The sequence below is a fragment of the Eumetopias jubatus genome, unplaced genomic scaffold (genome assembly GCF_037043125.1).
Source record: "Eumetopias jubatus isolate StellerSeaLion01/CBP00866 unplaced genomic scaffold, mEumJub1_p1.0 scaffold_4, whole genome shotgun sequence".
Taxonomy (NCBI): domain Eukaryota; kingdom Metazoa; phylum Chordata; class Mammalia; order Carnivora; family Otariidae; genus Eumetopias; species Eumetopias jubatus.
Window position 1 is genome coordinate 143,638,555 of NW_028274810.1, and position 71,918 is coordinate 143,710,472.

The following is a 71,918-nucleotide window of genomic DNA, read 5'->3' on the forward strand; positions in this document are numbered from 1 at the left end:
GACATCAAGAGTAAATTAACTAATTTACTTATTTTAAATTTTATTTTCATTTCAGTATAATTAACATGTGGTATTAAATTAGTTTCAGGTGTACAATATGGTGACTGAACAATTCTATATAGTACTCAGTGCTCATTAAGATAAGTGTACTCTTGGGGTACTCGGCTGGCTCAGTCAGTAGGGCACAGGACTCTTAATCTCAGGATCATAAATTTGATTCCCACACTAGGCATAGAGATTACTTCAAAAAAATTAATTAAAAAAATAAGTGTACTCTTAATCCCCATTCACCTATTTCACCCATCCCCCCACCCACGTCCCACTCTGGGAACCATCTGTTTGTTCTATATAGTTAAGAGTCTGTTTTTTGGTTTGTCGCTTTTCTCCCCTCTGTTCGTTTTGTTTCTTAAATTCCACATATGAGCGAAATCACATCTTTTGCTTAGCATTACACTCTCTAGATTCATCCATGTTGCTGCAAATGGGAAGATTTCATTCTTTTTTATGGCTGAGTAATATCCCTTCTTGAATCCACTTCTTTCTCCATTCATCTATTGATGGATACTTGGGTTGGTTCCGTATCTTGTAATCTTGTAAATAGTGCTGCAATAAACATCAGGGTGCACATATCCTTTCAAAGTAGTGTTTTTGTATTCTTTGGGTAAATATCCAGTAGTGTGATTACCAGATCATATGATAGCTCTATTTTTCATTTTTTTGTAAGTAGTAAATTTAAAAAAATAGAGTAAGTAGTGACACAATCAGTTTGATTTAGAATTAAGAGAGGAAACGCTACTTTTTAAGTAGTTTTTATACTTCTAGCATGACCAGAAGTCAACAGAGTAGTTGAGCTTACCACAAGATAACTTTCCTTTTTCTTACTCCCTAACTTCAATTCTTTTCCCTCCCCCTTTTTTTTAATGTTTTCCATGCTTTGAACTTGCCAATGACATTTACAGATACTACAGTGCTAGCTGTTACAAGAGATAAACCAAAATCTCAGTAGCTTAAAAATTAGAAGTTACCCACCAATAAAGTCTAAAATGATCAGCAAATAGGCTCTCAAGGATCCAGGCTCCTTTCATGTACCCACTCTCCTCTAAAGCCTTGCAATCCTCTCCACTCAGTTCGCAGAGAGAGGTCTATTCAGGGACTGAACAGAGGTTCAAACTGGAAGATTTTATGGGACAGGTCAACAAGTGGAGCACATCACTTTGGTAATATACCATTAGTTAGCCCTCACTCACATGGCCACACCGAACAGCAAGGGAGACCCAGGCAATGGAGTCCAGCTGTGGCTCTGATAGAGCAGAATGGGTTTGGTCAAGAGCTAACAAGTCTGTCTCAGCAACGAACTCCAGATTATTCCAACAATAGATAATCGTGATCTAGAGCACTCTGTTCAGCTCTCTCCTCACTTTCAATTTGAATAATGCACCTATGCAAATTCCCCTGAACTCTTAATGTATAGCATAGATCTGAAGAGGTCACGACAATCCCTTATACATGAGTGGAGCCTATTCACTGTCTCATCCCTTAAGTCTCATTAGTGCTAACAAACTAATACAAATTTGTGTTTCCAGAGGGAACATCTTTATACCTCACTTTTTTTTAAAGATTTTTATTTATTTATTTTAGAGAGAGAGCGAGAAAGCGTAACCAGGAAGGGCAGAGAGAGAGGGAGAGGGAGAGAGAATCTCAAGCAGGCTACGTGCTGAGCGGAGCCCAACTTGAGGCTCAATCTCAGGACCCTGAGATCACGACCTGAGCCAAAACCAAGAATCAGACACTTGACCAACTGTACCACCCTGGCGCCCCTATACCTCACTTTTTAAAGACATCTTAAATATATCGTTCATTTTATCTTCATAACCCTTTGAACAGTAGAGACATCAGATATGTCCACTTATTAATGAATAATAATAGTTCACTTTGTACAAGGAATGGTGCTAAGCAATATATATATGATTATAATTACTTCTCTTATAATTATGTAAGATGTATCTTACATAATTATAAGTACTTATATAAGATACTTACATCTTATATATTACATATATATAAAACTTCATTTAATCCTCAACACCACTTAACAAGTTAAGTGTTTTTATTACCAGTATTTTATTGATGTGGCAATTAAGGCATAGAAGGTTGAGTAAATTGACTGAGGCAACAAAGTTGAGCAGTGACGAAAATAAAACAGGTCAGGCTACATGAAATTCTCCCAGTAATTTTCCCGAGTTCAAGTTCATAGGTCCTCTTTATTTTTTGTTTTGCCATTATCCTTGCCATATATATTCCTATTCCTCAAAATACTTATCATTTGGGCTTTCATGACTTTCTCTATTCTTGCTTCCCTGCAACTGCATTACACCTTTATTCCATGAGCTCAAATTCCTTGATTTGAGTTTGTAAACCTAATAATTCCTGTTGTTTCATACACACATGCCTTGCTATTTAAAACATGAGGTAAACACCTAATTTAGCTGTTTCCTAAAGTAAATCCACAATTTATTGATGCAGAGAAATCCCTGAACTTCCTCTAAAACAAAAGGGTATTATTCTATCTAGACACAAGGTTGAGATTAAAGAAACATCAATTTACATTTTAAGTAAGATTTAACTTAATATATTTTTTTAGTTTTATTTATTTAAGTAATCGCTACACCCCATGTGGAGCTCAAACTCATGACCCTGAGATGAAGAGTTGCATGTTTTTCCGACTGAGCCAGCAGGGACCCCTAACTTAGTATCTTCTGTCAAATTTCTGGTGCCATGCCTAGCACAAAACCAAAGACAACTTAAAAATGGGGAGGGGGTTGAAATATTAATATTTTAAATGAATCACTCTCTAAAAGACTTTACTTGGGAGTCAAAAGAACGATGACTTTAATATCTCAGAAATAAAACCCCGATCAATTTGTTCATCAAGTTTAGTACGAATCTGTTCTGATGCGGAAGGTTGGGAAAAAATAAAATACCCTGAAACTGAACTGGTCGCTGGAAAACTCTCTTCCTGGTTTATACTTTACTATCCAAATGCCACCTGGAACCTCAGGCAAAATGTAATTTGTCGACCGGTTTGTGGCAGAAACACTGTATCCAACATTCAGAACAGACAAGGTGCTGGAAGAGTGAGGACAGATTTTATGTGTCTGCTACGGATAAATTCAATCCTCTGCACATCTTGAGGCTGAACTCTTTTGTGAGGCTCCTTTGTCAGCTGTGCCTTAAGGCAGGCCCCCTAGTAGGTGCTCAATAAAGGTATGTTGGGGGCGGGGAAGAGACAAACCAAGAAACATACTCTTGACTACAAAGAACAACAAACTGATGGTTACCATAGCGGAGGTGGGTGGGAGATGGGGAAAATAGGGAATGGGCATTAAAGAGTATACTTATCAGGATGAGGGGAAAATGATTTTAAAAAAGGCTATGTTGGAAAACTCAATAAGGCCAAAATGGAGTTTGCAAAGGGGTAGTAAGGGAGAGTTCTGAGTTCTCATTGCTAACTATAAACTCTAGATTACTTTTGCATCTGGTTTTGCAGGTCATCCCAGCACTAGTCTTTTCTTAGCTCTAACATTTAAAGGGAGAAGAGGCAGAGGCATTTTACACTGTTCATGTATCTCTTTGAACTTCCTTAAGTTGACTGGGTGGAGGCTCTACCGTTTTGGGCTGGCCGGTTTGTATGGCACCTGCAATTTCCGCTCTTCTCTTTCCCCCTCTTCCTGGCTCCAGGTCCTTGCTCCACTGCCAGCTGGGTCAACGGGGGCCCTGGGAACTACCACGTCCCTCAAACCTTGCTTCAGGAGAAAGCAGGTAGTGATCTTTATATTTTAAAATCACTGCAACATGAAGTCTTCCAGTGGACGCTTTATTTGGATAGAAAAATCTAATCTACGAGAAACGAGTCGGTACGGGCCAACCTCTGTTCTTTGCCTCTCTTCATGCTAAGGCCTCCACGATCACCCGAACCCTCCATCTAAGAAGGTTGCCGTTTCCCCGCGGGAGCTATAGGCGGCCTCACCTCCCACCAGCTCCGCCGCACCCGACCCACCTCACCCCCACTTCGCGCCCCCATTGTCCCCTCGCAGCTGTCACTGCGCACAGATCCCGAGTCCCCTATTGGAAAACTTCCCCGTCACTCAGCCCATACTCCGGGGCCCGATTCCTCACTCTCTATTCCGAGCCTTAAAAGGTCTAAGGCCGCTTTCCGCGAGCCAGCAGGTAAAAGCCGCGGCGGAAGGGAGGAAGGGAGGGGCCGTGCGCTCAGGTTGACCCCGCCTGGCGACCGGGTGCCGCGGGCTGGGGGTTAGCGCGCCACACCGCCCCTCCCCGACCGTCTGACCGCGCCCTCCCCCGCCACCCCCAAATACTGATCACAATGCCAGAGCGGCGGAGCCACTCGCGTAATCCAGCCCCGGGACGACCCAGGAGGCAGTTACCACCGCGAAGCACGGAGGGCGGGGCGGGCCTGGGCGCGGGGAGGGGTTGGGGGGGATGTGAAAGGTCCCGGATGTTGCTGAACCGGAGCCCCTTCTAGAGGGAGTGACTGGCGCAGGCGCAGAAGGGCCGCACGGAAAGCTAAGGTGGGGGTGGGGAGGAATTTCCTTGCTGGTTTAGAGGAAGAGTGAGCCTGTGGAGGTTACGGGCGATTCGAGAAGGCGAGGTAGGAAGGCAGTGGTGGGAAGGAAAAAGGAAGGAGCTTCCTGCCCAGGCTCACTCTCCCAAGAGCAGAGAAGTTGGAAGCTGAGCGGGGCGGGGAGGAGCGTTGGTAGCGGGATAAGTGGTACGCTCCTCCGCTCGCCCTCTAGCGCGGGCGGGCAGGACGCGCGCGCTAGGGAGCGGCGGTTGCACTGGGCCCCCAGAGCTGTGGGCACCAATCAACGGTTGCCATAGCAGCGTTTGACGTCATCGTGCGTGTGGTGCCCCTGCTGTCGGGGCTGGTGATTGGAGGAAACCCCGTGTCTGCGGAGCCGCTGTAGCCTGTGAGCAGCGAGATCCACGGACAGAGTCTCAGCCTCGCCGCTGCCGCCCAGAGACTGCTGAGCCCCCGTCCGTCCGCCGCCACCCACTCCGGACACAGGTAAGGGACCCGGCCGCCGCCGCCTAGTCTCACTCCTTCCTTTCCCAGACCAAGTATCCGAAAGCGTGGGGGCCGTCTCCGCTCCACAGCCCCTCCGCCCCGCTCGCCCGGCGGTAGCGGCGCTGGGCTGAGGCGGAGTCTCCTCGGGCGGCGGCTTTTCCGCTGGGTTCGGGCGGGCGGCTCGCGGCCGCCTCGGGCTACTTGCTTCCGGATCGACGCCTTGGCCCCGATAAGCGCCCGTTCCCGGGGTGGAAAGGGCGCCCACACGCGGGGTCCCCGGGGAGCCGCCCGGTCGCCGGCTCCCGGGGGTGGCCGAGGCTCCCTTGGGCGCGATCCGTTCCCACCCGCGCCCCTTCCTCCTCGCCGCCCCGCTCCCGCCCGAGATTAATGACTCGGCGGCTGCGGGCATTGCAGTGGCGCAGGTGAGGCCGCCCCCTCCCCTCGCCGCCCTCCCCTCCCCCTGCCTCTCCCGCCCGCTCCTCGGCGCAGCCTCCGCGCCCCGCGCTGCGGCGACGGCACCCAGCCCTCCCCCACCCGGGCGGCGGCGCGGCAGCAGGGCTGGGCCTGGGGACCGGGCCGCGAGCCGAGGCCGGCCCGGAGGCGCCCGCCAGGTACTCTAGGGCGAGGCCTCGTTTCTGGCACGAGGGGGAACGGGCTCTGGGTTGGGGCTGGCCCGGGACCTGGGGCCGAATTTCCTGGGTTCCTCAGTGGGGTGGGGGATGGGGCTGCGGTGAGGTTTTTTTTGTTTTTGTTTCCCCTCAGGGTGAGGGGGGGGGGCTCCGAGCCCAGGTGGGGATAAAGAAGAGAATGGGGAAGGCGGTGGGCCGGCGTCTGGCTCGCCTGCCCGGTGGGCTTGAACGGGAGGGTCCCCGTGCTGGCTTTTTAGACGCTGTTCTCCTCTCGGGGCGGCTGAGGCTGAGCGTAACAGCCGGCGGTGGCCCAGCTCGCCTGGGTGTGGCTCTTGCCCCCTCCCCCACCTGCTGCAGCTGTCGGGTCCTTATAGACTAAATGAGCACCAGCGGTGTCCGGTGGCGGAGGAGACGCGGGTGGGAGAGTGGGGTGTGTCCGCCGCCCGGCCGGTCGTGGTTCCGCTTCTGCGGGCGGCGCTGGCGTCTCTGCCCCCCGGGCGGGCGGGCGGCTCCCCCCCTTCCCCCGGCTCGGGCGGGGGCGCGCTGCTCCTCCCTCTCGCTCTGGTGGGGGAATTAGCACTCAGCAGTAGGTTGGGCTCCTTGACACAGATCCGCCATGACAAAGAGGGAGAATCGGGGACTTGGGCGGAGCCAAGGAGGGGTGGTTGCGGATAGCGCGCACGGAAGGATTTGCACTTTAGAGTCAAGGTCTGTCCGTGTTCGTTTGACCTCGGTCGACGTCTTAACTTTGGTTAAGGGTTAAAATGGGTGCGGCGAGTCCTCTCCGCAATACAGAGGCGAGGCCTTGGAGTACTACTCTGTGAGAAATGCACTTCCCCTTGTACCCGAGGGGTTGGGGAGAGAAACCTTTGTACTGGTTTTTGATAATTTTTCGTTAGAAGCAGCATTAACCTGAGAGCGTTTTGAGTTCCTAAGGGAAAAATTAGTAATTTCAGGGGTGTGTTTGTGTGGGGGGGTATGAGATCATAAATTTTAAATAGTTTTGCATTGACGTGGTATACCTCACAAATAAGCTAGCTGATTACTTTTTTACCCTGTTCGATTTTGCTTTAAAAAAAAGGTATTATGGGATTTCCCTGGGAAGGTAAAGGATGTGATACTGGGGAATCAGTTCGTATAGTGACAGTGGCTCCTCTGTTCACCTTTTAATAGTGCACTTCAGGCTATTTATCTTTAAAATCACTTATTCTGTGGGATCAGTGTATGGCTTAGTATCTTTCTGTGCTGTTTTAGCACCTTTCAAGAGGATATCTTTAAGGAAAATAATGGGTAAATTAAAAGGTCTAGGGAGCTTTGAAAGAATTAGGTGAGAAGTTATGGTAAAGGCAGCTTAAGTGACAATTAAATTTTGACTACTAGAAACACTGTAATTTTATATTTAAACTGGAGCAATGACATAGAAAACACCACACTAGAAGCACTTAATATACACATTTTAGTGTTCATGTATGATGGTAAGTTGTAGGACTCATGGATGTATTTTTTAAGCATGTATGCATATAACAAGGTACAGGTAATGAGGCTTTAGGATCTGTTAGCGATTGTGGGTGCTTGTTTTATATTCAGAATGCCTTAAATCAAGCAATTTGGCCTATTCTCCCAGAAAATTGTCATGCTGTGATCAGCTGGCAATTGGGGTGGGGGTAATACCAATAAAATATAAACTTAAACACTTCTGACAAGAATAGTAGGTATTGTTAAAGTAAAAAGACATGAGTTACATTACACTGACCTGAATCATGATTCTGTGGAAGTACGGTAGAGGTTGTAATGTTGTTCGTCGACAGTGCTTTCACTAAAAAAACACAACTGCTTAATTTTGGATTACTTACGGTACTGAAAATTGGAATTGAGATTTTGGCCAAGTAAGGTAAGGGTTGGATTTTAAGGTAGCCTCTTTACCAAATGTGCTTTGGCTTTATGTGAAATTAGGATCTTCTGAACAAAGATGGTGTAATGCAATTTTAGTTTTGCTTCTCATTTGCATTATATTTATGGCTTTAAATTTGTCCCCTGAATGCTGAGTATGCCATCTCCCTTTTTTTTCCTATTCTGGTCATCCTTTTGTGAGGCTGCATTAAATTCGTCATATAAAGACTCTTCCGTAGGCATTAAAGTTTGAAGTGTTCATATAACTTATTTACAGAAGGTATAATTTGAGTCTTTATTTCGATGGAAAAATCTAAATGCTACTTTTTTTCCCTGCAGAACATCCAGTCATGGATAAAAATGAGCTGGTGCAGAAGGCCAAACTGGCCGAGCAGGCTGAGCGATATGATGACATGGCAGCCTGCATGAAGTCTGTAACTGAGCAAGGAGCTGAATTATCCAATGAGGAGAGGAATCTTCTCTCAGTTGCTTATAAAAATGTTGTAGGAGCCCGTAGGTCATCTTGGAGGGTCGTCTCAAGTATTGAGCAAAAGACGGAAGGTGCTGAGAAAAAACAGCAGATGGCTCGAGAATACAGAGAGAAAATTGAGACCGAGCTAAGAGATATCTGCAATGATGTACTGGTGAGAATCATTCAGACTAGCTTCATTATAATATAGGGCTCCTGTAATGAATGTCAAGTGTTACTTTCAACTTTTTCTGTCTTTGGTTTTTCTTTTTCTTTAAAAAATTGCATGTTCTAAATTTTGAAGTCTTCAGGGTGTCATTCTAAAAGGTATTAAAACAGTTGTAGGTAAATTGGTATAAAATAAATGCAGTACTGATTATCAGGTCAGGTAGACTAAAAAAGACCAGTGTATTTTGTGCTAATTGAAAAAATAAACTATTATCATTTCAGTTATGGTTAAGGTATTTGTAACAGTTAATAGAGCTCATTTTCTTAACTGTACATCTGCGGATACAGGAATTTTACATACCTTGTTTTATGTAAGAGATGTAGTAGGAGACTCATTGTAGACATAATATCCTTCCCTGGGTTAGCCACTAAAATATAATGAATCAGCTATACGGAAAACTGTGGCTTCAGAGTTGCTTTTTGCCTCTTCCTGCATTTAAGTATTAGAAGTCAACTTTGAACATGGACCATCACAATAAAAGATTATGAATAACTCATACTTGATTTTTCTAGGTTCAATCAAGAAGTATTTTAAGAATTTAGTACATACTGTCGTTGAAGCACTCCTTCTCTAAAAAGCTTAAAAGAATTGAACATTGCATTTTAGCTAATTTTAATCAATCTTAGAAATGATAGCTTTCTCATTCAGAAAAGTTTAAATCTTAGGATAAATTGGTTAGGAGATCCAGTCATTTAGCATATAACATATACATTAATACTTTTCCTTTTTAATGAACCAGGAGTGATTTTACTAAATGATTACCTACAGGACTTGGGTCTCACTCAGTAGGGCGGGGCACTTATATAGAGAGAGAGTATCCCAATTTCTCTGGACAGGTTACTGGTTCTGGGACTCAGAAATCCAGGTGCACACTTAACTTGAAACTTGTTCATGCAAGGGGTACTCTAATGAGCAACATAGGATTATTTCTGTTGTTTTAGGCTTAGGGCTTTTGTGAAAGTTGTGTTGGTATTAAGATTCCTTTACACAAGTTTTTAATTACTAATGGGATAGTTTAAGTCCTAAATTATTCTCAAATGATATTTTCTTTAGGCTGTATTTCAAAGAACAGTATTTTTTTATCTTAACGTGGGCTCACAAAGTTTTCTTATGTAGTGTCTGTCTTGGGTGGGGTTTTGGGGTTTTGTTTTGTTTTTGTTTTGTTTTTTTTCTTTTAAATCTTTAATAGGAGTCATTTATTTCTAAGGTGGGAAAGGAAATCTGTGTTTTTATTAAGGCTAAATAACATGTTTATCTTGTGATTTGCTAGGGTAATAATACTTAAAATTCGAAAATACGTCTTTCTATAATAAAACGTGTTGGGTTTTTTTCTCCCTTGCTCTCTATGCGGACTAATACCTCTGTAGATGTTACTGAATTTTGTTTGTGCTGGTGTTTTTCCTCCAACTATTACACCTGATAATTTTTATTTTGGTTTCAAAGAATTGTTGAGTTATAACTTAAGACAAAAGCCAATCTTAGGAATAAAAGGGGATGTAGTTACATTTATTCTTTACTAACAAGCTTCTTTGCTATTCCAGGTAGGTATTTGCATGTTTTTCCTACACAAAGTATAAAAGCTCCTGTCAATGCGAGGATTTTTCTAGGAAAAGACTATAGCAGTTTTAACTTTGCTTCCCTTTGGTTTCCTTATCAAAAAAAAAAAAAATACTGCATATGATCAGTGGATGGTAATAACTAGATTAATCTCTTCATAGCTTCTTTGTTGATATGATTATTAAGGGGATTTGATATTAGTGACTCTCAATGTTCTCCTTCAGAATAGTACTGGCCTCTCAGTCTAAATGAAATTTCCACCTTGAGAGTGTAGATAAATGAAAGTATAATTGCTTTCCCATACCAAAGCTAAACACATTTTTGCTTCCAGCCTTGGTCTTTTAGTGATCTAAAAGCAGATCTTTTAGCTCTGTTACTGATCTTTGCATAGTTCATGCTTCCTAACATATAGTATCTGCTTAAGTATTTGCTGAGTAAATGAACAAAAAGGCTTCTTCAGAAAAGAGGATAATAGAACTAGGTCAGCGGCACTGCTAATTTTCCAAGGCCTTTTCTGTTTCATCTTGGGAAAATTTGGTATTTACATATACTGTGGTTCTTTTTCAAGTAGACCCATCATCTTTTTTCAAACAGGTCATGTTGGCTGGAAACATCTTGCATAAAATTCCTTTTCCCTCTTTGAGTAAAATGGGTAAAATAGAGCAGAACTGACATTTCTCCTAGAGAAAAAACTTTTTGATGTATTTGATGATTAGGGAAAGTTTGCCTTAATTATATTCTAAGGTCTTACATGGTAAAAAAATACCACAATCTTTATTCTAGTTTTTTTCTGAACTTTGACTCCCCTCACCCCCCCCCGTTTGAGAAAAATAGGCAGGTAATCCCTTTTCAGAATTAATGTTACTGATCAGTTGCATCAGTAATGGAACAGACTTCATTGTTCTATTGAGCACCTGCATCATACTGGCCAAGGCCTCTTCCCATAAAAAGGAGCTAAGTTTTTCTGAAGAGCTCTTTAGTCTTTTATTAAATGGTTACTGCCATTCTGGTATAAGCGTTTATCAAGTGTTTAATTAATACCATTTATTAAACAGAGAAAGGGTAGTCTTGTTACTTTGTGTAAGAGTTATAGAGCATTATTGTGGAAAATGGTCACAGGCATGTTCTTCACAACATGGACTTCTCTTTTCGCAAGAGAACTTGGGGTTCTTCCTTGTGTTGTTAATTTGAAGTTTGCAGCATGTGAACTAATGCAATCTGCCTTTCCTGCCACGTCTTAGACCAGAAGTTCTCTTGGTAGTAGGGTAAGGACTCAACACTAGTGATTTCTACTACCTCCTCTGCATAAATCCACAAGAAGCAGCCAAAAACTGGATAGTTTTGTCTTGAACATGAAATGACAAAATACATACTAGAAAACCTAATTCCAGTTCAAAGAAGAATGTAGTGGTGTGAAAAGAACACCACATTTTGAGTCAGACCAGCTTTTTACCACCTAATACTTACAAGGCCTAAGGAAAATAGGCAGTTCCTCTGAGAAAACTGAGTTCAATTAAATGACAGTAATGTCTACCCCATAGGATTGTTATGGAGAATGAAAATCAGGAGTCTCTTAACTCTAGAGTCCAGGAATGGGATTTAAAAGATCCAGGAAGCCTTAAAAACTGTATTTTTGTGGGGCAGAGGGTCCATTTTGACTAGTAAATTTTCCAGAGTTTCATTAAAAAATCTGAAAGCCACTGGTATAAGACAAAAAACAGCTTATAGGAGGTGAAGCAGTAAAATCTTGAATGTAGCATCTGTAACAGTTGGCAACAGTAGTTGAATAATAGTAATAGTTACTCAGTTAACTTAAGTTCCATTTTATTATGCTCCACATTTTTATTTGCCTCAGGCAGTTTTAAGATGTGGTTGCTGGGCACTGGTTTTTATCTGTAGACTACAGAACTGCCATTAAGCAGGAACAAGCTAGGAAACCAGGTAGCTTTGGGGGCTTTGCTGGTCTGAATATATTATGTGCCTTTTGCTTTAAAAACCACTATATGGAATTGTAAGCTGACAACCACTAGGCAGCTTATTTATTGGAATAAGGGCTTCTTAAAAGAATTCTGCAGTATTATACTCATCTTTACTACTTAATATATTTACATGTTTTTTCAAATGGCTTTTGGTATGTTTGAAAATAGAAAGACCTTCTGTTGCAAAGGAGATACAGTCTCTTCCAGGGAGGAATACATTGGACAGACTCTTGATAATAAAATTCATTATTTTTGGAGAGTTGTCATAAGCAGTAAGTATTGCACCTGGTGAGGTATTTTATACAGTTGGAAAGTCTGAGGTGTGTGATGTGAAAATGAAAGGAAATAAAGGAATGAAAATAGAAAGGCAGGTGGTTGCTCTTTGGTGGAAAGGGGAAGAATAACCAATTTAAGAGCAACAGGCTACCTATCCTTTTTCAGTATAGCAGTACTTCACTAAGAATGCCTTTCTACCTGTTCTAGTAAAAGATGGAGATGCTTAGTTTTAGTGGTGAGCTGTGAAGATGATGATTAGTGTGTTAAAAGTGAACTAAGAGGAAAAGTTTAAAGGATTCGAAATTGGACTTAGAGTGAAAAACCCGAGTTAAAATCTCAAGAATAGGAAGTACAGGCACACTTACAATGATTCAACACTTAATCTACCCAAGAAAAAGGAAGAAATTGTATGTGGCCCCCACAGAGGCATTTTGAATTAGAAAGGTGGAAAATAAGCTCCCTTTGAGTTATAATAGCTCACCAAGAGTAATTTTGCTTTTCATTTGTTCTTTTAAGAACACTCAGCTTTACTAGTAAAGAAATCCTAGTGGTAACACCTCATTAGTGGTACAATAGAAGCATCCTAATTGGTTAACTGAAAAGTTGTTTATATGATCATACTTGTTTTAAACATTTGTTTTAAATTAAAATACAGATGTATATGTTCATTTGTCCATTTTTAATGTGAGGCAAAGGCCTTTTCAAATAATTTGCTAACTACCCCTATCAATGATGTATCCTTTATAAAATACAGTTTGAGGCTGCATAGTAGAGTGAGAATTTAAATGTTTGGTAAGCAATCAGTTCACAGTCCCTCTAGAAATGTGTAATTTTTTCTAATCTTTTAGTTGTCCAACCCACGCTATTTTTCTGTATGTAACTCTCTTTAAAAACTAGTTGTTTCCTCACCCCCCCCAAAAAAGTCCTCTTCCAAAGCACTCCATTTAGTTTTCATAGTAACATATCTTTTCACACTTGTGTATCCTAACATTTAAATAACATAACATTTTAAGTAATTATAGCCAGTATAGTGGCATGGTTTTGGAAACAAATATCAGACTATTAGTCGGATACCTTAACAAATATCAATAACTGCTGATAGAAGCTGAGGGGGAGTCCAGAGAGTAGCTGAAAAGTCTATCCTCAAGCATTTAGTCTAAGTCATGGGCATTGTCGGGTTTGCTTACCTAGAAGTGAAGAATATAGTGTAATCTAGGTTATCACTTAAGTGAAATTTGGTTAATCCAGCACTTAAGGGTTTGCAGAAGAGTTGTTGCATTCTAGATCATTCTCTTAGAACATTCGGTGGGGGCAACATTGCTTCCTTTAAAAGGCTTTTTCAATAATTTTACAAGAGATGAGACTAGGAGAGATGGGTACTGGCTAGATTATACTATACTATTATACATACCTGGTATAATGTTATAAACTAAGGAGTGGGGGACATCAGAGGCCATGGAAAAACTTAAGGCCCTGGAAAGTGACACCAGATTCTGCCTCTTAGAAGGTAGATTGGTAGAAATGCAAAACATAGTTGTTTTTATAAGGAAAATCAGCTTTTATAATTTTATAAATTTTTTGAAGATTTGATCTGATTCTTTGGACTCATTTTCTTCTAATATCAGAGTAGATTCTCAGTGCCCATATAATGGATATATAGTTAACCATTGTTTATACATTAATCTTGTTTTTATGCTTGGGGCTTTAACCTATGAAAGACTTAGGGGTTTTTTCCCCCCATAAATATAGTATCTTTTCATATCTGGTAAGTGGTTCTAGCATATAAAGGGAGCCCTGTATGTGAAATAGTTTTGCCTTTATAATACTGAGTTAAATTTTACTGGGCTATTGAGATTAATTTGACTATACATTTTTGATCCCAAAGTAAGTGATCTTTGGCACATTCATAGTGAAGAATGTATATGTATATGCATATGAGAAATTCTCTTAAAAAGTTAAAATTATAGGGGCGCCTGGGTGGTTCAGTCGTTAAGCGTCTGCCTTCGGCTCAGGTCATGATTCCAGGTCCTGGGATCAAGCCCCGCATCGGGCTCCCTGCTCCGCAGGAAGCCTGCTTCTCCCTCTCCCACTCCCCCTGCTTGTGTTCCCTCTCTCACTGTGTCTCTCTCTGTCAAATAAATAAATAAAATCTTAAAAAAAAAAAAAAAGTTAAAATTATAGATGTTCTGATGTCAGCCACATTAAAAAAAACTTGTCCATTGAAATTATAATAGGTGCTAGAATTTTTTTTTCCCCCTAGAATTTCTAAGATCCCTATTGTGATTTCATCCTGGTTCTTGTAGTTTTCATTAGCATGATGGTTTTACATTGAGAATAAACAGTGCTCTTTAGGGGATTTGGAATTGCTCTAAGTTTCAATATGCCAAAAGCCAGAGTTCATCTTTCTTTCGAAGTTACCTCTCCTTTCTGTGGACTTAATTTTGGCAGTTCTGTGCTGCATACAGCTCTTATTATTTCTGTAAAGCACTGATTCTCTTCTGTCCTTCTGTTCGATCTTTGCCAAAATCCTGTACATAGAGCCTGTGGCTCTAGTTTGGTCTTACCACTGTCCCTGATACAAGCCATTGCTAATTCCCATCTTTATGGCCTGAGTGTTTCTGCTTCATTATTCTGCTTTAGAATTTACTTTAGTCTTGTTTTTGTTTTTGCTTTTTCTAACTTCAGAGGATTGGCTCCATTCCTTCATTCTCCTTGAAAACAGAATGGACGGTTGATGTTTGTGGTATTTAATTTGATACTAAGCATATCAATATTTTTTAAGTAGCACAGATTTTAATTTGGCTTGGGAGGAATGGAGTGTTTAGCCACCATATATATCAGCAGTTTCCAGGGTATTGTATTAGGCATATTGCTGTGCTACAGGTCATTCTTCGTTCTTTTCTGAATGAAAAACTTCTATCTGCAAAAATGTACCAGTTGTCATTTGTCATTGATTTAGTTGTGCATTTTCTGGTAAGGTAATGTGACATAAGTAGTAATGTGGTATAGAATAGTCTTTTTCTTTTTTTTTTTTTTAAAGATTTTATTTATATGACAGAGCACAAGCAGGGGGAGCTGCAGACAGAGGGACCAATGAAGGGCTCACTCCCAGGACCCTGGGATCATGACCTGAGCTAAAGGCAGACATTTAACCAACTGAGCCACCCAGGCGCTCTGTAGAAGAGTCCTATATCTTGTCAGAGTTCACTTTTGTTTTCTGTTGGCTTATTTATTTACTGCTACAGTGTGGCTCTTAAGGCAACAAAGCATGGATGTGTAGCTGATTTGGTATCAGTATGATCCTGTGATATGGACGTGCACATTTGTTTACACTCGAATAGATTACTAAAAGGTTTCAACATCTAAACTTTTGTGACTTTCTTTTGATAGAATTTGTTATGAGCATTCTTCCCTTCTCCCCCAAATAAAGATACGCTTACAGCGGTGTTAGCCACAGGTAGGATGGCAAGAATGTGAGGACAGTCTGTCAAATGTTAATATGTAGAGTTAAATAGACCAAAATAAGACTTTGTTCACTGGGTTGACCTGTATGCCTGTTCATTTTTTTAAAATGTAGGAAAGACCCTATTGCATTTAATTTTCAAGGAGTGCCCAATTTTGTTGTATTGGGATTTCATTTACTTGAATTGTTTAATGAGTAGTTAAAAACGTTTTTTAGTGGAGGTTAATTCCTATCTTGAAAACAAGTTTTGGGATCTAAGAGGGTTTTTTGTTTGTTTCTTTGTTTTTAATTAGTATTACCAAGGAACCCAGTCTGAGTTGAGTGTGTCTCATTTTGATTAATTACAAATGCTTTTCTGAGAAAAACCTATTTGTTGATCCAAGACTCACGAATTGTCTGCTCGTTATTTTTTTGCTTCTTAAAACATACAGTAAACACCATTGCCCAGAGTTTAGGAGGCCGTAGACATACTTGGACCACATTTAACCCAGGTACATTTGGTGAAATCCTACCCCAAATGCATTACTTTTAAAATGCGATTCTGTGAAAATGACAGTTGAGGGCAGTATTATATATAGGCAGGCTGTAGTATACTTAGAACAAATTCTCAATTCAATAATTTGAGTACTTTACTACTGTGTTTGGAAGATGTTCAGAAATAGACATCTAAAGTGATGGTGTTCTTTGCTATGAGTAATGACTTTTCCCTTCAGTTTCTCCTTTGGTTGTTTTCATCTGATAGAGGGGCTTTTTGTCAGACTTAATTAGATCCCAGGGATAAGACTTGAAGAATAAACTTGTGTAATTTTTCTAAAAATAAAGGAAACTAAAATGTGTACTACCTTTAAAGGGTTGATAGACTACTCTAGCACAGGCTATGCAAACTTTTGGGGTTTGAAATTTTTACTCATTTTATGACTTTGGGCAAGTTATTCCATCTCTGTGACTCTATTTCCACATCTTCAAAATGGGAATGGTGATAGTATCTACTTTGAGGATGTTTTGAGAATTACTGAGTTAACACACACCCGTGGTGTTATTAAAGGTAAGCAACTATACTGCTTACCTTTTTTTGTACCTCTGATATCACTTCAGTGTGACTTGATTTATTAATTTTGATGTTAAATGTAAGAATTTTAATTGCGTAAATTCCGTATATTTAATATTTATTTTATAAGCTCCCTGTGTTATTGAAAAATAAATACATATAATACATATTTATAAAAACATATATAGATATAATAAATATGAAAAGTCCCTGCTCTTATAGGGAGGTGGGCCCATACCCAAATAATACAACAGAAAGACTTCATGTTTGGTTAACTATGAAAGAGCTGGTCTTCACCTTTTTTAAAAAAGCAACTGATAAAATCTAGTCCCACTGGGGAGTTTATAATAATATAATACAGTGTGCATGTGCAAATTAAAAAACACTATAAAAAATGAGGTGTTTTAAACAAAAAGTGTTTTGTGGTGGAAATACTGAGAAATGGGGCCTTGGTTGGTGGTCAGCCCTGGTCAAGGTTGATGCCAACTATAAAAAGGGTTCTGCGTCGGGGGAGGAGGAGGAAAGCCCCCCAAGCATGTTAGAACAGTTTTAACAGTTATCAATTGGTGCTCTATAAATTCTTTTTGGTACCTTCTACCATTTACCATTTTATCATTAGGAGCTACATTTTGAATATGAGGTAAAACATTGATTATCCTGGGATTATTTTGTCTAGTATTAAGAATCCAAAGGCAGACATTGTCTGAACCTGATTTAATTTAGCAGTTTTTCATCCCATTTATTTTGAGTCCTTTCACCGAGGTGATTTTTCATTTATTTTTATTTATTTCTTTATTTTTTAAGATTTTATTTGACAGAGAGAGGGAACACAAGCAGGGGGAGCAGGAGAGGGAGAAGCAGGCTTCCTGCCGAGCAGGAAGCCCAGTGCCCGGGGGGGGGGGGGGGTCCCCGGGACCCCGGGACCCCGGGACCCTGGGACCATGACCTGAGCTGAAGGCAGACGCTTAACGACTGAGCCACCCAGGCGCCCCACCGAGGTGATTTTTTAAAGACATACATACAAAATGTTTTAGAACACCGGGCTTTTTATCAGTTTTAAGTTTTCCGCAGGTATCTTCTGATTCATTTTGGGGAAAATTTAAGGAGCAACTACTCTAGCTTTCAGCAGGAATTAGGATGAAATTTTAGGCTGGCTTTAACATTTACTTAAACACCAGGGCTAATATATCTTGGTTTTCTCACATTCTGTTGTTGATTTTTTAGAAGTTAAATGGTGAAGATTTGCCATTTATTTATTAATAGAAAGTACATTCAGCTAAGTGATTGGTTAACACTCCTCTGTGATCCCATCCTTGAAGTTAAGCGGCTCTGTCTTTTCATACTATATGACCTCATTCATAGGACACCTAAAATTTTACTCTTGTAGGCCAACATTGCATAGAAAGATGAGTTTAGGGTGCCTGGGTGGCTCAGTTGGTTAAGCGACTGCCTTCGGCTCAGGTCATGATCCTGGAGTGCCAGGATCGAGTCCTGCGTCGGGCTCCCTGCTCAGTGGAGAGCCTGCTTCTCCCTCTCCCTCTGCCTGCCTCTCTGCCTACTTGTGCTCTCTCTCTCTATCTCTGTCAAATAAATAAATAAAATCTTTAAAACAAATTTAAAAAAAAAAGATGAGTTTAAGTCAAAATGTCTGCAAATTAATTCTTGGCATGGCCTGATTCATTAGCATTTCTGGTGGAGCATTTTTCTAATTGGTTGGTTGGAAGCAACTAAATGAAGTTGCAGTTGAAAGAGGCCATTCCAGCCACAAGGGGGAGCAAGAGGCTAATTTCCAAGTCAGTGGGCCCCAGTTGCCACAAAAAGCCTGCTTGCTTTTTAGAATTTTAGATTTAGGAATGATAAAAGGCTCAGTCGCTCTGCAGAATAAAGTGAAAGTTCTGAGAAAATTCTTTACACAAGGGAATTGTGCAAGACTAGAAATTTGAACTTATACAATGTGCTGTAAAATTGGATTTCCTATTGAGGTTATTAAAAATGACTTGGAGATGTTACAAGTTTTGTAACTAAATAATAAAATAAATTGGGAGTTGACCCATTGAATTTTAGGTTTGAAGCAGCATCCATCCTAGATTTTTTATTTTCACAGATAAACTGAAGCTCAGAGGTTTAATGATTTATGTTAGGTCATACCATAAACATAACACTTTGTCTCTTATTATATGACCTTAGTTGTAGATTGAGACATGTTTACTTTGCTATAAATGCATGAGTTTTTAGGAGGGATTGAGGATTATTGAAATAACTGGATGAAATTACCACTTTAATTTCATTAAAAACAGTGGCTTCAGTTTTAGACTGTATTTTAGGATTCTATAGTTAAATGAAAATGAGAATCTCATTTGTGAAAACCTTTGTGCCTCAATTTCCTGCCCCCCCCCTTTCTCTTTTAATGACTGGCATTTTTCATACATGATTTGTATGAAAGTAGAATATCTGTATCCTGACTTCTCTTCATTTGTTTTCATAGGAGAGGGCCATGGTAGTACAATCTAAAACAGGAATGGGTTATGGGAGCTTGATCTTTCCCATTCACGTATTTAGTGAGGTCAAGTCAAAGGAGACCTACTCTAGGCATATTTTCAAATTGCGGTCCGTAAATGTCTCATTAGGGGTTCTTTTGCTTTGATACTCTGGGTCTATTTACTATTTGCTAATAACATGCATATTTATCTTAATGGAAATTAAATTTAGTACTATTAGTGGAATACTCTCTAAGAAAAAGTGGGAGCCTCCTTTCTACCCCTCATATTTTTGTTTACAAACGTATCAGCACTTATTTTTGTGCTGTTTCTCTCCTAAATACAAATTTTACCAATCAAATAAGGAAATTTGAAAAATACAATTGAGCACAAAAATAGTCTGAGGGTGGAGAGCAAACTCACTGGTATTGTCATGTTCTAGAAAGAGTGACTGTTAAAAAGGATTTTTCTTTAAAACTTATTTTTATATAATATTTTACAAAAATGGAAAATAGCCTTTTTATTTTTACACATGGTAGTTAAATTCTTTCTAACCAGTTACCTTATTTTTTAACTTTTCATTTTGAAATAATTTCAAACTTAGGGGAAAAAAAGTTGGAAAAATAGTATGAAGTATTTCTCATATATCCTTTACCCTAACCACAGTATAATTATCAAAATTAGCATTTTGTAAAATAACTGATGAAATAAACTATATAACCTAGAGAATTTATTCACAGATAGTACCACTTATAACCCCTAATTTCAGAGTACTGGCCTGTTATTTTCCCTAATTCAGAGTACTGGCCTTTTATTCTGTTGACTGTCCCTCAATTTGGATTTCTCCAGTGAGTTCTTAAAATTCAGATTGTGCATTTTGGGAAGAATTCCATTTCCTGGAAGTGATAACAATGCCCTCTAGGAGACACGTGATACTGTCCTGTTACTTAACCAAGATATCTAGATAGGACATGAATTTAAACCACTGAAGACTTGTAGAAACACCGTATGATACAAAACTATTAATCAGTTGAGTATTTTTTAAGATAGACGCCCCATAGTATGATTGTTTTGTCAAAGGTTATGAACTGAATGTATTTTGCCAAAGTACTTTCTAAATGGATTATGTCATTTTCTGATGGATTACTCTTTGAAAAGGGAAGATACCCCAGTTCTATAACTTGTAATTTTGCTTTGAAATACATAGTTCACTAGCTAGCTGGCTTCGTGTATTCTAATTGGCAAGCCCAAATCACAGCACATAGGCCAGTGATTTAAGTGCATAGTCACTGTTCTTTAGGGCTGAAATAAATGTATACTTAATAATGGGTATTCGTTAATTTTTTAGATTTTAGTCTGAGGACCCTTAGTCTATAAATTGATGCTCATTTAAGAAAGGAAGAAAAAGTGACCTTGAGTTTAAAGAAAATCTAAGGAATAGTGGTGGGATAGGAAGTGCATTAGAGAAGTTTTCCTGGGATAAAATTGGAAGGGAGGTTTTGAAATTAATGTTGGAGTGAAACGCAGGAAGACTTAATCTCTGGATTTTTGTCTCCCTTAGCCTCCTTTCAGGGTCATTACATAGAACCCTGCAGCTTATCCAGGGGTCTTGCAAGCATATTAGGATATATACGTACCTAGCCTCCCCTTGGCCGCTGTTTCTGAATATAGTTGACCCTTGAACAACATGGGGGTTGGGGTGCAGACCACCCCCCTATGCAGTTGAGAATTCTATAACTATTGACTCCCCAAAAACTTAACAGCCTATTGTTGGCTGGAAGCCTTACCAGTAACATAAACAGTCTGTTAACACATATTTTGTATGTTACATGTGTTGTACACTGTATTCTTAAAATTAAACTAGAGAAAATATATAGTGTTAAGAAAATCGTAAGGAACAGAAAATACATTTATAGTACCATACTGTAAAAAAAAAAAAAAAAAAAAACCCACTTCTTGGTGGACCCATGCTGTTCAAGGGTCATCTGTATATGTGCTTATAACACCCAAACACTTGTCATTTTGGAGCAATGTCTTAGGTCTTTAGAGAAAACAGAATATTGTTTTTTGTCTTTTTTGCAGGATAATCATTATCTAACAGTACCAACCTTAAGAATTTCTATCATGTTTTAACTAGAAGTTGGATAAGATGATGACTTTTGATAGTTTTTAGGTTGCTGAACTAAGTTTATTTCCTCAAGATTATTCTAGCTTTCTTCTGTTCTATTAAAATGAAACTGTTTGAATTATGCATATGTAATGCAGCCTGAGGATTTAATATTTAAGTGCCTAATATGTATAAAACTTGTTTCTTTAAAGAGCCTATAAGTAGGTTAAGAATAGATATGTATGTGAAAAGTTAAAGGTATAAAATTAAATTTTTACTCTGGATAATAATTTAGTTGTTATAGAGCATAGGATATGAAGTAAAAAAAATAAAAATTTTCTGAGTTTTGTCCTACCTGCTCAGAGGTAATCTGTGTTAGCCTTAGTTCTATTTTTACCTTTCTGGGAATTTATGGTTCCTATGCAAACAATTCTATCCTTGAAGAAGACACATGAGTTAGGATTATATACAAAGTACTCTGAGGGCACCTGGCTGACTCAGTTAGGTATGGGACTCTTGATTTCAGGGTTGTAAATTCAAACCCCACATTGGGTATAGAGAGTACTTAAAAAAAAAAAAATCTTTAAGAAACAAGCAAAACCAAAAAACTCCCCAAAGTATTCTTTAACTTGTGCATACACATGGGCACTTTGGTGTATGTCTTAGGCTTTATTCCATATTGACACACACCTCATTTTTAAAATGTTTTATAGCATTATATATGTGTACTATAATTTATGTGTATATATGTGTAATATAATTTAACTAGTCCATTATTGACAAATTAGGGTATTTCCTTTTTTCTTCTTTAATTAAAAGCTCTTGCAGTGCCTGGGTGGCTCAGTTGGTTAAGCATCGAACTCTTGATTTCAGCTCAGGTCATGATCTTAGAGAGTTGTGGGATTGAGCCCCATGTTGGGCTCTGCTCAGCACAGTCTGCTTGTCCCTCTCCCTCTGCTCCAATCCCTGCTTGTGCTGCTAGCTCACTCATTTGCTTGCTTGCTCTGTCTTTAAAATAAATAAAATCTTAAAAAAAAAAAAAAAGCTCTTCACTGAACACTAGAGGTATAGAAAACGTGGGGGCCTAAACTGAATAGTTTTGAGAATTAGCTTTAGGGAGAACATAGAATTAGAGCTGGATATTTAAAGGTGGATGGTATTTAGCACAGATTGCTTTAAATCAATAGTCATGTGTGGACTCCTTTTAGAGGGGGTCCCTGAGGTCACAATTAATTTCATGATAATACTGAGTCACCATTGATTCTTCACTGTGTGGACATTAGCACTGATGCAAAAACTGCTGGTCCTAATACTAATAAAGATAGTGGGACCATACTGTATTAGTAATTTATGTATTCCTCACCACCACCCATCTAGTTTTTGTGGGGGGGGGGAGTGGATACTGGCTTTATTTACTGTCCTTGAAGCTATAAAATCATTAATAGCCCTTATGTAGATAATCTTTTTAATATTCTGTGAGGCATAATGAGAAGTATTAACAGTTAACCTCCAGGAAAAGTTTTTGTGATTGAATCGTGAGCTGAACTAGCTGTTCCCTGATTTTACCCCACAGAACACTCTCTACTTCAAAGAATGACAGACAGGCAAGCTATGGTTATTTAGGCTTGAGTATTTGGCAGACATCTTGAAAATGAAGAAGTGATCTTGTCACTTTAATGAAAACAAATGGTATTTGTGACCAGTGATAAAAGTTAAGCTTTGAAGCACAAATGAGAATTTTGGAAAACTTGTATCCACCACTTCCATGATCTTGACAGCTTTCCAATTTTTTTTTTTTTTTAAGATTTTATCTATTTATTTGACAGTAAGAGAGGGAACACAACCAAGGGGAGAGGTTTCTGCTCCGCAGGAAGCCGGATGTGGGGCTTGATCCATCATGACCCGAGCCGAAGGCAGACGCTTAACAACTGAGCCACCCACGCGCCCCCCCAAATTTTTTTAATGAGTATAAAGCAGTCCTAAAACCAAAAATCTTTAAACCTTAAATATGGAGCATTTGTTGTTATTAGTTTTTTTCTAGAATATGTATCTTTTTTTTTTTTTAAGATTTTTTTATTTGGAGAGAGAAGGCACAAGCAGGGGGAGCAGGAGGGAGAGGGAAGAGCAGGGAGCCCGATGCGGGGCTCGATCCCAGGTCCCTGGGATTATGACCTGAGCTGAAGGCAGATGCTTAACTGGCTGAGCCACCCAGGCACCCCGGAAGTGTATGTTTAGAGAGAAATAATAAGTACTATGGTTGGGAGGAATAAGTTAGCATTTTTTAAACATAAGGAAATTAGATCACATAAGAGGAGGGGGAGTCTGGAACTAAGGTGGGTTTCTGGGATGTTGGTGAGTTGGCTGGTTAAGGTGTCATTTTAAAGTTAATTATCTATAATGCAGATATTTCCTATGATAACTTATTTACTTGATTAGTTTAGACAGGACTTGAAAGAAAATAGTTGGTTAGAGAATGCTGGTTCAGATTAGACTGTTCTGTCCTCCAAAGGGTATCCCTTCTTCTTCTGTTCTAAATGCTTTCTGTATATTAACTCACATTATTTTACCCCTCTTAATAGTTACACAAATTTAGATTACTGAACTCAAAGTGTTAAAAATGAGATTACAAGAGCCACTAAAGCAGATTTTTGAATGTCAAGATCTCATATGTTATATCTGAACAGAGTGCCTGCTCTGTCAGGAGCTATGATTTTCCTATTTATACTCTCATTTAGACCTAGCAGCCTTTTGAGGTAGATTTTCATGTCGATCATTTTATATAACTAGATTTTCATTTAGTTTTATAGATTAGCTCTGAGAGATTAATTTGCTCAGTATTTCAAAATTAATGATGAGAGAGGAATTCAAAGTCTGTCTGATTTTAGAGTTTATGCTTTATTACACCAAGCTGATGCTCTAGGAAGTGCTTGGATACCCAGAGATGAGGGTCTTGCTACCAATTTAGGTAGTAGTTTTGGTGTTTTAGGTGGTTTCTAGTCTAATTGTTGCCTAAAGGTGATGTTTTACTCTTCCTCTTAATTTCAGACTATAATCATACTAAAGGACTAATGGTATGGTATATCAGTAGAATAGAGATAGATTTTTCAGTTTATAAACCTTTCATTAGAAATATTTGACCACAGCCAGGATTGAACGTTAAGTTCTTGTTAATGAAGAAGGCAGGTTGAACCTACCCCAGGAAGGGCAGTCAGAACTAGATGACATGTTTATATGGTTCCTTAATTTGAATACACTCCAAAGTCAAAGCATTTATGGTATGTAGATCATTCTTTGATCAAAGCATGTGTTAGAAACTTGCTAATATATTCTGCCCTGGTAAATTGACTGGTTTGCGGGGGGGAAGTCATTACTTGACACCATATATCTTAAGTGTTTTCACAACCTAAGAGGTTAATCGTACCTGTAAAGAGAGAAAAATCTTTTTAAGATCTCAAGAGTCACTAATTTATCCATTGATAGATTGTTTCAGTGTCTTCTCTTAAGAACATATCATTTGGGGCACCTGGGTGGTTCAGTCTTTAAGCGTCTGCCTTCGGCTCAGGTCATGGTCCCGGGGTCCTGGGATCGAGCCCCACATCGGGTTCCCTGCTCCTCGGGAAGCCTGCTTCTCCCTCTTCCACTCCCCCTGCTTGTGTTCCTGCTCTTGCTGTGTCTCTCTCTGTCAAATAAATAAAATATTAAAAAATATATATATACCGTGCTTAAGAACATATCATTTAGCACTGGATTATGAACCATTTACAGAAAGATGTTGAATATGGGCTTCTAATAGCATCTTGCTGCTTCCTATCCCACTTTACCTTGTTAGGATGACTATAAAGTCAGAATATGCATTAACTCTAATTTTGCAAATTAATCATAGATATTTTTGAAAATCTTGGCCATGGTATCTTTAAGACAGTGGTTGTCATCAAAAGCAGATTTTTAAATTGCTGAGGCAATACCGTGAATTTTTTAATCAAATTATATTTTAGCAAGATTCATATGGATTGTATAGCCTCGGTGCTTGAGTGTAAGATGTTCTTTAATTTCGTGTTTGAGTTAAATATCCTTTTCCATTTTAATTACATTTGGATTAGGAAGTTAATGTACTATGTTATATGAAGAATTTTGTAAGTGGAGGTACATCAGTAGTCAGCCTGCCCTTTGTTTCATGGTTGGAAGTTGTAATGTCTCATCTACCACTTATGTAAAAGGCTGTTTCCCCTTAGAAATTCAGATTCTTAACAGTGTCCCAGAGTAATCATCACTTTCGTTATACTATAGTAGATGAATGAAATTTAGAAGGTTGCATTATATAGAGTAGGATATTCTCTTAAGTTTTCATATTTTTTGAAAATAGCTGTTAGTCCTTTCCTCTATTTGACTTTTAAATTTGCTCACCTCCAATTTTTTCCTTGTCACTGCTGCTTTCTGATTAAGTGCTGCTTCCTTTTTCCTTTTGTTCTTATTCTTTCCATCTTGGTCTTCCTACTTTGCCTCTTTCCTGTGGCTTCTAAATCTGGAAAATGTAGATTTTATTCTTCTTTGGTCAATTTGACAAATTAACATACTTAATCACCTCTTTAGTGCTAAAACTAACTTAATTGAATGAACTCTGTATCTTCCATATCTTACATTAGAGTTGAATGAAACCACATCTGATTTATGAATCTATAAAATACCCCAACTGATGACCTTATTTTTCCTTAAAATCTCTGTAAGAGTAGGTGGAGCTATTTGATTAGGTGGCTTTATTCCAAGTTTGGACCGCTCAAATCTCTCTTATTGAGCAGAAATCTGCCTCTTGCTTAACTTAACCAGTCTTGTCTAGAGCCATTCTTTCAATTTTCATGACAAGTTTCTAGTTTCTTTACCATTCTTGCTTGCTTTCCTGGATATTCTCCAGTTTGCCAATCCTGTCTTGATAAATTTCTTAAAGAAGCAAAATGCTATAGCTTTGGTCTCATTAGTACATTATAGAACTGAATCATTTTCCTTAATTTTGATTCCTAATTGTATTAATATCTTGGAATCACATTATCCTTTTTTGTAGGCAGAGCACCCTATTAGGGCAGAAAAAAATGTAGCATAATTGTAGTAGTACAGGTCAGATTGCCTAGTTGGAGTTGTACCTTCACACCTTAAGCTGGGCCCCATTGTCTTCTGTAGGGTAGTTTAGTTTCTCATGGGTAGGTTTATGAAAGGATCAAATTAAAATGAATATTAGAAGTGTTATCTTTATTATTGAAATAGCTTTATAAACTTTTGTCTATTGCTGCATAACCATTCAAAACATAGTAACTTAAAACAGTGATTCATTCCTTCTCGTATCCTGCGGTTTGCCTCAACTGCAGCTCTTCACATGGTGTTGGCTGGAGTCACTCATTGCTGCATTTAGCTGGGGCTGAAATATCTGAATGGCTTTACCTAACATGTCCCATTCCTGGGGCTAGCTTGACCTTTCTCTCCAGCAGGGTAGTTTGACTTTATATATGCTAGCCTAGGGTTCCAAGAGCAAAAGGGGAGGCTGCTAGTCCTCTTGGGTTAGGCTCAGAAATGGAACTCAGTCCCTTCCACTGCATTCTCTTGGTTCAAACCAAGGCATCAAAGTTAGCTCGGACTCAGGAGAAAGGAAGTAAATTCCACATCTTGACAAGGAGGGAATGGCATATGTGGACAGGGATGCCAAAGGAATTAGTGGAGGCTATCTTTGGAGATTGTGTACCACAATTCTGTTTTTTCCTAGCCAGTTGAACCAAGTGTTAGCCCCTTCATTTAATCTTTAATATCCAGTCTGTCTTGTGTTGTACGTTTTAATGGTTCTTAGAGTTATGTCATCAGAAGATATAATAGGCAAAAGTATGCCGTTTATCCCGTTCTCAGCTTTTTACTTGTAACGGCTTTATTGAAGTATAACTGACATGCAAAGAACACATTTTTGTAGTGTACAGTTTAATGAGCTTGCTTTCTCAACTTGTAGTCAGCATTTCACTAGAAACATTTGTTTGCCACTGTTGATACTTAACTCTTGGTCCTTTTGGTCTACAGTTTGGTCAGTAAGCTGGTTGATTACTGTTCTCTTGCCTTCCTATTACTTGTAGTTTCTGGTTAATATCTTTTAAAGTTGTTTCTGTTACTGTTTTCGATGTTAGGGCTAAAGCAGTGTTCACTTTGGGGGAAGAGGTGCTTAACTACTGTTTAAAAAATTTTCCTTGTGAGTTACGCACAATGTTACTAGGGATATAGAAGTTAGTACTCATAAAAGATGTGTTACTGAAGATGGGTTGTAATATTTCTTGTCACCTTGCCTACACGTTTGTGGCCTTCATCTTGACATAGAATGGGTTAAAGTCATTGACAAAGTTGAAGGACGTGACTAGGCAGTGTTCTCAGTTTCATTTGTCTTCCTTGCTAGACCACTTATCCACAAAGTTAGAGACGATATTGCCCACCATTTATTTCTCAGTGTTTAGCACAGGGGCATTTAAATATTTGGAGAATTAAGTGAATGTGAAAAATACGTTTAAGCAGTAAAATATGAAATAGAACTGCGTAAGTGAAAAATAATTTTCATGTTTGGGCTTGGTTATTGTCAGTTTTATTTGAAGATATTTTAGTATAATCTTACATATGTAAATGAGTCAGAGACTTGTATATGGAGCCTTCTTTAAATTTATGTATTTTTCTCTTGCTGTTTGAAGTTACTTGTGAATTCTGGTTAGTCACGTTATTACTTTTTCTTTAGTTAGACTTCATAGTCTAATCTTCAGCTTAGTCAGAAATTGAATTTACCATTTGAAGTGTGGAATGCCACCATTTACTAGACTGACTTCAAAGCCATTATGCTATACCATCTTCCATAGTTGAATGAATAATATCTTTTGTATTAAGATATAAAACTTGAAAAGGCCTGGTCATTTGTTTAAGTGAAAAATCCACTTACTATATTAAGTGGAGCTATCTTCTGTTTTTGAGGTGGATCCCAAAAGAGCTGCCATAGTCAGTGTTCAAAGAATGCTTATGGGGGCGCCTGGGTGGCTCAGTTGCTTGATCCCAGGCTTCTGGGATTGAGCCCCGCATCGGGCTCCCTGCTCAGCGGGGAGCCTGCTTCTCCCTCTCCCACTCCCCCTGCTTGGTGTTCCCTCTCTCACTGTCTCTCTGTCAAATAAAATAAATAAAATCTTTAAAAAAAAAATAGAGTGCTTATGTCCTAAAGAGCGTAGTGTTCAAAGGACAAACGCAGCTGAGAGATCTTTGAATATGAAGGTATGGGTGTGGTGTAATAAAGTTTTGTTATCCTAACCAAAGTGTTCATCTGATCTTAGACCAGTAGTTTCAAATATTGGTTAATAACCACAGGAAACGTAGTAGTTTGACTTCTCACCTTGACCCCCTTCCAATAATGCAGTGCAGCTTGGCCCTACTGCCATGTTGGCCCCTACCCACTTCATGTGGGTATCTGTAGCTTCACACTATCTGTAGCTTCAAACTGTTTTGCATATGAGTAGACTAAACTGCGTGACTGCCAGAAGGACAGAAACCAAGAATCAAGAATTTGATAACTCTTGTAAAAATGGACTAGTTGGGGCTAAGACCGGTTGAAAACTGATTTTCACCTTGATTCATAGTATTTTTAGCTAGGAGGAAAATTGGGGGTGGTGAGAATGGTTTTGTTTTTTGAGTATTTTTATTAACATTTGCCTAATTGTACTACTGGAATTATCTTTTTTCCTCTTAAAAAAAACCCCACTAGTCTATTGTGCCTTCTCCCCTTAATACAACGATCTGATATTTTTTTTGCTTTAAATCAATTGTAGAATATAATTATTAGCATGCTAGGATGTAAATTAGTTTAGATTGTTAATAGTTTTAAACAAAATTATACAGGATGAAATTTTATCTGTTGGTATGGTCTGTAAATATGTGTTTTATTAGCTAAAAATCACTTTAAGGGAATTAATAAAAGGTTTACTCTTCAGATCTGTAATTCTCATAAACCCATCTACCACTGTATTTAGTTTTTTTAAAGATTTATTTATTTGAGAGAGAGGGAGAGGAGCGAGCAGGGAGAGGGTGAGGGAGACAAGAATCTCCAGCAGGCCCCCTGCTGAGTGGGGAGCCTGGTGGGGAGCTGGATCTCACAACCCTGAGATCATGACCTGAGCCAAAACCAGAGTGTGGCGCTTACTGACTGTGCCACCCAGGCGCCCCATACCACTGTCTTAACTTTAATTAGGAACAATAAAACTTTGACTTTGAACAACTTGTTACCTGTTGTGAGGTTTTGCTTGAATTGTATTCTTCTAAATGAAGTTAATTTTGTTCTGCTTTCTCAGTTATGGACTCTGGTAGTGTCTCTTACATTATTGGTTTTTTGCTTGAGTCATAATTCTCCAAGAGTCCCAAAAGTTTATCTCTTGTGTTCTTTCCATTCTAATGACTACCTTGAAAATGGAAAGTTTGTCAACTTACTAGAAAAAGCTTGTTAGGAGCTCTCATGCTTTCACATTCACTGAAGCATGTGGTCTTTATCAGCATGTAAACAGATAGCACTGTGCAGGGGAGACACGTACTCAGAATGTGTCCTTAAGTAATAAACTCAACACTAACTTCACTTTTTAAGCATTGCTCTCCAAAACATTCTGCTTTTGAACCACAAATTTATGAGCCTACTGCATTCAGCTATTGTACTCTAGTAATAATTGGGTATTGGGCTGTAGTATGCTGTTAAGAAGTGAAGATTTTTTCAGTTTTGTAAATATTCTTACTGTTTCTTTTCTTCCAAAGTCTCTTTTGGAAAAGTTTTTGATCCCCAATGCTTCACAAGCAGAGAGCAAAGTCTTCTATTTGAAAATGAAAGGAGACTACTACCGTTACTTGGCCGAGGTTGCTGCTGGTGATGACAAGAAAGGTAAACTGTTTTTCAACATGTTTGTTGAACTTGTATAAAATAACACAGTATGGGAGTAGTCTCTCTGAAATGTAAACAGTTGTAGTTTTTTTGTTTAATTGCTTAGAGCTCTAAATGAAGAGCAGTAATTAACTTTTTTCTTTTTTGGAGGGGTAGGAGGGGCAGGAGGGCGAGGGTGAGAGAGAATCTTAAGCAGGCTCCATGCTGGCCTCGATCTCACAACCCTTTGATCATGATGTGAGCCAAAGTCAAGAGTCAGAGGCTCAGCGCTCTGAGCCATGTGCTCCAGTAATTAATTTTTTTAAAGTCCTGAGAATGTATATCTACTGCCTAATATTGGTGTTCTAAAATCCATGCTTATTGAAAAGCCAATTTTGTGCATAGCCATGTTTCCTCACAATTTTAAGATTTTATTTATCATGACCTGAGCCAAATGCAGACGCTTAACGACTGAGCCACCCAGGCGCCCCGTTTCCTCACAATTTTAAGAGGTAGTGATCACAGCGTAACTATAGAGCAGTGAAAACTAGTTATTAATTCTGAGATGATTGCAAGAGGTTTTGTATTGACATTGACCAATGGTTAGTGTAGTGGTGTTCCTTCGAGAAGGCTTTTTTAAATTTAAGATTCTCATTCAATCAAGGTTGCTACAGCTTAGTATTTCAGAGCATATCATTGGATATTAAAGGTCTGGCTTGAGGGGTGAAGATGAAGTGCAAACTTTGTTGATAACGTTTTGGCATGTTTTATTTTCCAGGGATTGTGGATCAGTCACAACAAGCATACCAAGAAGCTTTTGAAATCAGCAAAAAGGAAATGCAACCAACACATCCTATTAGATTGGGTCTGGCCCTTAACTTCTCTGTGTTCTATTACGAAATTCTGAACTCCCCGGAGAAAGCTTGCTCTCTTGCAAAGACAGTACGTATTTTACCTGTTTTGTGGGAATTTAGTAATCCTTATTATTTGAGCACTGAAATGTCCTTCTTTCATCATAGGCTTTTGATGAAGCCATTGCTGAACTTGATACATTAAGTGAAGAGTCCTACAAAGACAGCACGCTAATAATGCAATTACTGAGAGACAACTTGACAGTAAGTACATGACAGTGTTATGAATGGCCAGTGTGGTTGAAATTATGTTCTTTTATAGATTATTACAAGGGATATTTCTGGTCTCTTTATTGAATATAAAATTGTATCAGCTATTAAATCTATGAAGAAAAACTGCCTTATAGAAACTAAGATTAGATCAAGGACCAAGAATGTATACTTTAATTAGTTACATATCTATTGTTAGAGTTTTAGTTCTTAAAATAATTTTGTAAGCCCTGGTTTTGGACTTTCAATCACATAGGCTGTTTTATTTTCCAATTCGGTTTGGGTGTTTCCATTTGTTCCATTTTAGTCACAGAATAGTTTTTATTATCAAAATTTATACAAGTTCTCTTCATGTTTAAATTCCATTAAAAATGGTTTTCTTGGGGCACCTGGGTGGCTCAGTCAGTTAAGCGTCTGCCTTTGGCTCAGGTCATGATCCTGAGGTCCTCGGATCAAGCCCCATGTCGTGTTCCTTGCTCAGCAGTGAGCCTGCTTCTCCTCCAACTTCTCCCTATTCGTGCTCTCTCTGTCTCTCACTCATTCTCTATCTCAAGTAAATAAATAAAACCTTTTTTAAAAAAAATGGTTTTCTTGACCATAAAGTTGCTTCCATATTTAGACAGCTATGGGTACTCCATCAGTAACTTCAGTTACAAAATTTCAGATACTCTATGGAATTCAAATGGGAAATCTCTTTTGCCTAGCTAGCCTCTTAATTAACAAAAAAAAAAAAGACTTGTTATGGAATGTCATGCTTATCCTTAGCATACTCCAAACTGAGAAGAAAGAACTGTAATGCTGTTATCACATTGAAAAAACCTACAGTAATTCCTTAATAATGTTTAATATCTAAATAGTACTCATTCCAGTTGTTTCTTTTTTAAATTGTCTATTTAATAAGCAGTTTTTTATTTGAATTGGGATCCAAATAAAGTCTACACCTTGCAAAGTGGTTGGTATGTCTCTTTAGTCCCATAGGTTTCCCCATTCTCCTTCAGATAAATACTGACTTTGAAGTTTTGAGTCTTAGGTGAAAAAATTATCAAGTACCTGCTGTGCCAGCTAATGAGAGCTAGGAGTGAAGAGTTGCAGTGTAGAGCCCGAGAACTGTATATCCTTTTATACATTTCACTTCTAGCTTTATTCTAATTCACTGCCAATTTTCTGAACCAGGTCTATATTTTGGTGTTATTATCATCATCAGAGTTTTTTGAACCACATTGTATACTTTGTTATTGTTAAACACTTAAAATTAATTTTAGAAAGTGTAACTGGGGGCTACTTACAAACTTGTGGGATTTTTATTTCCGTCAAGAAAATAACCTGTAGTTTCTTAAAGAATGAATTTTTTATGTCAAAGGAAAGCACTTTGTTAGGTATTTTTAATATTAAGAATTTTCCTATTTTCTCATTGTCATTCCTAAAAGGTAGAAATTGAGACCTAACTTGCTGTATATTGTCATCACTTTTTGAGAAGGCCTGGCTTGAAATACATAGTTCCAGCTGATTTTGGTTTTTAGTATAGCATGAAAGAGCATACTCCCAAAAACTGAGTAAAAAGAGAACCAAGGATTGCATTCTGACTGTTACTAATTACTGTGTCTTCTCTGAGCCTTGGTAATATTACCTGTAATCATTATAGGTTGATTGGATTATTTATCTGTTAAGAAATTTTGCCAAAACTACCTAGTATTTGAGATTGGATGTGATTGACTAATATTGCCGCCAACACATAACCCTAGTAGAAAAATGTATCAACTTTTTTGGTATTTATGGAAAATTCGAGAATCCTTGAAGGTTAAAACTGGAAAGAGATGGTAGAAGATAATTTCATCTTACAAAACCTGTTGAACAGGAACACACAGACTTCCAGAGGTCATTTAGCTTAAATGTATGACCTTGGAAGAAGTCTCCTTTCTAGGGCAGAGATCTGTTTGGTTAATAAATAAAGCTAATGGATGATTTGGGAATTAGGAAAATATTATTGCATTTTTTTTCCTTCAAATTTCATTGTATAAGCAGTCCTTTTATAATTACATCTAAAAGTCATTATGGACTGTTAAGACTTGTAAAAAATACTAATTTTTGAAGAAGCTGAAATAATTTTGAGGTTTCTTTAACCTGCCAATAAATTAACATTAATGAAAAAGATTAATAGATCCATAGTCTTAACACTATGGGACAATTCAGTTTTTACCTCTTAGAAGATTGGGTTCTAACCATACTGTTTTCTGTTCAACTATTTATTTTGAATCCTATAGATTCAAAACGTATGTTTTTCTAAGCTAAAAACATTAGAAAAGCTAAATTTGTAATTTAATTCAAACTTGATATCCTCATTCTTGAATTTCATGAAGTGTGAGATTCTCTTTGCAGTGGGAGTCTTATTATGTTATACGAAAGAAATCAACCTGAGCTTGAACTTGGGTTTGAATTAAGATGATTCTAGTTTAGGTACACTAAACTTAAACATCCATCTCTAAAGAAAGCTTTCAGCAAAAGCTGTGGTTATATTCTGGTAACTATGACAAATTTATTAAGATTTTTCTCAAACTGAAACATGCTGAAAAATCTTTCCTTCTTTTACCAGTTGTGGACATCGGACACCCAAGGAGACGAAGCTGAAGCAGGAGAAGGAGGGGAAAATTAACCGGCCTTCCAACTTTTGTCTGCCTCATTCTAAAATTTACACAGTAGACCATTTGTCATCCATGCTGTCCCACAAATAGTTTTTTGTTTACGATTTATGACAGGTTTATGTTACTTCTATTTGAATTTCTATATTTCCCATGTGGTTTTTATGTTGAATATTAGGGGAGTAGAGCCAGTTAACATTTAGGGAGTTATCTGTTTTCATCTTGAGGTGGCCAATATGGGGATGTGGAATTTTTATACTAGTTATAAATGTTTGGCATAGTACTTTTGGTACATTGTGGCTTCACAAGGGCCAGTGTTAAAACTGCTTCCATGTCTAAGCAAAGAAAACTGCCTACATATTGGTTTGTCCTGGTGGGGAATAAAAGGGATAATTGGTTCCAGATACAGGTGTAGTTTTTGTGGGTACTTTAAGGTTTGGAGCACTTACAAGGCTGTAGTAGAAATGGGTATTCTGTAGATATTACATATTGAACCATGAGTATCTGTGGAATACTCTTCAATGTGCACACCTTTGACTACAGTTGCAGAAGTGTTCCTTTAATTGTGACCCAATTTACTCTGGATAAGGGCAGAAACGGTTCACATTCCATTATTTGTAAAGTTACCTGCTGTTTGCTTTCATTATTTTTGCTACACTCCTTTTATTTGTATTTAAATGTTTTAGGCAACCTAAGAACAAATGTACAAGTAAAGATGCAGTAAAAATGAATTGCTTGATATCCATTACTTTGTGTATATCAAGTACAGCAGCAAAATAAAAATCCCATGTATTTAACTTTTTTTAGGGGTTTTTTTTTTTTTTTGGTTTTTTGTTTTTGGGGTTTTTTTTTTGCTTTTGTGATTTTTTTTTTTTTTTTTTTTGATACTTGCCTAACATGCATGTGCTGTAAAAATAGTTAACAGGGAAATAACTTGAGATGATGGCTAGCTTTGTTTAATGTCTTATGAAATTTTCATGAACAATCCAAGCATAATTGTTAAGAACACGTGTATTAAGTTCATGTAAGTGGAATAAAAGTTTTATGAATGGACTTTTCAACTACTTTCTCTACAGCTTTTCATGTAAATTAGTCTTTTCTGGTTCTGAAACTTCTCTAAATTGTACATTTTTAGAAATTTATTCCTTATTCCCTCTTGGCAGCTAATGGGCTTTTACCAAGTTTAAATACAAAGTTTATCATAACAATACTAATATAACTACTACTGTTCCCAACCATGTCCCATATTCCTCCCCTCCCCTGGGGGGCGGAAGGAGTTTTGTATTTTTTTTGTTTGGTTTTCTGGTTTTTGGTTTTTTGTTTTTTGTTTTTTTTTTTAGCGACGGGATTGATTGGAAAAAAGTAATGTGTTCCATTTAAAATTTTGGTATACGGCATTTTCTAACTTAGGAAGCCACAATGTTCTTCGCCCATCATGACATTGGGTAGCATTAAGTTTTGTGCTTCCAAATCACTTTTGTTTTTAAGGATTTCTTGATATTGTTATAGCCTGCCTTCAATTTTGATCCTTTATTCTATTTGTCAGGTGCACAGGATTACCTTTTTTAGCCTTCTGTCTTGTCACCAACCATTCCTACTTGGTGGCCGTGTACTTGGAAAAAAGGCCGCATGATCTTTCTGGCTCCACTCAGTGTCTAAGGATACCTTGCTTCCTTTGCTTGCATCCCACAAACTATTTCCCTCATCCTATTTACTGCAGCAAATCTCTCCTTAGTTGATGAGATTGTGTTTATCTCCTTGTAAGCCCTACCTATCCTGAATGGTCTGTCATTGTCTGCCTTTAAAATCCTTCCTCTTCCTCTCTTTAAATAATGATGGGGCTAAGTTATACCCAAAGCTCACCCTCAGACTATTTTCCTCAGTACCTTGCAGAAAACACCAAACAAAAATACCATTTTAAAAGAGGTGTATTTTTTTTTCTTTTAGAATGTAAGCTCCTCAAGAGCAGGGACAATGTTTTCTGTATGTTCTATTGTGCCTAGTACACTGTAAATGCTCAATAAATATTGATGACGGGAGGCAGTGAGTCTTGATGATAAGGGTGAGAAACGGAAATCCCAAATAACTGTTTTGTTGCTTGTTTTATTATGACCTCAGATTAAATTGGGAAATACCAGCCCTTTGGCACAGTTGTCCCAAATACTACATTCAAATAAAAGTGCAATGGAGGCCTTGGGGTCTTTCTTTGAAGGAGAAAAGATCTCTTATGCATTGGGGCAAAATAATCATCTTCATGGCTCTTTTTTTACTGATTTCTCCTGACGCCCAGGCCAAGGACATGAAGTAATCGTTTATAGCTAAGGAGCATTAAACTAGACTTGAGATGGATCTCATTCAAGTATAAATAAAAATAAAACTAAAGCTTGTCACATTTGCCTATTTATGTGCATTAGTCTTCTAGTTTGATTCTGAAATTGTGATAATACTTCATTAATATTAGCTGTTAATGTTTCTACGTACTAGTGCCCAGTAGATGAAGGAAGAGGCCAACCTGAGATTTTTTTGCCTTGGGATTTGAAAAATAAATTTTTATGACCTTTCCTTAATTGTCCCAAATCCAGGCTTCATGTCTGTTTTTGTCACTATAACGTTGATATTTCCAGGAAATTGGAGAATACAACAATGTATTTTCTGTGTGTGGAGTATTGGGATTGTTAAAAAAAAAAGTCTTTCACAGTTGTCCTTTTGAGAGAGGAGCCAGCATTGAGATCAGTTGAAAGGATGGACTTGGCTACAGCTCTGACCTATGGTCCTAGCTTTTCCATTTAATAGTTCTGCTGTTATGTCATGCTCTAAAGATCATAGAAATGGTGGGGGGTGAGGGGGGAGTATAAGAATTAAGAAGAATGCCAAGTGGTTTAACTATAGGGCCTCAGTTTTTTTCCTTCCTGTCTTCCCTACAAAATAGTCACCAATGCTGCCATGGCCCAAAACATACTTAAACCTAATAATGGCCAGTTTGGAATCTGCAGTCTTAGATTATGTGTGGTTAAACCTGAATTTGAGAGTGAAACCTTGATTGAATAATTGAGGAACTCTTACCAACAGTGAAAAGCCTCTGGGTGCAAATCCAAGAATTTTGGAGACTTTCCAGCAGTGGCAGTTATCATTGAAACAGTTTCATACCTACATTAGGGGAGAATGGCACTTCATTTGGATGCAACTACATCATAGTCACTGCATGAGAGTCTACAGTGTGTTAGGAACTTCCTAACTGGTGCTGTGTACTGAGAAGATAGTCTTCCTATACATTCCTGCAGAGAAAGGTCAAGGAACCATAAATTATTTTGTTGTATGTAGGAAAATAAGTGGTGGAATTGAAACAACTACAGTTTTTTTTTTAAGATCTTATTTATTTGACATACACAGCGAGAGAGGGAACACAAGCAGGGGGAATGGGAGAGGGAGAAGCAGGCTTCCCGCTGAGCAGGGAACCCGACATGGGGCTCGATCCCAGGACCCTGGGACCATGACCTGAGCTGAAGGCAGACACTTAATGACTGAGCCACCCAGGTGCCCCAGAAACATCTACAGTTTTAAGGGGGGGGGGGTCTCCGAAACTCGGCACTTGGAAGATGGCTAGACGTGGGTCTTTTTCTAAATGTGAAATTACAGTCGATAAAGTACTCCCATGCTTTTCAGTGTTGTGTACAGCAGTCACAGTGTTACTGGTTAATTCTAGCTCTCCTTTAGACTAAAGGCTTAAAATTAAAGATACTGCTGGATCTGTATAGGTACTTTTAAGAAACTTCACGACAGGCCTCTTACGGAAAATGGTACTCTTGAAATGACAAAATAATGGTACTCAAGATCTCATCACAGTAGATGTGCTTTAAAAACTTGAAAAGCATAAAAATGCTGAGTACATCAAAATCTGATCATGCTACTCAACCTGGATTCTTTGAAGTCTATTTTATATATGATTGTCAGCCCCCAAGTGTTTCAGAACTTGGAAGTTACTGAAGTAGCAAGACTTGATATGCTAACTTTGGGAAGACATCTGTACCTGCCCTGTATCATTACCATAATAAGTTTATAAGAATGACTCTCATCTTGGACAAGCAAGCATATGTGTCTTTTGGATATAGAAACCAAGTTGAAAGTGGATATATTTGGGCACAGCTATTACCGACCCTAGGTAATGCCAGAGACTTAGTTGATAATGAGTACCCTTTTTCCGTATTTGAGCTCATTCTGTGAAATTTCTGAAAGCCCAAACTTAACCAGTCAAATGTTCTCAAAAGACTTAAGTATTAATTTCCAATTTCTTAGAAGCCATTGGTATTTTAAGTAGGTGCTTGACATTTTTTGTTACTGGATGTTGGTTTGGGCCAGCCACTTTTCTGAATGTTTAAGAAGGGCTTCTCAAATTTATGTTTTGAGTCAAAACTTTGCAGAATGAATGGGGTCCAGATGGAGGTTGCAGCATGTGCAAAGGCTTCAAGTTACGAGAACTTGAAAGACTTCCATGCACTCACAAGTGAGGGACTCTAGAAAGAAGAAACAGGCTCCCATGTGCTGTAATGATTGAGTGTCCATGCTGCTGAAGTCTGTAGGGGTATGGGGAACACATAATATTTGGCAAAACAAAGGTGTGTAAGATTACATTTTGAGTCAAAAAAGGCTATTTCTAAAACAACTATGGTCTGCAAAACAAGTTTGTGGATCTCCTTGGCAGATGATTCCCAAAGCAAGGAAATTAAAGGTAAAGTTTACCTGTCAACAGGTTCTCCACATTAATGACTGATTTAGTTTGGGAGCAGGTACTGTACTATATTAGAACTTCCAACTGTGTCAAGAGAAAAGTAACGATTTTGAGTATTTTAAGAAAATGCCATTTGCACTTTTAAATCATGCCATCCACAAAAATCAAATACAGAAGAATGAAAGAGTTAAACTCTGATGTTCATAAGATGTAGGTGATACGAAGTTTGAGGAAACATCTCAAAATGGACACAGAAGGCCTAACTAGGAAAATTATATGTAAACTCGGACTCAGTATATGAACCTTAATATAAATCCAACTACATAAAAATTTAGATAACTGGAAGTGAAAAGTGTTAGACACATATAATGTAAAAAATTGGTATACATATATAAACAATAGGGAAGTGGGCAAAGGTTTTGAACAGGCATTTTTGTGGAGGAGGAAATATATGACCAGTAGATATATGAAGAGAGGTTTAACCAGGGGAATGCAAACCAGGACCACAATTAGATATCACCCTTTTACCCCCACATAATGTAATTTGGAAGTCTGGTCATACCAAATGTTGGAGATGATGTGGTTTGAGACCTCCCAGTACTGATGGGAGTTTAATTACTACATCCCTTTGGAAAATAATTTGGCATTATCTCAAGGTTGACATTCACATCCCTAGAGTTGAGCAATTCTCTCCTGGGTGTATCTCCTGGAACACTTGCATTGTACACCAGGAAATTCACAGCTGCACTATTAAAGCAAAAAAAAATGAGACCATCCAAATGTCCATTGAAAGAACGGATAGAGTTATTTTACCCAACAACATAATCTTCATTAGTGAAAATGAAACAACTACAGCCCAGTTAGTTGGTAACATGATTTTAATAACAATATTTAGTGAAAAACAATACAGTATGATATCCTTATAAAAATGAACAGAATGCCTTTGCTTAAGCATACATATACATGATAAAACTTTCTCTTTCCTCTACGATGGATACTCCTGAGACAAAATTTAGAATAGAGGTTACCTATGGAGAAGCAGGGAGACAGACTAGGGCAGAAGGACAGCGGTAAAATGTAAGTTATTAGGTAATGTGACCATCGTGGGAATGGGATGGTGAGTTCACAAATACTCATTAGAAAGCAATCCATTCAAGAATAGAGATAAAAGGATTATGTTTAATCCAGCTCTAGGCACTAGAAAGTCACAAAGGAAAAGAACTAAAGGGGAACAGTACAGTGGGCCAGTAAATTCAGTAGTCAAAGGCTTGCTTGATGGTAATAAGATTAGCAGAGAAAATATGAAAAGTAATCACCAAGTTTGATGAAACAGCACACAAGATGGTTAATTGCTGTCCTAGCCGTTACACCCTAAAATTGTCCTACTGTCCTTTCTGTTTGACTCTGGAGGAGCAAGGAGCAAGAACTGGAGATTTAGTCAGAGGAAGGACAGCTGGGAAGCCTTTATGAGGAAACACTGAAACTAGTGCAAACTCCAGGTCTCCAAAATGAAGGAGCAGGGAAGTCTGTAAGAACTTTTGGTAGCACATAGCCTATCTCTGTCAGGCCTTAAGAATTTTTTGTCCTACCAGCCATACCACTTAAGCGGATTCAGACTATCTAAAGGTTCCGTACTTCTCAACCTTTAGAGGAAATGCACTGCCTTCAGTCCTGAATCCCTGAGGCATCTGTCACACCTCATGAATAGCCAAGGCAAGATTTTCACTATTTTTTCTCATATTCCTCTGGGATTCTTCAAGAGTTTAACTGGTTTCTGTAGGAAAAGTCTACTGACGAGAGTTGAAAGCACAGAATCTATAATCCTTAAATAGTACTAGATAAAATATAAATATGGTTGTTGGTTATTTTTTTTTTCTTTCCCAGGATTTGTCTTTCTTTCTTTCCCAGAAAGTCTTTTTAGAGACCTTAGTCCATTCTTGGAGAACTTTATAAGGGGTCAAAGTTGAGCCAAAAGATTTGGAAATGAATTTGGAGAAAGCTTTGGAGTGCTGGGCATTCCTCTGCACCATCACCTGACTGCTCACTGAAGGAGGGGACGGTGTTCCAATGGGGATACTTCACAGACTATTCCAGAATCTAATCCATGTGGCACATAGTGACACTAGTTAGGCTCATTGGACATTCTCCAGTCAAAAGATGGTGTCTAGCTGGCTTTGCCAACGGCAAAGTGGGGAGAAGTAACTGCATTAGGAATGGCCTGCTCTCTCAAGGTTTGTGGAGGCAGAGAATGTGGACATGTTTCCAGTCGGCGAGGGGCAAGACTAGAAATTTATGCAGTGCAGAATGCAACTCGGGTTGGTTTTAAACCAATGAAAATGTTGAATAAATAATGTGTCCTCCATTTTCTTGAGAAGCTATTTTTCTTTAGTAGCATCAGTAATGGGACAAAGCGATATCATGTGCCTCCTTTTGCAATGCCCTAAGGACCTGACATCACTTCAGTTAGGATTCCTGGAAAAAGTGCATAACCTGAAACCAATGGGAAGACATCAGGATAAAACAAAACAAAACAGGGAGACATTCTACAAATCAATTGGTCATGAAAGTCAAAACTGAGAAATTGTTCCAGATTAAGGAGACTAAGGAGACATAGCAATTACAAGCAACTGAAGATCCAATTCCCAAGACCTTATTTCCAGAATCAAGTTCGTTTTGTATTTTAACAGCTACTTGGTTTTTAATATTTAAAAAAATGTCATAGGGATATTGATAACAGTAGTATCCCTTTGAGTTCTTGGTTGCTTTGGAAAGGACTTTAGAGATAAATGTCCTTGGCTTCTAGTCCAAGGTCAGTTTTATTGTAAATGACCATCCTCGGGATTGGTGGGCCTGCTCTTCTTCACATGGAGGCATGGAATTGTGGCCTTTTCTGCTCCCCGACCTCCACTAGGATCTGTTTTGCTCCTTTTCACTTACAACCAGCACGTTGTATCTACCTTCACGTACTTGCCATAGTTCTGATGCTTATTTGTGGTCTCAGGATTCTGTTGTGACTTAGTCTTCTTTGAGAATGTAGAGCTCATCTCTAGGTGTGACCTAGTCAGGCTGGGACCAGAGCCACATTTACCTGGTGACAGCATTGGTACAAATGAAACTTCTAGGGCGTGTGTGTGTGTGTGTGTGTGTGTGTGTGTGTGTGACAGAGAGAGGGAAGAAGATAGTAGACCCAGTGGAAATTTGCCAGCCCTGATTTGGGAAAAGCAGTCTCAGGTGTAGGGAGAAGAAATATCCATCTGTTCCCACACTGACAATGAGTCTTAGAGTTGTAAGGAATAAAAACTCTAGAACGGTGGTTCCTAAACTTGGCTGCCCAATAGAATCACCCCAGTATTACTCAAGACCTTCTACTTATCCGTATCTGGGGTAGGACCCAGGTATCATTCTTTTAAGCTCCCATGTGTATAAATTATAAGTGAATAAAACAGTCTTTGAAAAGAATCTATTATCTGGTGTTGAGCATTCGTCCTGGTCCACTGGGGAGATCAGGCCTCAGCCCACCTTCCACTGCTTGCTTGTGAGTTTGCCCAAATGACAACTTTCTTGCTAATGAGCTCAGTTTCCTCATCTGCTAAAAGGATTCTAACCATGGGCTTTGGAATCAGACAACCTCCCAGAAGAGGAAGGGGATTTGTAAGAAGCTGGGATTCCACAGGTATGGTTGGGGGGGGCCTGTTTTCAGCCACTGTTGTCCTTCAGGTGTACAAGCTGAAGACAAATAAAAAGAGAGAAAAAAAAAGTCATTTCTTATTCATGTCATGTCTCTAGAACTGCAAAATACAATGTTTTCCACATCAAAGACTCCTAGCGTGGAAGAAAGAAAAAAACGATCTACTGTGGATTTATCTGCCAAAGTCCAGAGGAACTATTATTAGATTTTCATGATAAAAACGGAACAGAGAAAAAGTACAAAAGCCTCTTCTCTCCTTCTCACGTTTAACACACCTGCCTCATGAGAAAGTGATGTGACACCTTTTACAAAGGCACACTTTCACAGAGTTAGCAATTCCACAAATCAAATTCCTTCTAAGACATCACAACAGACTTTAAAAATTCAGGATTACCTTACGTGCCTGTTTGCTGGCCGTTTAACATCAGTATTACGGTAATCCTTTACACTTGTGTGGCATTTTAAAATCTTAAACCATTTTTACAATCGGGAAATTCTCATTACCACCTTACGAGGTTAATGGGGCTGATAATAGTTTCCCTGTCTTGACAGTGAAAAAACTGTTTAGATGAATTAACTGGCTTGCTCCGAATCCGACGTCCCGGCTGGCCAAGCAGAGCTGGAGCCTGGGTTTGGAGGGGGAGAGCAGGCCAGGGGAAGGGGAACGCAAGAAGGGACAATTGGGGAGGGGAATGTAGGAGGCATGTCTGTGGAAACCAAGGTTCATGCATGGAAGCCAAGGGCAAGCAGTAGGCATGGAGAGGCAGGTGGGAGCCCCAGAAGATGCATAGGGCTCTGGATTTTCCAATGGGATGACGAATATCCTCCAGCTCCAGGGAGCTTGTTGTGGAGTGTTGGGGGAGAAGGACAGCGTGTATTTCAGGCACTGCTTGCTGGGGTTCCTTCCTACTGGGCCATGAGGCGTGAGCTGCTTCTGCTGCCCGCGGCTTCCATGCACAAACTGAGAAGCCCGAGGGATGCCCACGCCCCCAGATTTACATGCACTGTGATAGCTCCTAAAATTAGACTAACCTTCCAGACACAAAGGAGTTCTGAATGCACCCCCGATGGTGGGATTTCAGGCAGTGGGGGAAGACCCTAGCATCTCACAAATCATGCCACTGATTTTCTACTGCCCTTGTTCTTGTGAGGGGTCTTGGAGAGGACCCAGCCTCTGGCTGACCCAGGGGCGGGACCCCAGCCATGAGAGACTCCTCACCCCCTCCCGTGCCCTTGCAATGTGGTCTCCTCTTGCCTTTCCCACTCCCAGAGGCTGCTGTATGGACATAGCCTGGAGATAGTGCTGTGATGATGAGAACACCCACAGATATCCCGGACTCAACCCAATTAAGGCCTCTTGTTTACGATTTGGCCGGCTGGTGCGGAGATCTACTCATCTTGCCGCCACCCAAGACAAGCCTTGTTAGGTAAGTTCCCTCGCTTATTAGACCTGCCACCTCCCAATCTGGTGTGGCTGGCCTCTGTCTTCTGCGTCTTTCTCCCGTCCGTGCGCTCGTGTGCGGGGCCAGTCTCACGGTACCCCCCGGGAAGCCCTCTCTGTCATTTCACTGGGGGGTCCCCACGGGACATACATTTTGTTAGGCTGGGGCAGGCATATCCAGTTTGGTTTCCCCTCGTCAATTTATTTAAAAGGAACATCCACAGACTAATCCCTTGTCTTAACCTGCTCCAGTGACTTTTACCTACAGAAGTCAAGACTTAGTTACACCTCCTTAAAGGAACAATCAGTATGCAGTTTCTCTCTCTTCTTTGGTATACCCTCGCTTCTAATTTCCTGCACACTCTCTTGGGGATCCTCAGAAGGGAATTAACTTCCTTTATCTTCTATTGCTTAAGATTAACTATAGAACTCCAGGAAGCAAGGGATCCACCCCCCCCCCGACCCACAAAATACACTTTTAGGCCACAGAGGAAGATCATCGGCGGCTTGCAGGCCTCCAGTCCTACATGTCGTAACTCTTATCTCCCCACCTGCCCAAAGGGAGCAGCCCCTTCTTGGTTGAGCAGGCGGCTCCCGATCCGGTTTCCAGCCTCTCAGCGCCACGTATTGTAGAGACTGTGGAACGCAAACCCAAGAACAGGAAGAAGAGTCTCAAAAGTACCTGAAAACTTCCAGGAGCGTCCTTCCCCAGAACGTGCTACCCAAGCACATTCAGAGAATGTTCACAAGGATGCAGAAGGGATCTCAGGGATCTTCATTTTACAAATGAGTAAACAGAACCAGAGAATGGAGGTGACTGGCTCAAGGCCAGGCAGTTGGGGGGCAGAACGGAAGAAAGTATCCGAAGGTGAGATAAGGATTTTCTGAGGACTGGAATATAGTTCCAGGTACATTCTCGCTCCCCGTCGACCTATGTTGTCTTTGCAGAGACAGCTGCCTTCCAGCTCACACACGAACCCTAGATGTCCAGAGCTGCCTTCGTTTGTTGGCCATTTCTTTTACTTCTAAGGAGAGAGTCACAGCTCACCCTGTTTAGTACGGTAGCAGCCGCTCACCACGTGCGACTACTAAGAACTTGAAATGTAGCTGGTCCGAACTGAGACATGCTAGATTTTTGAAGGATGGAAAAAGAACATAAAGTATTTCATTGATCATGTTTTAATCTTGATTACATGTAGAAATGATCATCTTTGGGGCATATCGAGTTAGATAACACACACTTTTAAGATTAATTTTACTTTTTAATATAACTGCTAGAAAATTCTAAATTACACATGTAGTTTGCATTCTGTTTCTATTAGTGCTGTTCTAAAAGATAATCACAAATCTCAGACAAATATGAAATGAACATGTATCAAGAATTTTGGGGGGCGCCTGGGTGGCTCAGTCATTAAGTGTCTGCCTTCAGCTCAGGTCCTGATCCCAGGGTCCTGGGATCGAGCCCCGCATCGGGCTCCCTGCTCGGCGGGAAGCCTGCTTCTCCCTCTCCCACTCCCCCTGCTTGTGTTCCCTCTCTCGCTGTGTCTCTCTCTGTCAAATAAATAAATAAAAAATCTTTAAAAAAAAAATCTCTGAAGGCTCATTAATAATGAAGGAACTAATAAGGTATTATGACCAGCACAAAGGACATACGAAAAGCTAAGCTATTTATAGACAAATTAACAATAAAATATTAGGATGCATTTGCTTGGTTAGATATAAAACTGGTTAATGTCCAACAGGCCATAAATCTTAGGGGCTTTCTGTTCTAGTCAACAGAAATTACCTGCATCTCTACTGGACAAAAATATACAAATTAGCAAGTGACCTCACACTAAGTCTGGGACTTCTGATCAATAGGAAACAATGAGATGCACTACATTGCACTGGACCAATGTTTCCAATAGAGATATAATGCAAACCACACTGTAACTTTAAATTTTCTAGTAGCCACGTTTTAAAAGAGAACTAAAAAAGCAAGAGGTGAAATGAATTTTAATAATGTATCTTATTTCACCCAGTACCTTCAAAATATTATCACTTTCACATATAATCAACATAAGATTATCAAATATGTTACATTTTTTTTTCCAACTAAGTCTTTGAAATCCGATGTAGATTTTTAACTAAACAGCACATCTTAATTCAGACCAGCCACATTTTAGGAGCTCCATGGCCACCCCTGGCTAATGGCTATGGTGTCAGACAGCACAATTCTAGACAATCCTCAGCTGGTCTTTGACCTGCTCTTATACTGAAAGGATTGAAAGGCAGGCGTCCACCTCATCTGCCTTATTTCCAAGCGTTGGATGTTTTTTTCTGACAGTCCCCAGATCTTCCTATGCATTAGGTGGGCTCTGGGGATGTAAGGAATGGGTAAGTGGGTCCGAATGCGGGCTGCGGGGCCCGAGCGTCGGGAAAGAGCCGACACCGGGAATTTGGGATGATTGAATACGACGATGTCTCGGCGGCAGCTCGCACAGTGTCTGCAACAGAGGAAATGCTCGGTCAGTACCAGCCGCCAGTCCCCTCGCCCCCACCCCCGTCCACACAGCCGCAGATAAGCTGGCTTCCCCCACGGAGGCAGAGAGGAGCGCCGATGAGTCATCTGTACGCACAGAATGGCAGTGACTCGCCCCAGCCCGGGCTAGAGGCTGAGAAGCCTTTTCAAGAAACTTCCCACGCTTGTAGTACTTACTCGCGCAGAACCCTCCGCAGCCTCCAGCGGGCCGCCGACTCTCAGCTTCCTCCTCTTACTTCTCCGAAAGCCTGAGAAAGGGAAGAGCGGCTTCTGAACTTCCTCAGGCAGACCGAGCGCCCCAAGTAAGACCCAGGAAGCCCCCGGAAGGGGCGGCTGCCCTGCGCGTTCCACAGGTGACCCGGGGGTGACACCCAGCCCTGGCCGAGCCCCACCGAGCCAACGCTGCGCCCCCCTCTCGGGGCAGTGCGTCTGGTAGCGGAGGAAGTGAGGCCCCGCAAGGCTAGGAGGGGGCCACAGCCTTCCGTCCACATGCACACATGGGGAGGTTTTCTCATCAAGGCAGGCTTGACCTCCAGGCATTTCTTGCCGTCCCCGCTGTTCACAGCTGTCGCCCGTTCTGACTGGCTGGTGCCCCCGGGCCACTATGTGTGGTTAGTGCAGACAGCAGCTGGGGACGAAGGCGGCCCTCACTGAGCCCCTCCGGGAGCCTCCAGCCGCCAGGAACGTCCCACCTCCGGGCTTTCCCACGTGCTGCTTCCCGGCCAGGTATGCCCTCCTTCCCTTTCCACCTCTCTTCTTGTCCCTCCTCCGCCAGATCCCACAGCAAACCAACCCAACACTCCCGGGGGACTTGCCTGGCCCATGGCCCTTGGAAGAGGGAGTCCCAAAGGCTGTATCGCTCCGCCGATGGGACTAGAGGTGGTCCCCTGAGCCCCGAACAGCTAACCACCGGCTGGCTCCTGACTTCAGTGTCCTGGATGCAAGAATTCGGCTGGGTCAATCAGATTGCTGTTTCTTTCTAGCGTTTGAACTAATTCTGTGTAAGTTGTGGCCAGGCAGTGATAAAACACCCAAAGACAAAGCAAAAGAACAACAACAACAAAAAATGGTATTGGAAGTGTATCTGGATTCTAGGCTTGAAGCCTGTGACAGCCATTTTGGGGTCATTTCCAAGCTGATGAGCAGGCAGAAGAAGCTGATCTACAGAGAAAAAGGAAGAGACACAGAGGGAATGAGAAATGAGAGAGAGAGAGAGAGAGGAGGGGAAGGAGGGGAGAGAGGGGGTTGGGGAGCCACTGGGCCTCTAGTCTTTCCGGTGTCCTGTTCCAGTTCAATAACCCAGGGCTATGTAACTCATTTCCTGAGCTAGGGTTCCGTGACGTTCCTCAATCCTTGCTGTAAAAGCTTCTTTTTCACTTTAACTAGTTTGAAGAGATGTCTATTGCTTGAAGCCAAAAGAGCCTTGGCTGGAATATTTTCCTTTGAGACTCAGACTGAATGACCACCCCCCACCCCCAGCTCTGCACACCTGCAACCCCAACATGGCCCCCAGCTGTCGCGGCACTTGGCTGTCTCGGCACTTGGCTGTCTCGGCACTTGGCTGTCATGCTTTCTCAGTTCCAGACTCCTCCAAGGAGGGGTTTATCCCCATTTCTTTCTATCCTCAGCACCCAGCATGGAGCTCGCTGAAGATCTGGTGCCTCATGCCTGATTGTTGACTGAGAGAACTAAATGTACCTGTGTTTTCAAGCTCCAATAAAAATTCCTTATCTTTGCATACTCTTTATAGTTTATAAAACATACTCATCCCCAGGCTTCTAGCTTATAGATGACCTGAACAACCTCACTGTGTGTTTCTTAGAACGACACAGATGTGACACCGGTGGCTGGTGAAGACTTCTGTGGCTGTCCCTTGCTTGACGGAAGTGGTCAGCAGAGAAGTTCAGTGACTTGCCTGACACTGCACAGTTGGTGACGTAACTAGAACTGTAAGTCAGGTCCCCTGATCCTGAATTGGGGTATTCCTGTATCCATAGCCTGTATCCTTGCACTTACCTCCACCTTTATGAAATAGGTTGTGTGATCCCCAAAATACCAAGGCAATCCTCAAAGAAAGCTTTTAGTCCCACCTCTGAGAGCCCTAACCTATGCTCTAGGGACTGATGAGTGAATCTAGGGCAAGGTTTTAAAGGACATCGGCTCTCTAGAATTAGGGCAGCCCTGTCCTCTCAAAGCTTTGCACCAGCACTTGTCTCCCTGGTGCTCTCCTGGGCCTGTAACCCCTCACAAAACCATGAGAGTCAGGCCTCAGAACTCCACGGTGTTCCCATTCCCCGAATTGCCCTCAACTCACCCAGCTCATTGCCAAAGCGTTCCCGGTGACTCCCGCCCGATGCATCATTTCTTCGCACTGCTGAGAATGCTGAATGCAACACGCAAGCTCCAGGAGCAAACTTCCCTCCTTCCCTGCTTGCATTCACCACTTTCCCCGCAAGAGTGTTAGCGTGTGGGATGTCTATTCCTCAAAATGTTCTCCTTTAATCCATATGCTCCTAATAAGAGAACAGTTCTCTGCAGGATTTTAGGTGGAATCCCCAAATTCCAAGTGTTCACATTTAGGGGATTTTTTTCTACATATAGGATACTTAAAAGTACTTACAATATTCTGTGTACATTCCAATATTCTGGGTACATCCCAATGTACATATACATATACATATACATATACAATGTATAAAAGTACATCCCAATATTCTGGGTACATCCCAATAATTAATATGATAAAAATCATTTTAGCATTTTGGTAAAACTTAGAAAGCTACTGAATTTGTCAAAATGGCTTATTCTCATATTCTGCACTCAGTCATGCGTCATGTGTCATTTTTGACAAATGCCAAGTGTTTTGGGAAGCCCTGTATGAGGGGGGGAAAAAGATCCCCAGATTGTGATAAATACTTTGTCATACTCCACAAAAGCAACTACATTTATTTTTTCTATTGACGTGAAATTCACATAAGATAAAATTAATTATTTTTAGATGAACAGTTCTGTGTTTACAGTGACCACCTCAGTGGCTTTTGGTATATTTACGGTGATGTACAATACCACCTCTGTGGAGGTCCACAACATTTTCATCACCCCAAAAGGAAGTCCGGATCCATCAAGCAGTTTTCTCCATTTCCCTCTCCCTCCAGCCCCTGGCAGCCACCAGCCCGCTTTTCTATCTTTGTGGATTTGCCTATTTTGGATATTACACGTCCGTGGAATCAGAGAACATGAGACCCTTTATGTCTGGCTTCTCTCACTTCGCATGGGATTTTCAAGGTTTATCCACAGGGAGCATCTGTCAGTGCTTCACCCCTTTGAGCCTGAATACTGTTCCATTGTGTGGCTATACAGAGCCTGCCTGAACTGCGGGGAGGGGACCCGGAACCCATCTACCTATGGGAGGAGTGTCAGAGAGTCGGTGGCCATCCTTACAACACCACAATAAGTAAAATGAAATCCTTTTTTCCTCTTGCACTTTTTTTTTGGTGGGGGCAGGGATGCGGAGCACAGATAGTTGAATTTGCACAACCTCAGCGTGACTAAGTAGGTCTCGGCTGCACAGCTGCTCATGGCTTCTGGGCACGGAGGGCCTCCTCCCAGCCAGGCACCTGCACGATTTCTCATCATCACAACACCATGAAGTGCAGATGCCATTATGCCCATTTCAAAGGAGAGACCCAGAGAAATCAAGGAACTTGTCCAGTGGCCAGGTACTGCCAACCCCCGACCTTCACCTCACCGCGCTGCTTCTAGATCTGCAGTCTCTTCTTGGCTCCTGTCTTAGTCCAGCTGGGTTGCTATGATAAAATACCATACGCGGGGTCACTTATAAACAGCAGAATTTATTTCTCACGGTTCTGGAAGCTGGACGTCCTAGATCAAGGTGCCAGCATGATCAGGTGAGGGCCCTCTTCCAGGCTGTAGACTTCTCCATGTATCTTTATTTGGTGGAAGGAACGAGAGAGCTCTGTGGGGTCTCTTTTGCAGTAATCCCGTTCATGAGGGCTCCACCCTCATTCCCTAAGGACCTCCTAATACCATCACATTGAGCATGAGGATTCAACATATGAATTTGTGGGTGGGGTGGGGTGGGGCAGACACAAACATTCAAACTCTAAGGACTCCTTCTCTTCCCGGTTGCATCATCTTGAGGAGTGCTCTCCATGGATTACAAACCTCACCGACTCCCTTTTCTGTATCCTCAACAGTCTAAAGCTCTCAGCCTGGGCTCATTTCCTGCCCCTTCCCACCTTGAGCTGAGCAGTGCCGCAATACTTAACTGCTTCTGGCCGACAGAACATTCAGGGCTCCTTCGCACATGCCGTTCCCTTTGGCGGAAGGTCCTCCTTGTTTTTCTACTTGGCGAACCCCTCTTTATCCTCCAAGTCTCAGCTCCTGTGTTACAGCCTGCGCCGGCAGGCAGAGACCCTGCCTTCCCATCTTGGCCTCCCTAATACCCAGCACCGCACTGCCCCGTGACCTCAATACCTGCTCCCCGAATGAAGCTGTACCCTGTCCCCGGCCAGCTCCCGAGGCACTTATCCAACCAGGAGGGAGGTCCTGGGACCCTGGGCGAAGCCATTCTGAAAGGCAAAGGGTCTGAAAGGCAGTTGTGCAAGGGCTTTGCGGGGCAGGGAGAGCCTAGAATGTTCCAGTTCTCTTTTACGGAAATGCCAGTACAACCTAATTTCCTCCCTTTTCTGGTAAAGAGGAAAAGCTCCCCAGAACTCTGTTAGTCGTTCTCTGGGCCATTCCTTTCCCTCTGCCTCTGTCTTCCCGGTGGGTATTCCACCTTCTCCCTCTCTACCCCTGGGCAGGGGCGAGGGGGCGCTACTTCTAGAAGGTGGGAGGACAACCAGGAGAAGTTGCAGAGGGAAAAAGAACATCTCGCTTTTTTTTTTTCATCATTGAGGGATTTCTTTTTCATTCTCTTGAATTCTGCCCTCTGCAAACAGGCACGGTGATGCCATGCCCCGGCTTTTCCCTCACTTCCCGTGTTTTTCCCCCTTTGTTGGGAGATCTTCCTGGGATGGGGCCATGGCTACACGCTAGAGTTTCCCGTGCTGAGTCAATGCCGGAGAGAGTGGGTGTGTCCACACGAGAACGAGTGAGCAGTAGCTGGGAAAAGAGCATCTGAGAAGCGGGAAGACAGAACTTGTTTGAGAAGAGCCTTCAGCGGTGGTCTCCTTGCCGGGGTCCCTGCTCTCAGGCCCCCCAGGGCTGCAGCTGTGTCCATCTAGTCAACCACCCTGTAGGAAACCCTACTCCTCAAGCTTGTCTCGCATCAGGTAAAGACAATGGAACTTATGAAAACGTTGCATTTCCATGACATTCAGTGATCCATTGATCCTTCCATTTAGTTGGCAAATATCTGCTGAGCACCTTTCATACTCTAGGCAGTGTGCTAAGTTTATACCCAAGAACCTGCCTCATGGGAAAATAGGTATCACGCTACATAGCACATACTTCCTGCCTGACTTCTGCCTGCCTGTCCTGATTCTTAGTGCTGAAGAGCTTAGAGATCCCTAGTTCAGGGCGTGTGTTTTCTAGGTGAGGGAAGAAAGTTCCAGAGATAGGTAGAGTGCAGAGTCTTCTACATCGATGGGGGCGAGGAGGCAGGGCAGAGAAAAGGAAGCGTGGTCTGGTATAAAGGGCTTGGTTATAGGCTGAATTGTGTCCCCCACAAAAGATGTTGAAGTCCTAACCCCCAGGACCTGCAAATGTGACCTTATTTGGTAATAGGGTCTTTTTTTTTCTTCCTCTTCCCCCCCCTCAGCTTTATTGAGATATAATTGGCATACAACATTGTGTAAAGTTAAGGTGTACAGTGTGTTGATTTGATATCGACTGCAAAATGAATAGAATCTTCTGGACCCTTATTTGGATAAGGATAACTTGGTCAAGTGTTTGATGATCCCGGAGTGGGCCCTAGTCCAACATGACCGTGTTCTTACAAGAAGGGGAAATTTGGACATGGAGATAGACCCACACTCAGGGAGAGTGCCATGTGAAGATGAAGGTGCAGATCGGGACAATGTATGTACATGTCAAGAAATACCAAAGATTGCCAACAAACTGCTATTGTCAAGGTGAAAGGCCTGGAACAGAACCTCCCTCAGAGGGAACCAACCCTACTAACACCTCAGTCTCAGATTTCCAGCCTCCCGAATTGAGACAATAGAGCTCTGTTGTTTGAGCCATCCAGGTTGTGGTGCTTTGTTACCCAAGCCCCAGCTGCAACCGGAAGTCAGCCAGATGCAGCAGATCTGAGCAGGGCATGGAACTGTTGAGAAATGCTCAGAGACGTGAAGGAAGTATCAGGGGACTCACCCCAGGGACTCACACGTACGTAAGAAACACTGGATACTGGATAAGCCCATCGTTCTGGCCAAGGTCTCCTGCTGCTTCCAGACCTAAGGGAGAGTCACGGACCCTTGGAAAACCTGGACCCCTTCAGCCTCTCTGCCCATGGGGACCTTGAGCATCTCTGAAAATCAGAAAGTGGCCTCCATTTTATTGGGGGCAGAATCAATTTAAATTGTGGCGGCTTGTCTTCCAGCTGTCAGCTCGGGCCAGAACATCGCATATTTTCCATCAATAATTCAACGATCTCAGAAATAGAGGCTCCAGGGATTCCTTGGGGAGCTGACTGGTTCCATTCATTATTTAGCGGGTACTTACAGCCTTGCCCCTGAGTGCCAGAGAATCCTGCTCCAGGCTGGATGCCTTCCCCATTCACTCCTTCTCCCTGCCCCTCTGCCTTCGGTGTTCATTTTCTTTTTCTCCTCTTTTCTCCGAGGCTGCTTCCTGTCATCGGGCATGGATACCTTCCAGATTTTACAGTTTCCCGCATCTCTATCTTGCTGTCCAGCACAGGCTGAGATGCTAAAGTCTAAGATGAAAGGTGTATTTAAGAATTCTTTTAGCTCTCCACCTTGCTTAAAAAGGGTTTGTGTGTAGCAACACATAGAGGTTTTGTTTGTTTGTTGCTTATTTTTTTTTCAAGATGCTTGTGAATTGTTCAAACAGGGCCTCTTGGCGAGGCAGCTGGGAGAAGGATCGCAGCATTCCTTCTGATGGCTCCTTTGCACCCACTAGTTGCCCTGGAGCTGCTGGTTTTGTGCGTGGTAGAGGAGAGGAGCGGGTGGGGGGCTGTTCATTGTGTAGCGGCCACTGGAGAGACGACACCCAGGGACAGCACCTGCGACAAGACCAGTGGGCAGCAGCGGTGGTGAGACAGTTTTTGGTGGCATGTCGGGCAGTAGACAGGAGTGAGTGGTATTTGGAGCACAGGAGAAGTAACACTGAATAGCCCATGGCGACTAATACACACTGGTTTGAGGGCACAGAGGGGCCTCCTTGAAGTAACTGGGAGAACTGAACAGAGAAAGGATGATGGCAGGGTCTATAGGGCTTCAGTCAAGGGGCTGGGGACTCAGAGCTACTGTACTTTGACATCGATGTTGATCTGATTTGGAACTCATAGCCTATAGAAGCCTGCAGCATGACTTAGATGCTAAATACAGGGCAATTCACAGAATAGCTGTTGGTCACTGTAAAATATTTATTATTCAGTATTCTGGTGGTGTACAGCTAGGAAACAAAATGTCCTGACACTGAATGGTTTAAAACAACCATTTATTTTGCTCCTGATTTTGTAGGTGAGGAATCTGTGGAGGGCTTGGCTGAATGGTTTATCTCTGCTCTACATGGTGTCATTTGGAGCAACTGGGGAATCCACTACCAAAAGGGCCTTTTGCTCGAATGTCTGGCACATCTAGTGCTTCGTGGCCCCTCTCTTCTCAGGCAATATCTCGTCCTCCAGGGCCTGTGCACGTAGCTGACATTCCCATGGCATGGTGGTCTCGGGGGAGGCTGCATTTCTTACGTGGCGGCTAGCTTCCAAGAGACAGGAGGTGGAAAAGGCCAGACCATCCAAGAGTTGTCACAAGAACTGGCATTTGGGTCATTTCCACCATGTCATAGTGATCCAAGTTTATTTTATGTTGCAGTAACAAGGCCTCCCAAATCTCAGTTGCTTAATGCCACTGAAGTTTATTTCTTACTCATGCAAAAAAGTCTATTCTGGATATGGTCATCTTCCAGGGTAGCTGTTCTCCATGGGTTCGTTCATTTTTCCAGGGCGCTTTGGTCTTAAGGCACCTCTATATCAACACGTGCTTCCAAGATCACTGTTGGAAGAGAAGACAGAGTTTGCATGCTCCCATGCAAAAGCGAAATGTGTCCCTTTCACTCACATTTCATTGGCCAAAGCAAGTTAAATGGCCAAACCTTATTTCAAGGGGGCAACGAAGCACAATCCTCCCTGCCAGAAAGACAGGTGAACCTGGCATATTGGGGAGCAGTGGTGACGTCACTTCGTTCCTCCAGAGGGTGATGCTCATGAGGATCGACTGAAATCAACTCATCATTGGGACCCACACAGCCACACCGAGAGGGGACTTCTAGGAGGCTGGTTAGCGCCACTCAACACTCAGCAACTAACTCCTGCCCTCCAGCCTTAGGAAGACAACTTTAACTGGTGAGTCCTCACAGTTACTGCACATTTTGGAGTTCCTGGGTTGTCTTGGTCCATTCGGGATGCTGTAACAAAATGTCATGGACTAGGGGGCCAACAAGCAACGGAATTTTATTTCTCACTGTTCTGGAAGCTGGAAGTCCGAGATCACCAACAGATTTGGTGTCTGTTGAGGGTTGGTTTCCTTGGTGGTCTTCTCACGGTGGTCTTCTCACCGCTGCTTCTCAAGGCGGAAGGAGCAAGCAAGCTCTCTGCTCTCTTTCATAAGGACCCTGATCCCGCGCATGAGGGCTCCACCCTCTCCAACCAGTTACTTCCTGTGGCTCCACCTCCGAATGCCATCACCTTGGGGGTTAGGATTTCAACACAGGAATTTTGCAGTGACACAGACGTTGAGACCACAGCTCATGTTTGTTTTTTAAGGAGTCGAGACTCTTAAGTATTAAATTTAAAAACACAAAAATTCTATTTGTGTGAAATGAATAGACATAAGGATTTCAAACAACTCACAGAGTGTATTCCAATGTCTGCTTTGCTTCCCTATGTTTTCATCCCCTTCCAGCTGTAACCCCCAGGACAACAATAACCCAAAGAGAGCACTGTTCTCTAATATGTAAGGCCAGAGACACTCATAAAAGCCTTGGCCGTGTGTTTAGTGCCTCTGCTGTGGCTCTCCACCTCGCTTCGATTTTCCCTAGGAAGGATGTCGTTGGGGATGAAGGCACATTCCAACCCCATCACGCTCTTAGGGCGCAAGAAGGGTTGTTTCGGTTTAAAAATTGTACATTTTCCACTCTTGCTCCCTTTGGAGGGATTTAAAACCCCTCACTAGTTTACAGGCCTGTGTGACCTAATGGGGAGAGAGCCGTGTACAATTTTTTTTTTTTTAAATGTCTTCAGTGCTCTTGGGAAAGGCTACTTAATCATTAGCCAACCACTTGTTTTCTCTTAATCTCTGTTAATTACCTTTTTGTAACCAGAGACAGGAAGAGGGCTGGGAGCCCAACAAGCCCAACAGGTGAAAGCAATACTAAGAAGGGGAGGGACCATTAGCCAATCAGAGTGAGGCGGAGAGGCGGGGCAGACCCCCCCCCGCCCCCCCCGCCCCAGTGCGTCAGCGCTGCCTGGCGCGCTTGGGGCTGGCGACAGGGGCCAGGTGGGGGCAGGCTGGGAGCAGAGATCTTCCGAGTAGTTGGCTTTTCTGGGTAAGTGAGATTTAGAAAGGAATTTAACTCTTTTAGCAAAAAGTTCACCAGAAAATGTGTACGTTCCCTGCCTTAGTACAGGGACTATGCAGACAGTAACGCAACCACTGACGGCTGACTTGTCCTTCGCAGTCCGGGACGCAAGGCCCGAGTCGGGTGTTGCTTGGTGTGGTAACCCCAGGGCCTCTCATGAGGCCCGGCACCTGGCAAGCTCCCTCTCGGCTGACGAAATGAATCCACAAGTTTATTACAGACAAACGAATGGGACGGTGCCCAAGGCTGTTTATCCGAACACGCGTTCTTACTGCCCAGGCCTTGGGTGTGGGTGGTATAGGAGGAGGCAGAGTAGGGCAGGGGCTTGTAGAATGTCTCTCAATTTGGGTTTATGTGGTGTTTCCTCATTACCTTCAGGCTATACATTTTTGGCAGAAATATGAGAGAAGGGATCAGGTGATGTTAAATTTGAGCGGGATTATGATGGTGTCTGACGGTTTTGTCCATACAAAGTTACTATAGTTTTCTTTCTCATTAATAAGTGTCTCCCAGAGTGGTGTGTTGAGACCCTGTGAATATCCTGTTTCTCATGACACTTTGGTCCACTAGCTTTAGTATTCATGCATGATTGGATGATTCAGTTGATGAACCAGTTATTACCATGATGACCGCCAAATGTTGACTTTCTAATTTTCATCCTTCCTTCTGCATTTATTAATATTCTACTGTAAGAAAGAGCTTTCCTTTCCCCCCATTTACTTATTTAAATCAGTTTTAACTAATTATTCTTATTTGAGTCAATAATCTATTACTATCATGAATTATTCTGATGCTTAAATTGTCCCAGGTTTGGCCTTTGGGGGCTCTTATGTTTTACTGCCCTGCCCCAGCCTTGGAAACAACCATTTTCCTAAGGTGCCCTCTTTCTTTTTAGTGGGGAAGGTATTTAGATACCAAGATCTGGGGGCCAGGGAAGCCCATTGCTATTGGAGTGTCATTGCGTTTTAGCTTTCTTACTGGGCAGACCTAGGAAGTATATGTCTGTATACACACGTACACACACATACATACACATACACCCACACTTTGTTTTATATCTATCTGTCTGCAATTAAAAACCATTAGTTCAAACCATAAGTTTATACTGATATGTCTAATTCCAACCTAACATCACAGAGCTTCATTTTAACTCTCTCCCTTTCCATATTTATGATTTCCTTTTCCAACAGTGAAAAACCTGGCTCCTATCATCCATGATATACTGTTTTCTTTTCTTTTTTTTTTTTAAGGGAGAGGGAGAGTCTTTTTTTTTTAATATTTTATTTATTTATTTGACAGAGAGAGACACAGCGAGAGAGGAAACACAAGCAGGGGGCATGGGAGAGGGAGAAGCAGGCTTTCTGCCGAGCAGGGAGCCTGATGTGGGACTCGATCCCAGGACCCTGGGATCATGACCTGAACCAAAGGCAGACGCTCAACGACTGAGCCACCCAGGTGCCCCTGTTTTATTTTCTTAATCCTAGAACATACAGAGACTAGTTTCAAAATAGTTAGCCCGTACCTCTGCAGGGAAAAAAAAAGCAAAATGAAACTACTGACTTGAGTTCAATGTTTACAAATAATTTTTGTCTCTAGCTTCAGGATAGATGGTTCAAATACTTGGCTTGAAATTTACTCAAGATAGCTATGGTTGTTGTTTTAACTGCTATGTTTGGGTGGTTTATTTTGCAAGGGATTATAGAATGACTTTTCAAATGAGCATTTCTCACAGGTCCAATGTGAAAAAGTCAGGCAGGACCTAAATGACATCAAGCTCTGGGGAAAGAAGTTTCACCTGACCCTTGTAGAAATAGGCATTTATTAGTTTAGGCACTTCTTGGGTGAGTCTGGAAAGAGAAGTACTGGCCTTGGGCCTAATTATGAATGAGGTGAAGTTTGTCTTTGATATTCTGTCTCTCTCCTTTCTCCATCATTCCCATCTGATGGGAGCCTCAGCCCCCAGATACTCACTGCTCTCTGGCTGCCCTGAACATCGTGCTATGGTTTTCCAGTTTTGCTTAGGTCTTCCTTTCAATCCTCCAATTAATCTTTCTAGTCTCTCAGCTGTGAATGACCTGTGAGCCCCTGGAGGTATAGCTGTCTAGTCAAACACATTCACAAGGGAGAGTGAAACGATTAGCCAGCTAGGTAGGTACCCTCCCCTAGGGTACGTGTGTACTGCAGTTATTAAACTCAGGCCCTGGGGAAGCATAGAAGGGAGATGTCTTTGGACCAAGCCCTTCTTATTCTGACCCCTGACTTCTGCCAACTTAATCTGTGGACTGCACTTGTCCTGCTGGGAAGAGCTGGAGGAAATGGATGTAATGTGTGCTGCCTTGAAATCATTACAGATCATTTATCACTTGAATGGTTTAATGCATAAGTAAACACGTTGTATTTATAGACTTCTGTTCCTGAATAGTGAGCTTATGAGCAACCCCATTCTGTAGATCCTGATTCAGTGGAATGTCTTTAGTATCTACCACTCGAGTAATACGTGAAGCAGTGAGTTAGCTGGAAGAACTAGTCAGTGGAAACACGATTAAGATCCCCATCCATCGCTGCTGCCGTGACCACAGGGTGGGATAGTATCAGTGACTCTTCAAATTAAGGAGTTTGAAGAGAACTCCTTATTGAACTGCGGACTTACTCAGGTGCATGGAGCATTTCATATATTGACCAGCACAACAGCTGTCCCAGAAGGTGGGGTGGGCTTCAGAAGCAGTTAGAAGGATTGACTGTAGACTGTGTAACCATTTCTCAGGGGTTTCAGAAATTATTTTGGATAGGGCAATCTTTTAATAAGAAGGAATTTCCATTATAATCAAGATGAGGGCTTAGAGTCATCGAACTTGAATTTTCAAAGAGATACATTAGTCTGTACCCCAGGCTGGCAAGGCAGGGCATAACTCCTGATATAATGCCATGTCGGGTGAGAAATGGTGCCTGCCCTTCCAAATCATTCTCTGCAGCTAATTTCATAAGTGTCTCAAGGGCAGAGCACAATCAGCATATGAATTTCAGTATTACAGAGAGATTTCCAGGGAGTTACATTACAAATTAATAGGCTGAGACTGAATTTGGAGGGATGATTAAAGTACCTGGTTGGTCTGTCTTCTGTGGCAGAACTTCTTAACTTGGGGCTCAGGGAGGGGCTTCAGGGGATCCATGCCCTTCCCAAACTACATGCGATTTTATGTAAAGTCCTGCATTTTAATGTGCATTTTAATGAGGACAGAGACAGCAGCTTTCCCTGGATTCTCAAGGGGGTCCTTGACCCCTCAAGGTTAAGAATCTTAATCGAGTTACATAGTGCTGAGACTGCGTCTCCTGAGGCAAGACTCCACCCCAAAGTGTGACAGGAAGTAGGGCACCAGGATGGCTCAAAAGTGCCATAACCACCTCTGCTCCCTTAGTAGGACTCACTTTCCTCCTCCTAAGAGAATATTCGAATGCACGTGAGGGCCAGTGAAGGATCTAACTGCTCTCATTTGTTTTAAAGAAGGACTCAATCCCAAAAAAGTTATGCTCAACATACCTCGCACTGGGCTGAGACAGGCTTGGGAAGAAAGGCTCAGTTGAACAGCAAGATGTACTCTGGAAAAATAGTGAAAGACAAGAGTGTGAATTTCGCAGTGTTTGTGGCCTGTGAGCTCAGTTTCCTAATCTGTAAAATGGGGATGATGATGATAGTACTGACTGCATGGAGTTGTTTGTGAGGATTTAATGAGTTTATACTCTGTAAAGCCCCAGAACAGTGCTCAACATGCAGTGAGCAGCCAACATAGATGGTTATTATTATTGTGGTCAGCATCGGTTTGATCTACATAGTCGAATTCATCAGTTCCTTCAGTCAGTTGATTGCTAGTACAGACCCAAATTTTGAATCCATTTAGGATTCCATAGCTATGTAGAGAAGAGTTCAATTAAATAGTAAGTAGGTTTGATTAATTTGATTTCAGGGGACATTTATGGCAGGGAGTGGATGGGCTTGTTTTTCAGAGAAACCCAGCTTCAGTCCGAGGCTGTGGGTATAGCATTTCTGCCCGGCACAGGGCAAAGTCCCAGCTCATGTGAAGGAGAAAAACAGTATGATCCTCATGACCTACTTCCTGAGGGCCATCTATATTGTAAGAACTCTACAGATATTATCACCCTTATTCTTCACAATAATTCTGTAAGGTCAGCTGGGTATACCATTTCACATATGAGAAAATTGAGAATCAGAGAGGTTGAGTCATTTTCTTAAGGTCACACAGCTGACTGGCACACATACTGACTGACTCCAAAGCCCACACTCTGTCTTTTAGACTCAGCTTCTTCCTGATTTCACAATTACTAACTGAGATGAGAATCAGTTTATGATGCCACCCAATTTTCCTATGTTAGCAATACAGCTTATTTCAAGGGATCTGGGGAAGGAAGAGAAAGGAGAACCATCAATTTCTTCATCACTTCTCAGATTCAGTGTGCTCTCAACTAGCCTCACTTCCTCACGCTCCATATTCGATGCGCCCCTCCCTGGTTCTTCCTCTTCTGCAGCCCCTGTCCCACTTAGCATCATCACAGCGGGCAGGAAACCGGGGAGTCTCTTGGCTCCTTCACCATCAGCCTCCATTTTCAAGCAGTTACCAAATCCTCAGATTTCTTTTTCTTTGTTACTTTTTTTTTTTTTTAAGTAGGCTCCACACCCAGTGTGGGGCTTGAACTCATGACCCTGAGATTGAGAGTTGGATCCTCTACTGACCGAGCCAGCCAGGCACCCTCCAAGTCTTCACATTTCAGTCCTCAAAAGACCTCTCCATGCTTACCACATTTGCCCTAGTCTGGGTCTCATCCTTTTGTGGCCTGGATATCTCAACACTTCCCCAGCGGACTCCTAGCCTTCGGTCTCTCCCCCTGTGATCCATCCTTTATGCTGTCTGCAAACTGCTGAAGACAAGTTTGGTCTTATCATTCCTTTTAGTCCCTCCAGTTGCCTACAGGATAAAGCCTGAACTCCTCGTTGTGGCTTACAAGGCCATGGTCTAGAATTTCTGAGATAGTCACCCAGAAATGAGCCACAGATTCCCCTTTCTCTGGGCACTGTCCCCTCCTCCATGAGTTGGGCTACCAGGTACAAATTTGCAAAATGTGACCTCACCCCTTAGCGCTAGTAGATTGGACCAGGGGAGGTCCCATGGCTGGAGCTGTACCAGTCAAGAGTTCTCTCCCCGAGAACTGGAATCGGGACACTTTCTCTGGGCCTGAGTCTGTAGCACATACACACTACAGAGCGCTGAGCAGGACTGGTATTCTGCGATCTGTACCGGATGGTGTCTGGAGGGAGAGGGAAGGACACCGATTCCTGTCTGCCCAGAGAAGCCGAGGAAAAGATGGAGAGTGAACCCTGGCTGACTCATCCTGACCTTCTACTTCAAGTTTTTGTTCTTCCTGGCACCCTCCAGTGTGTCCCCGCCTTTGGGTTCTGAGAGATTTCCTGTTGCTTTATAGTACATTTTTCTCTGTAGCTTAAGCCAACTCCAGTGGGTGTTTACATGCTATCCAAGACCCAGCTAATCTGACCCCATCCTTCCTCCCCGTCTCTCCTACCAGCTCTCCCACCTTCCCTCTGTTCTTTTTGTGCATTCAGCTTTTGTATCAGCCAAGAAAGCACTCATTTCCTTACCGTTTGCCCCACTCTCATCACTCTGTGCCTTAGGTCATGCTGTTCCTTCTGCCTGCAATCCCCTTCCATAGCTTTTTGGTCTCTGACACTCTTACTTGCCCTTTAAGGCTCTGTTCATACGTTACTTCTCTTCTGAAGCTTTTCATTAGTCCTTCCTATGGTCTCAAAGCTCCGTGCATGCCCCATTCTGGAACTTGCCCTCTTGACTTCGTGTTTGTTTACGTGTCTGGCTCCCCATGAGACTGTGAGCTCCCTGTGGGCAGGGCACAGTCTTCCCCATTTCCTCAACTCTATTGTCTGTAGCTCAATTTGTACAATTTCTTGAATATGTTGGTAAAAGGAAGGTCTGTGGCTCAACGTTCTTGGGTGGTTATCTCAACTATGCATTCCCTGCCTAGACATGGTACATGGATTGGGGTAGAGATGCCTTCAGAAGTAGCCCCAATATGGGACTGTTATGGAAGGGGAAAGATAAGAAGGCCTCGAGGAATCAAACCTGTATCCCCTCATTCTGGACTTCCCTCAAAGCACCCCAGAGGCTCTGGCTTGACCTTGCTTCCTTTCTGGTCAGGAACTCGACACAGCCCAAAAATATCACGACCCCATGGCTGACCTTGGGTACCCCCAAAACTTGGCAGGGAGTGACATTTGACATTGCTATTTCTCTTCCTTCTTTCGGTATCCTCTCCCAGGCACCTGATCGGCCCACTTGCCTCCTGGCTACCCCTTCCCTTCCTCTTCTCTCCTTTCCCACCTACCGCTACCTCCCACGCCCACCGTGAAGTTCCCCCGCCCCCAGTCATGCCACCCCATCAGAATTCTCTTTCAGGACCCACATCCTTGACAGTTTACTTTCTGAATTAATGAGAATTTATTACACACTGTGCCAGGCAGTGAGCTAAATGTTCCCTGAAAGGTTGTGCCAGAACAGGGGACATTGTATGCCAGGCTCTCTAGGCTCAGATCCTGCTAGGAATAGGAATAATAATGGTTTCTACCTCACAGGAGTGTTATAAAATTTAATGCGTGTGAGGCACTTAGAATAGCACCAAGCATACAGTAGGTGCTCAATAAGTTATTATTCATGGTAAAGGGAACATTCCTCCAACATGAAGGCACACGAGCATCCTAAGGAAGCTAATGGTTTGGTGACCTTTCAAACCAATATTATTTAATATCTGTTTGAACTTTATTTGGGCAGTGTTTTTGCAGCCTGTAGCATGCACCAGAATCATCTGGAGGGCTTTAAAAACAGCTGGGCCTCCCCCAGAGTGTCTGATGCAGGAGGTCCTATACTGCTTAAGGATTTGTATTTTTTATTTTATTTTTAAATTTCTAGTTATTTTATTGTTGTAAGAACACAACATGAGATGAGATCTACCCTCTTAAACTTTTAAGTGTACAACACAGTATTATTATTATCATAGTACAATATAGTATTATATGTTAATTATAGGCACGGTTTTGTATAGGAGATCTCTGGAACTTACCCATCTTGTGTATGGAGCCCTTATGCCCATTGATTAGCAACTCCCCATTTCTCCTCCTTCCCTGCCCCTGCTGACCACAATTCTACTCTCTGGCTCTATGAATGTGACTATTTTACATGCCTCATAGAAGTGCAGTCATGCAATATTTGTCTTCCTATGACTGCTGATTTCAGTTAGCCTAAGGTCCTCAAGGTTCATCCATGTTGTCACAAATTGCAGGATTTCCTTTTTTTTTTTAAGGCTGAATGATATCTCATTGTACATATATACTGCATATTCTTTATCCATTCCTCCATCAGTGGACATTTAGGTGATTTCTACATCTTGTCTATTGTGGATAGTGCTGCAATGAACATTGGAGTACGAATTAATATCTTTTTGAGATTCTGATTTCAGTTCTTTTGGATAAATACTTCAAGTGGGCTTGCTGGGTCATATGGTAGTTCTATTTTTAATTTTTTGAGGACTCCCCATGCTGTCTTCCATAGTGGCTGCACCATTTTGCATTCCGCCAGCAGTGTAAGGAGTTCCAATTTCTTCACATCTTTGTCCAACACTTGTTGCCACCTTTATTTATTTATGTATTTATGTATTTATTTTCCTACTAGGAATCCGAACAGGTGTGAGCTGATATCCCATTGTGGGTTTATTTGCACGTCCCTGATGCTTTTGTTGAAGAAATTATCATTTCCCCATTGGCTATTCTTGGCACCCTTGTCAAAGATAGTTGACTGTATGTGTGTGGATATGTACTATATATGTGTGATTTCTGGCTTCTCTATTCTGTTCCATTGATCTATATGTTTGTCTTTATGCCAGTCCATACTTTTTTGATTACTGTAGCATTGTGACATATTTTGAAACCAGGAAGTGTGATACTTTCAGCTTTGTTCTTCTTGCTCAAGATGGTTTTGGCTGTTCTTGGTCTTTTGTGGCTCCATATGAGTTTTAGTATTTTTTTCATTTCTGTAAAAAATGCCATTGGGATTTTGATAGGAATTGCATTGAATCTGTAGATTGTTTTGGATGGTATGGGAGTTTTAACAATACTAAGTCTTCCAGTTCATGAAAAGAGGATGTCTTTCTTTTATTTGTGTCTTCTTCAATTTCTTTCATCAATGTTTTGTAGTTTTCAGTCTAGAAATCTTTTACCTCCTTAGTGAAGTTTATTCCTAAGTATTTTATTCTTTTTAGTGCTATCATAAATGGGATTGTTTTTACTAATCTCCTTTTCAGATAGTTCATTATTAGTGTACAGAAGTGCAACTGATTTTTGTATGTTGATTTTATGTCCTGCAACTTTACTGAATTCATTTATTAATTCTAACGTGTATGAGTGTATGTGTGTAGTCTTTAGGGCTTTCTATATATAATATCATGTCATCTGCAAACAGACATTTTCCTTTCCTATTTCCTATTTGGATATCTTTTATTTCTTTTTCTTGCCAAACTGCTCTGTCTGAAAATTCTAGTACTATATTGAATAGAAGTAGCAAGAATCAGCAAGCATCTTTGTTTCCTGATTTTAGAGAAATAACTGTTTTTCACTATGGAGTGTGATATTAGCTCTGATGAATATATATGCAAAAATGCTCAATACAGTACCAGCAAAGTGAATTTAACAGCACATGAAAAAGATCATGCACCATGATTAAATGGGATTTATTCCTGGGACCCAAGGATGGTTTAATATATGAAAATCAATTAATATACTTCACATCAACAGAATGAAGGATAAAAATCATATGATCATCTCAGTAGATGCAGAAAAAGTATTTGAATTCAATGTCCTTTCATGATAAAAAGTCCCAACAAACTGAGAATAGAAGGAAATTGCCTGAAAATAAAAGCCGTATAGGATTTGCATTTGTAACAAGTTATCAGGTGATGCTGATTTGCTAGTCTGAGGACTAAATTTTAAGAACCACTTTCTTTAGAGGGGTACCTGGGTGGCTCAGTCGGATGAGTGTCTGACTCTCGATTTCAGCTCAGGTCATGATCTCAGGGTCCTGGAATCGAGCCCTACGCTGGGCTCTGTGCTCACCAGGGAGTTTGCTTGAGGATTCTCTCTCCCCTCCCTCTTCCTCTACCCCTCCCCCCTGCTCACATTCTCTCTCTCTCTCAAATAAATAAATCCTTTTTTTTCTTTTTTTAAAGAATCACTTATTTAGAGCCATGGTTCACAACCTTGGCTGTACATTAGAACCACTCGGAGAACTTTTAAATTAAAACACCAATTCCTGAGCTGCATCTTGTGGAAATAAGTGAAGAGCAATCAAATAAGGTCAAAGGCTATTTATTCAGAGCTTGCACTACAAGAGAATCAAACACCACCATCACTTGTATTTGGTAGAGACTCAAAGGCAGGCAGAGGAGTGGAGAAAAAGGAAGCCTTTCAGATTTGCCCTCATTGGGGTTCTTGAAATGGGGAAGCTGGAAGTAGGCTAACTAGAAGTGGGGCATCCAGTGTGATTGGTTAGGGATGCATATTTGACTTTCCCTGGTTGCTTCTAAGTGAGAAGATATTAAGTTCTGAGTGTTTGGGGCCAATTGCTACAAAGGTTGTGGTTTGGTTTCCTGGGCTGGTTACTGCAGATGGTGTGGGTCAGAGTTCTGTTGTCATATAAGGTTGGACTGGGGTGTGTGTGTGTGTGTGTGTGTGTGTGTGTGTTTAAATGCTCCAGATGATTCCCATGAGAGCCAAGGTTAAGAAGCATGATTTTGAGAGAAAGCCTGAGCACTACGCAGGGCAAGGTTAGAGAGTGAGGAAGGACAGTGGTATTGCTCTTCCTTTCTTCCCTTCTCCCCAGGAACAGATCCCCTGGGTGAAGTGATTCACCTCCTAACAAGTTAGTGATCATCTTTGTACTTGGAGGCACCCTAGATGATGGATCCTCACCCCCAGTGCAGAAACTTATTGAAAATATGACAGCTCGCAGGATTTACCCTCTGTTTTAGCATCTCTCATAGATTGGCTTCCATTGAAATTACAATAAAAACCAAACTCACCAGGACCTATGAAGCCCCTGTAATTCTCTGGCCTATCTCCTGCCTCTGTTCCCGCGGTCTCCACACTCTCCCTTTACCAGCCCCAGGGCAGCCTGTTCCTGCCACAGGGCTTGGCCCTCTCCATTGACAGCACTCTTCTCTCTGAGAAGCCTCCCCCAGTGCCCCTTGATGGGGCACGTCTCTCCTCTCTCAGTCCCTTCATTACTGTTGCTCTGTTTTCTTCATCCCGTACCTGTCGGAAAGGAATCCGTTTATATGTATATTGCCTCTCTCTCCCAACAACAGTGCAAGCTCCCTAAAGGCAGAGATATAGCTGTATTCTTAGTGCTCGAAACATAATAGGTGCTCAGTAAACATTTGTTGAGTGTGTTAAGGGTGAAGGTGGGGATGTTTTGAGAGAATTGGGCACTTCCAGGTCCTCAAAGGCTGCCACCTAATCATCTCTGACTATGCCCGGAGCCAGCAAATGGGCCACTTTCCAATAGAGTCTGTATCACGTGTGACAAGGGTGCTGTGTAATTGGGGGGGGGGTCATTTGGGTGAAATCAGTTGAATCAAGAGTGTGGATGTGGCAACCAAGGGTGCTCCTCTCTCTTTGGCTTTCAAGAGAACTGCGGGGTGCTTAGGTCACTGACAGCCTCCAGCTGTCCCCTTCTGTCTCCACCATGGCATTCACTCCAAGACTACACTTTGACAGGGCTGCTCCCAGCCAGCGACCAGCATGACAGAGATTCTGGAGTTGGGCATGCTGCCTGGTGGGTCATCTTTGCTGGGGAGCTTCTCATTGCCTGGCCAAGACTACACTGCAGTCTGAAGTTGTGTCTAGTGTTCCTCCCTCCTGCTGTGCTTTCTCAGGTGGCAGACCTGCACTGTGGCCTGAAGCCCCTCCCTGCTTACTCCTGATCTCTCCCCTTTATCCTTTCCAGGTGTTTCCTGTAACATGCTGGCGCAGCTAATCCCATTTTGTTTGTTTGTTTTAAAGATTTTGTTTATTAGAGAACATGAGCAGCAGGGAGAGGCAGAGAGAGAAGCAGACTCCCCGTGGAGCAGGGAGCCTGATGCGGGACTTGATCCCAGGACCCCGGGATCATGACCCGAGCCAAAGGCAGACGCTAAACCGACTGAGCTGCCCAGGTGCCCCTAATCCCATTTTGGTATCTGCCTCTGAGAAGACTCAAACTGACACAGAAGAGTTGGAAACAACTCTTTATTTCTCCCTGTAGCCATAACCTCCTGGTTTTGATTTAGGTCCTGTCACAGCTTGTGAGGTATAAAAATTTAATAAAGGATTCATCAATGAGGAAACACCCTGTCTCCTCCTTAATGGGGTCTGGAGCAGGCTTAACTGATGGAGTAAATATTACTCTTCCATTTTAGGCCTGAGTGAGGTGGCCCAAGGGCTTCTGGTAGAGTAGGGTCATGGAAATCACAGAAATGCATACTTTGGGAAGTCCCTTCTTTTTATAATCCCCAGTGGACATATGCATCATTACCCTCAAGGCCAGCTCATCTTATGAGGAAAGAAGCACTTGGCAGAGAGGATTGGAAATTAAAGCAAAGTTGCCAAGTAGAACTAATCAATGACAGGATGCCAGGAGAAGTCAGGGAGGAGGGAGTAGCAGTGCACTTAGGAGAATGTGCCTGGTGGACATTATCCAGGAACAGTTCCCACTGAGCAACTGAAAGTATTCAGTAAGCACCTAAGTGCAGAAAATACTGCTTGGAGGGGTTGTCCCAAGCAAGTGAGAGATAGGATCACAGGCCTTTCTAGGACATCTTCTAGCCCAGTGGATTTCAAACGGGTCCCTGGGGTTACCTCTGGGATTTCCTGGAAGGGTTAAGTGCGGGTCCCTACAGATATGGGTCTCCTTGTCATCCTGTTCTTCAACCAAAACGCCTCCACCACAAAGGTTCTGCCTCTCAAAACCGGGTCTGAAACTGCTAATATAGTTCACCCCTTCCTTTTGTCCTCAGAAAAATGGAAGCCCAGAGAGGTTGTATGACTTATTCAAGGTCACACAACAATTTCATAGCAAAGGTAGATGGGATTAGAACCCAGGACCCTTAATTTTAGTCCTGTTCTCTTTCTGCTTCATAATGCCACCCCCTTAAGGAATTTATAATCGCTGTGTCAGTTTAGTGGCTATGTAAGCATGGACATAATCTGCAAGCTTTATTGACAAATAGCTCAAGCAGATGTTCAGGCTGGGGCTGGGTCAGTGTGTCAATTTCCTGTTCAGAGGAGATACCAAAGAGATTTCCCTGCTTTTCCCTCAAGTTGTCATTTATATGTATATTACTTATATGTCCTCATGGATATTTAAATCCGTCATTTGACAAATGTCCTGCTGCAGAGGCAGCGTTAGGTGATGGAAGGAGCATGGATTGGGGAGCCAGACAGATCCAGGGCTGAGCTCTGACTCCTACACCAGGACCTCAGATAAGCTTATGTTGTCTTTCAGAGCCTCCATTTCTTCCTCTGTGCAATGTGGGCAGCTTCTGTTACAGGTTGCTTTGGGGATTAGAAACGACAGAAGTGAAGCACCTAGCCAGTGCCCAGCACATTGTACATGCTCCATAATTAGTAGAGAGCATAATAGAAGGGTGAGAACACTTATTTTATGACCCTTAAGGAATCAGAGTAGAGGAGAAAATAACACATGTTGCAGTGAGGGGACAATGAGCTGCTAAGATGAGGGAGTAGTATGTGGGATCAGAACTAATCTCCAACAGCGTTTCAAGGGGAGGAGGGACTTGCCTTGGAATTTCAGGGATAGGTGGTGGTTGGGAGGGGGGATGTTCCATGAGGAGGGGATCAGAACATGAGCAAAGAGGCAGAGGAAGACCTGGAGTTATTGGGAGTAAATCCTAGTAAATCACTGAAGTATTAGGAGAAGCTTTAGAAATGCATGTCACTGCTCCAACAGGAAGGAAGATTCTAGAAATAGTTCGTTGCTCTTGATGAGGACTCAGATGGCTTAAGAGCTGAGGAAGGGGTACACCTCAGGTTTTCTCATTTTCGTTTCTTTGGGCCCTTTCCTGAGCTATTTCGGGGTGTGGAAACTGAGAGCCAAGGAATTTAAGTGACTCCCCCAAAGTCACACAGCTGGGAAGTGGCAGAGTTGGACCCAAACCATTTGACTTCCCAGACCGAAGTTCCTTCCAGTTTCACATTTCTTGGTTTCTCTGTTGTGTCTAATGCAGGACTGGGCAGATAGATAAGAAATACTTGGGGGGGAAAAGCCATCAATCTTGACTGCAGCTTGAATAAATAGACACTACAACAGCATTCTTCAACACTAAGTGCACACTGAAATCATCCAGGGAGCTTTAAAAAAAGAAATGTGGAAATCAGGCTCTGATGCACCACTCACATCAGTATCTCAGCAGGACCTGGGCATCAGTATGTTTAAGGCTTCCCAGGTGGTTCTGGTGCGGCCAGGACCATGAATCATCAGGCTGGACTGAGTGGCACACCTGGTCCAACCTACGTTGGCATTTTTCAGAAGAGTTCCTGAATGGCACACCATCTGTGTCCGCCACATGCCCTTCTGCGGTCCCCTCATCGGCAGGCGAGTACTCCCTCCCTCTCTCTCTCTGCCATATTGCCTCTTGATTTGGTCTTGGTACTCATGGTGGTGACTAATTAATCCTCCCGGAACAATCAGAGGAGACCTGATCGTGGGTGAGCCATCTGGAGATCCTTTTTGGTTAACTTGGACTTTGGGGAGGCTGAGGGGAAGAAAGTGGGAAATGACTCATACCCCAGATGAAACGCAAAAATTGCACTCAAGAAGGGTTGTGGTACTTGGGCTGTAACTTTTCCTCCTGTTTCTCAGTGGTTCCAGATGGTCCATTTTCTCTTTCTGCACCCCCATGTCCATACTCACTGCTGTGTGTAGGGAGGCATAAGGCAAGGACTCTCTAAGCCATTCTCGTCCCAGTTTACAAAGTGAGTCTGGTGTTCCTTCAACAATGAATGTCTGTAAAATGCTTTGTGAGGACTAGGGAGAGAACTCCCACAGTGATATCTTTTACAGTAGTATTCTCTTTCATAGATGGGAATAGAAGGAGTCAATCCGTCACAAATATTTATTGAACATTTGTTTTGCATAAGACAGAGCTAGTATTACAGTCCTGCCCACATCCCCTTGCCTGGGGCGAGGGCGCACATCCCATAGCGGCTATGCATGGTGGCTGCAGATGGCTCACAGCGGCCACCCTCTCTGGAGAAGTGTCCTCAGCCAACAAGTACCTCATCACCCATGAAGTGGCACGCTCAGGGTGGCCCACAGCCCATGACTGACTGTTGGAAGTACAAGATGCCAACCCGTTGACTCAAATGGGGTGTGGTTTATGCTCCTCAAAATCATGGCTAGCCTTGACCTGAGCTGCATCCTTGCTTAGCACGTTTTCCTTCTCTGTGTCCTGCCTTCCCCCAGTGCCTTCCCTTAGGGCACTGCCTCAAAAAAAAAAAAAAAAAAAAAAATCACAGGCTCTGAGATCCCTTCTCAAAATACCTTCCAGGAGACTGACCAGAGACAGAAAGTTTCCTAGGTGGTGTGGGAGCTGCAGAGATGTTTAAAATACAATTCTTATTTGCAAGATGCTTCTTGGTCCATTACAGAGGCAAAGCATTAACATGCAAAAAGTTTAAAGGAGAAGAAGTAAATAACAAGGAAGATACTTTGTGACAGATCACAGGTACTACACAATACTTGATGAGTTTTAGAGGTAGAATGGTTTGAAGGAGGGTGGCAGAGACCCATGAGAAGCATTTGGGAGGAGGAGATAGCATGAACAAATTTATAAAGGCAAGAAAACAACAAGGTGTAGGATACAGAGGTTCTCAAACCTTATGGTGCATCAGGATCTCCTGGAGGGAATGGAAAAACACCGATCACCCGCCCCACCCAGTTTCTGACCGGTAGGTGTGTGTTGGGAATGAAATAATTTGCATTTCTAACAAGATTCCAGGGGATGCTGATGCTGCTGGTCTGCACACCACCCTTTGAGAACCACAGCTATATAAGGTTTGAGGAACCAGGAATTGTTATCTCCTGGCATGCATCCTTATACCAGGGACCCTGAGGCCACCACTCAGGTAGCAGAATTCAGGGGAGAGAGGGCAGACACTTAAAGAACAGGGTGTCAGATTCTTGTCCTCTGATTTTTAAGGAGGCATTCTTAAATCCCAGTAGAGAAGCGATAACCTTAAAAGCCTTGACTTTAAAATGCAAGGACTAGGGCTGGAGGGAGAAAGGGGTCCTGTGGATTTCCAAAAGCTTCTGGAGGTGTGCTTCTCACCCCCCTTAGAGGAGGCACCCAAAGCTCTGAGAGTATGAGCCGCTTGTCTTGGGATTCAACGTGCAGGCTTCTCGCCCCTCCTGCGGCGCCCTCACCATGCTGCTCCAGAAAGGGAGCAGCAGCAGCCCCCCGGGGGTGGCAGAGGGGATCACGGGGTAGGAGAGAAGAGAAAATGGACAAGGAAGCCGCAGAGGATGGCTCAGTTTGTATCTAGGGAATACATTCATTCATCCACTCACACATTCATCTTCTGGTTCCAGAGCACATATTCCTCCCAGCCTTCTGAGAAGAAACGCCTTTTGCTGCTGCTGCTGCTGCTTTTTTTTTTTTTTCCCTTCCTCACAGCCCTTAAGTCCTTAAAAGCTGTTGCTTGTCCTTGGTCGTTCTCCAGTCCCATTTGTTCAGGAAAGCAGCCCAGGGGA

General features: G+C 41.9%; 1 protein-coding gene and 1 long non-coding RNA gene across 3 annotated transcripts; both read left to right on the forward strand.

Moving 5' to 3' along the window:
* The first annotated feature begins 4,994 nt into the window (after positions 1-4,994).
* YWHAZ (tyrosine 3-monooxygenase/tryptophan 5-monooxygenase activation protein zeta) lies at positions 4,995-36,437 on the forward strand. Its single transcript, XM_028109598.2, has 6 exons — positions 4,995-5,086; positions 7,945-8,249; positions 30,001-30,124; positions 30,882-31,045; positions 31,123-31,218; positions 33,815-36,437. Exons 2-6 carry the CDS (start codon positions 7,956-7,958, stop codon positions 33,872-33,874), a joined length of 738 nt encoding a protein of 245 aa, XP_027965399.1. The 5' UTR covers positions 4,995-5,086; positions 7,945-7,955; the 3' UTR covers positions 33,875-36,437.
* Positions 36,438-46,411: 9,974 nt separating this feature from the next.
* Positions 46,412-55,385, forward strand: LOC114216617 (uncharacterized). Of its 2 annotated transcripts, none has more exons than XR_015768096.1 (3): positions 46,412-46,962; positions 48,059-48,185; positions 52,022-55,385. It is a non-coding gene; the product is annotated as an uncharacterized LOC114216617 (long non-coding RNA). The 2 variants fall into 2 exon arrangements; XR_003610809.2 differs by lacking the exons at positions 46,412-46,962; positions 48,059-48,185 and adding exons at positions 48,942-49,955; positions 51,201-51,533.
* Positions 55,386-71,918: the final 16,533 nt, after the last annotated feature.

Excerpts from the sequence above, each read along its gene's own strand:
- YWHAZ (XM_028109598.2), top strand. The coding sequence starts at position 7,956 with ATGGATAAAAATGAGCTGGTGCAGAAGGCCAAACTGGCCGAGCAGGCT. Across the intron at positions 8,250-30,000 it reads ATATCTGCAATGATGTACTG|TCTCTTTTGGAAAAGTTTTT; the intron begins GTGAGAATCATT and ends TTTCTTCCAAAG. Across the intron at positions 30,125-30,881 it reads TGCTGGTGATGACAAGAAAG|GGATTGTGGATCAGTCACAA; the intron begins GTAAACTGTTTT and ends TTTATTTTCCAG.